This window comes from Bombus vancouverensis, unplaced genomic scaffold (genome assembly GCF_051014615.1).
Source record: "Bombus vancouverensis nearcticus unplaced genomic scaffold, iyBomVanc1_principal scaffold0022, whole genome shotgun sequence".
Taxonomy (NCBI): Eukaryota; Metazoa; Arthropoda; class Insecta; order Hymenoptera; family Apidae; genus Bombus; species Bombus vancouverensis.
In genome coordinates this window covers 586,550-658,638 of record NW_027468913.1, presented here as the reverse complement: position 1 = coordinate 658,638, position 72,089 = coordinate 586,550, and the positions used below count along the sequence as shown (strand labels likewise).

The window sequence follows — 72,089 nt, the reverse complement described above, 5'->3', positions numbered from 1 at the left end:
CCTTACCCTTCCATAATTCCAGTGGGATCTTGTCTCCGATGGCAGCGGATGGGCATAGGTTTCTTATGTGGCATGCCGTGTTCACAGCCTCCCCCCACAGATAGTCAGGGAGTCCAGATTGGATGAGTAAACATCTGGACATCTCGACCAGGGTTCTGTTCGCTCGTTCGGAGACCCCATTTTGTTCAGGGTTTCTAGGAACAGTTTTCCTGTGTAAGATGCCTTTCTCCTTCAGGTAGTTCTCGAAGTTTTCTCCTGTGTACTCACCCCCGTTATCTGTTTGAAGGACACTTATCTTGGATTGGTGTAAAGCCTCCACCTCCGCCTGGTACTCCTTGAAGCACTTGAGTACTTCATTCTTCCTACTGATGATTCTGACGTGCATGAAACGAGAAAAATCATCTGTGAACGTTACGAAATAATTACCTCCGCCCAGCGACTTGCATTGCGTTCTGCCACTAATATCGCTGTGAACTATTTCTAAAGGACGTTGACACATGTGGTGGGCTGTCTTCGGAAATGGTACTTTTGTCATTTTCCCTTTCACGCAGACCCCGCATGGTTCCTCATGTATCCTAGAGCCCTCCTTCACGTTCCTCACAGGGATCTTTCTCATCGCGTCCCCATGTAGATGACCTAACCTCTCATGCCATGACACGATACCTTTGTACGCCTTAGCTTCAATAACCTCGGCGTGGTCGTCATCATTTCCAGGTTCTTCTTGATCGTTCTCCATGGAAACGTTTGCTACATGCCTCTCAGGTGGTATTGTCTCTAGGTAGTACACGTTGTCTCCTACCTTTGAGTTAAATACCACATCCCCATCATCATGTGTGCCGACGGCCTCATCCTTCGTACACACTGTGGTGACGCCTTTCACTGCCAATTGCCTGATCGAGATTAGATTTACATCTAATTCAGGCACCCACAGGGCGTTCGACAAGGATAGACTCCACCCGCCACAGGCTTTGGTCATCTTCACGACGATCGTGCCTTTTCCCTTGACTTCCAGGTACCCCTTACCAATCCGGATCTGTTCAGTCGCAGGCACGAAGTCCACGAACCGATACCTATCCGGGGTCATATGGTTTGAGGCTCCCGAGTCAAGATAGCTGATCCTGTCCCTTTCCACGTGGTTGATAGATGATAAAGCCAGTGTGGAGATAAGTCCCTTGGATCTCGGTTTATCTTCCGATCCTTTCTCCACTTTGTTTTCTGGGTCTTTCTCTTCCTCGTCTTCTTTTCCCTCATGGCAGTTGTACGATATGTGGCCTCGTTTTCCACATTTATAGCATTTTTTATCCTTTGGGTTTTTGTGCTTTTTCTTAGCGCCATCTTGATTTTGTTGGGGCTTGGTCTTCGATTGTTTGCAAGCCGCCATTGCACTGTTCTTCTCGGAGGGACCCATGGCCGCTTCCATTCTCCTTTCCTCAAGTAGGAGATCGGATTTCACGACCCTCGAGGTTAGATTCTTATCGAGTCTTACCGTCCTAAGATATGTCGTGTAGTTTGGGTCCGCCACGAGGCCGGCTAAGATGAAACGCGCCATCATGTGGTCTTCGATTCTTAAACCTGCGTTTAATCCTAACTGGATTAATACCGCAATTACAATGCGCGTTCAAAGATAAAATTTTCTTTTTACTTAGTCGCGGCTCTCTTTTCTTGACCGAAAAACTAAAGACACCGAAGCGCAAAATACTATACAAAATTTCTAAAGATAAGCGCAATAACGAACGTAGTAACAATGAACACAAAGAGTGAACAAAATGATTATGAACCGTAATAACGAAGATCGCAATAATAATGAACAAAGAATAATGAACGGTAATAACAATGATCACTATAGTAATGAGCGAAGAATAATGAACGAAGAATAATGAACGTAATAAGAATGTTCACCGGAATAATAATGAGCAATGAACGTAATAAGAATGTTCACCAGAATAATAACGAGCAATGGACGTAATAAGAATGTTCACCGGAATAATAATGAGCCCTGCTCTACGTTGCTTTGCTTATTTATGCCATCCCCCACGGGGTGGTGGTCCGCTGGGGGTACGCTTATGATTGTTTTTGCGATTTTGATGTTTTTCCCTTTCTTGATGTTTCCCTAGGTTTCAGTGATCGACGTTCGAACAATGTTTGCGGAGGCATTTCCATCAGAGGTTCCTTATTATTATTATTTTTTTCCTTTTAAATGTCTTTTGCTTTTATGTATGATATATATATTTTTTTTAAATGTGATATCTATTTTATGTTTGTTAAATATATGTATTTTTAATTTTATATTTCCCCCTTTTTAATTAATTAATTATATATATATATATATATATATATATATATATATATATATATATGTCGGGTTTACATTAGAATTAGGGTTAAGGGCGTGAATCATCTTACTCGAAGAATAGGGTCTGCGTGTGGCGAGCCACGGGACAGAAACCGTTGGAATGTTTACTGTCGCGTGTCGCCACGAATATTTCTTTTAAGGAGAGCTATAGAATTACTCCATACCTTTGTTAAACAAAGCGTTCATCCCGTAACGGCGGCTACGTTCGGCGACTGACTGTCGCCTCGAGCCCAAGCTCATTATCACAACTCTCGAACAATTACAATCGGATTGAATAACTACAATTGTTCAATTACAGACTCCGGTGTTCTTTCATCTCCGACATATATATATTTTTTACATTTGTAGTTGCGCACAGATTTTATTAAAGAAAAGTGTTAACAATGTGTTTTCATGATTTATTTCTCGCGACTGACTTCCATTAATCCCTAATATTCCAGTCGCCATACGCGTGTAAATCTAACATGGCTGCTCATAAATGTCATCAGTAAAGTTATAGTGACGGGTCTTTAGTTTTGCTTGATATCGAAGTAATTTTCCGTCTGCCGCTCGTTTTTCCTTATTCTACCGCAATTAGAACATTTATTTATTAATATTGTTTTAAAGTGACAAAAGTATTGTTCGTGTGAATATACGTATATATATATATATATATATATATATATATATATATACGTATTCATATGCATATTTCTCCTGGCAGTGTAGTATTCATACGAAATGAAATGTCAATTATTTATTTATCCTTTACCGGAATGTAGGCTAGTTTTAAGTATGTATCTTAGATTATCGATTTGAATCAATAATGTAGAATGCGCATACATTAATAGTAGTTTAGTTTAGAATATAATTTATATATTTATATATAGACATGCATGTTCCGTAATATAGTTCTTATTTTATAATTCTTTACCGGAATGTAGGCTAGTTTAAAGTATGTATCTTAGATTATCGGTTTGATAGAATTCGCACCTATATATATATTTCTGACAATGTAACCTTCATTTCTTTAATAATACAATATTGTATGTTTTATGTATTCGTTAAACTATTAGTTTTTGACTTCATGTATACTTATATTTCATAAATTGATAATATTGTATTTATTGCATAGTATTGGAAGCACTGTCTCTAATATTTACTAGGTTATTACATGTTCGGCATATATGTTTATACTTATATGTAACTTTCCAAATTGATTGATTGAAATATATTTATATATATATATATATATTCCTGGCGTTTCAATTATTTTCCCCTTTTGTAGTTATTCTTATTTCCTGGTTTATTTAGAATTGTGTGTATATGTATTTCGTTTATTGGTTGGATCCGTTAATCGCCCTCGTTTTGTTAATCCTTCCTTTCGTTTCGTAGTGCCGTGTGTTCGTTTGTGCATTCAAATCCTTATTCGCGTGTTTTGTATAGAATGGTTTTCTTGTTCTTGTTACGGCGCGTGCGGAGCGCGGACGTGACACCCCCGCCCTTGGAGTTCAAATTTCCAAAGGAAATTTGACTGATGGTATCTCTGAGTTCGCTCAAGGCGGACGTAGATGTCGTTGGTAGTTGAGTAACTACCGGTGTTATCGATATCCCTTGAGGTTGTGCTGTTTGATCATCGATATTTCGTCTTCTTTTGAGGTATAGTAGCGGGTGGGTGACTGAGCCGCATATTGCTCCTAATAGGGCGATTCCACATTCGTAAGTTTCACGTAACTGGTATCCGTGTGCGGCTATATCTATTATTGTTTTGATTAGTTTAAATATTGCGAGTATTCCAAATATTGCTGCACTGACAGTTCCAAATTCCATAAAACCAGTCCATAAGCTTGATACGGTATTTTTCGCTATTGTCGTTAATGTGTTTTGTCCATCATTCCCAGGATGTTTACTGTTCCAGGGACGATTGTTTTTCCTGTTGCTCCTCTGGCCAATGCGTTCAAGACTGCAGATTTTCTGCCGGGAACATGACGTGGTCCCGTAGTGCATCGAGATCTTTTGGGTATACATTCCGCTCGTGGCCAACGACGATGGTGCTGAATATCGCCACGTTTGGCGCACGTCCGGGCGGAGTTCCTGTGGTGCGATTCCTTTGCCAAACGGATAGTTCCGAGTAGCATTTTGTTGTATGTCGTACCTTTACTTGTACCGGAATGCATTTGACTATATGGACCGCTTCTCCTGCGATCAAAGCCATGTGTCCTGGGTTTTGGTTATGGTGTATGCAAATTCGTCGGGCGGTAAGTTTGCCAAGCTTAAAGCGTTCTCTATTAGTTTCTTCTGTGTGGTGTATCTTTGCGTCAGTGTATCATGGTATAATGTTTTCATTTCTCGAGTTTATCAGAAATAGGAATAACCTTTTATAGAAAAAGAAAATTTTATATTTATATATATTATATTTTTTTCTTTCCTTTTTTTTTCTTCTTTTTTTTTCTTCTTCCCCTTTTTCTTTTTTTTGTTTTTTTTTATTGTTAAAACCTTTTAGGTTTTACGTACTTGTTATCAGTGAAAATAAATATTATGAATACTACTTGGATTGTAATTATATACATATATGCGTACGTATTGGTAAGTAGTATAAATGAGATTTGTTTTATTGTTATAAATATATAAGTATATATCATCAATAGGAATAAATATCACAAATGTACCTTGTTTTCGAGTATATATATATATATATATATATATATGTGTGCGTGCAATGGTAAATATGACGGCTTATTTTTATGAGTCACTTGCATTATCAATGGAAGTGAATGTTATAAATATCGCCTACTTTACAACATGCGTGTATATATATATAGTGGTGAACATAAGTGAAAATTATATGCATAGTTATAAATGTTGTTTGTTTACAGGTGGATAGCATCAGTATTTGGTTTCGTGAGTGGCGTACAAATACTTTACAGTTCCACTGTGTGGATTGCTATTCATGTTCTTCCATCCGTCGTTCAGAAAATGGTTGATGAGTTCGCCATCAGTTCTGTACACACATATAAAAATAGTTAATGTATATATGTTGTATCGTGAGTGAGAGGCCTGGGAGTTGGCGGGTGAACCGCGTGGAATGTCGCGAGAGCCGAGGCGTTTGTTTTTGATCGCGTAGTTTTGGAAAGAGGAGACCTACGTGATCTTGGCCACGAGCGGTTGCCAAGGGACGGGAAAAAAGGAATCAACAAACAGAGTTTGCGAGTGGCGTTGTCGAGAGAGTGTTGATTGCATTTTGTGAAAGTCGAGTCGTTATCTAATTATTTAGTTGTGCTGTTTTCTGTACGATTGGTGTGAATAGTTCGGGTTGAACAACAATCGTCTTTTTCTGTCCGATTAACATCTGTATCATCCATTCCTTGTAAATATATTATATCACGATATTACATTTTTGGGGGCTCGTCCGGGATTGGACAAGACAGAAAACGAAACGGTTTAACAGAGCTATTCGAGCTAGTTGTGAATTTACCGGTACGCGGTGCGATAAAAGACGATATCGTTGACTGTTTAAGTTTGTGTAGTGTGAAAAATGGCAAACGTTGGGGACGAACGATTGTCGGGTGAAGAGGGTTCGACGCTGGAGTAGCTGAGGAGTAAGCTCGCGCGAATGAACCTCCCTATATCTGGTGCGAGGTCAGTGCTGATTGCAAGGCTGAATCGGGCGTGTAGGGCTGGACAATCGTATCCTAAGGGATCGACGGGCGGTGAAGAGCTAACCGGTCAACGAGATTTAGGAAATGTACAGAGAGCTGAGCGTGATTGTAATGAAGATGAAAATTTTGAGAAAATGAATACGAAGGAGTTGAAGGAGTGCCTCGCTAGTTTGGGTTTAAAAACGACGGGAAGAAAAGTAGAATTACGCGCACGGCTACAAGCGGCCATGGATGGTAATGACATATCGTCGGAAGAAGAAAGCGACGACGAAAGTGAGTATGAAGATGACAAAAAAAACGCAAGAGGATACAAGAGAGGTACGCGAAGGATGTATCAGGACCGTGATGAATATTGTCGAAGGGCATGTGTTGGTTCGACACTGAGTTTTAGAGACGTCGAAGATGCATTAGACTCGTTTAGTGGCAACAAAGGTGAAAATGTCGAACGATGGTTCGAGTCGTTCGAGGAAGTCGCTGATACGTGCATGTGGTCGGATGGGCAGAAGGCAGTCTACGCGAGGAAGCTGTTGAAGGGATCAGCGAAAATATTTGCGAGCTTCGAGTGTCATGCCAGGACTTGGCATGAGTTGAAGAGGGGGCTAGTGAAAGAATTTTCGAGGAAAGTCAACAGTAGGCAAGTACATCAGAAACTTGAAGAAACAAAAAAGGAGAGTGATGAAGCATGTTTGGCTTACATGTACCGCATGCTCGAAATAGCCAACCATGTGGACATAGAGGAGGAAGCAAAGGTGGAATACATAGTGGATGGAATAATAGACGACGAGAACAATAAGGCTATATTGTACGGCGCTACGTCAATCAAAGAGTTGAGGAAGAGGTTAGTGATGTACGGAGAGCAGAAGAGTCGCAGAGTAAAGTCGATTGTGAAGCCGGCTAAAACCCAGAAGAACGGGAAGCCCAGTCAATCTGTAGATGCAATGAAGAAAAGAAGATGCTTCATTTGCGGTAGTGAGGATCATCTAAGTGTTAAGTGTCCGGAGAGGGGAGAAGGTGTTAGGTGTTCCGAGTGCAGCGGATTTGGACATATTGCAGCGAGGTGTACGGCACGACCGAAAGAGACTTGCGTAGTGTCAAGATCCGAAAAGGGGAAGTATGTGAAGGAAGTGGCGATAGATGATTGTAGGTTTGTGGCACTAGTGGATACGGGTAGTGATCTCACGTTCATTCGATCAGGCGAGTATGCGAGGTTAGGGTCACCACCGCTAGGTAAATGCACGCTTAAGTTCGACGGTGTTGGTTCCGCTGGCAATGAGACCTGGGGTGAATTCACCAAGGTAATGACGGTTGATGGGTGTAAACTGCCAATCACTTTGCACGTTGCTTCAAACAAAATATTGACGAAGCACGGCCTGTTGTTAGGCACTGATTTTCTGGATCAGGTAGAGTTACGGGTTAAACGAGGCGAAGTGACTTTCTTGCGGCTTGACGAACAGACGACCAAAGACGTGCCGGATGTGTTTAGAGTTAACGTGGTAGAACAGACCGACGAAACAGACCTAACACACGTACGGGAACCGCATTATCGTGAAGCGATTCGCGATATCGTTAGGGGGTATAGGCCGGAGAAAAAGCGGGACGTTGGGATAACGGCAAAAATCGTTTTAAAGAGTGACAAACCTGTGGTTCGAAGGCCGCGAAGATTGGCGCCTTCGGAGAAAAAAGAGGTGGACGAGTTGATGGAATTATGGACAAATGAAGGCATAATAAAACCGTCAAACTCAGAATATGCAAGTCCCATAGTTGTAGTTAGAAAGAAAGATGGTTCTATCAGAGTCTGTGTTGCTTTTCGCGAGCTTAATGAACTTATTGAGTGTCCACATTTCCCATTGCCTTTAATTGATGATATTTTAGATGCATTGCAAGGTACTCAGTTTTTCACAACGTTGGATTTAAAGAATGGTTTTTTTCACGTGTGTTTAGACAAAGACAGCCGAAAATATACATCTTTCGTTACGCCATCGGGGCAATATGAATTTTTGAAGTTGCCGTTTGGTTTAAAGATTTCACCCATTGTGTTCCAGAAGTATATTTCGATGATCTTTAAGGAACTAGTAGGTAAAGGTATTGTTATCGTGTATATGGATGACATTATTATTCTTGCAAAGAATTTAGAGGAGGCGTGGGAACGTTTGCAAATGGTCATAGAGTTAGCTGAGCAGTATGGGCTAATTATAAACTGGGGAAAATGTCGTTTTCTGCAGCAGGAAATTGAATATTTGGGGTATATAGTCTCAAAAAATACCATAAGGCCGTCTACACATAAAACTAGGGCAGTAGCAAACTTTCCCAAGCCAACATCTGTTAAAAAGGTTCAGAGTTTTTTGGGACTTACGGGGTACTTTCGAAAATTTATTAGGGGATACGCGAAGATTGCTAAGCCTTTGACGGATTTGTTGAAAAAGGAGGTAAAATTTCAGTTCGGCGATCGAGAAGTAGAGGCCTTTGAAATCTTGAAAACAGCGCTTGTCAACGAACCAGTGTTAAAGTTGTATAGAATGGGCGCGGAGACTGAGTTGCATACAGACGCGTCCGCAGAGGGTTACGGAGCAATTTTAATGCAACTAGATCTGGACGATGGAAAATTCCATCCGGTCTACTTTGCCAGCGGAAAAACAACTCCCGCCGAGGCAAAGTACACCAGTTACGAACTGGAAGTAATAGCAATTGTAAAAGCGTTGAACAAGTTTAGAATATATCTGTTAGGTATGCCGTTTACTATCGTCACGGATTGCCAAGCGTTTGCTATGACAATGAAAAAGAAAGATTTGTGTGTGCGTGTAGCCAGAAGGGCCTTGTTACTAGACGAGTTTAAGTATCAGGTGTGTCATAGGCCAGGTAAAAGCATGCAGCATGTGGATGCTCTGAGTAGAAACCCCCTGCCGAGCACTATGTATGTAACGGAAAGTGAAGACGGGCTGATTGCGCGGTTGAGAAGTGCACAGAACAAGGACGTTGAAGTCCGTAGGATTTTAGACGCCGCAACGTGCAATCAGGTCGATGGGTATGTAATACGGAACAATATTTTGTATAAAGAGTGTAAGGATGATGTGTTAATAGTAGTACCGAAGGCTATGCAGGTTCAGGTAGTCAGGCAGGCGCACGAGCGTGGGCATTTTGGGGTCACCAAAACAGAAGCTATAGTCAAGAAGGACTTTTGGTTTAAGGGGCTACGTGAAAAGGTCGAGCATGTGGTATCTAACTGTCTCGATTGTATCCTAGCCGAACGAAAATTGGGCAAGCAAGAGGGATATCTAAATCCGTTAGACAAAGATGACACACCGTTAGACACTTACCATATTGACCATGTGGGCCCTATGACAGCTACAAAGAAAAGATACGCACACATCTTTGTAGTAGTGGATGCGTTCACGAAGTTTACGTGGCTTTATCCTACTAGATCTACTGATACCGCGGATGTTATCGATCGACTGAAGAAGCAAGCGGCTGTTTTTGGGAACCCACGACGAATTATCTCTGATCGGGGAACAGCGTTCACATCCAACGCGTTCCAAGAGTATTGCGAAGAAGAAAATATAAAGCATTTATTAGTCACGACGGGGGCGCCGAGGGGGAACGGGCAGGTAGAGAGGGTAAACAGGACACTCATACCTTTACTAACTAAACTGACTGCCCCTAAACCCGATGATTGGTATAAACATGTCGACCAAGTACAGAAATACCTGAATTTTACATTAAACAGGAGCACGGGAAAAACTCCTTTCCAGCTACTTGTCGGGGTCGAGATGCAAACTAAAGAAGACCCACAGATCCGAAAATTGGTTGAAGAAGAATGGGTGGTGGAATTCGAAGAGCAACGTCGTGAACTGCGTGAGGACGCGAAAAAGAAAATTGCTGCTACTCAAGAGGAAAATCGGAGGCACTACAACAAAAGAAGAAAAGGTGCGAAACAGTACCTAAGTGGAGAGCTGGTGGCCATAAAGAGAACGCAGTTTGGCCCAGGATTAAAACTGGGAGGAAGATTTTTGGGTCCGTACCGGATTGTGCGAGCAATGCGGAATGATCGCTAACGGAAAACGGTCATCAACTACTGCTGATTTTCTGAAACCTTGGGTCATAAACGCCGAAAGTGACGCATCTGATGACAGCGAGATAGAAGGCAACATCTGAGGGCAGATGTTATTGCAGGATGGCCGAGTGTAGTATCGTGAGTGAGAGGCCTGGGAGTTGGCGGGTGAACCGCGTGGAATGTCGCGAGAGCCGAGGCGTTTGTTTTTGGTCGCGTAGTTTTGGAAAGAGGAGACCTACGTGATCTTGGCCACGTGATCTTCTGTACGTTTGGTGTGAATAGTTCAGGTTGAACAACAATCGTCTTTTTCTGTCCGATTAACATCTGTATCATCCATTCCTTGTAAATATATTATATCACAATATTACATATATATATTATTTATTTTTTTTTATATATATAATTTTCGTTTGGATCTGTTCCTTTGTACGAATACTGTATCCCTGTATATAATATAATATATATAATATGTTATAATTATGTTAGTTGTTATTTATTTAACTCTCCTTAATTTATTTAACTTTCCTTAACTCTCTGCCCCTTTTTCTTGTTTTTTTTTTTTTTTTTTTTTAGTACCTAACATTGCTATTATGATGCTGTATTGTATTGCATTGGCTGTTATTTGTATGTGCGCGCGACGAATTTTTCAACATGGTCGCTCGCGTGTCTCTTTGGTATGGCGTTGGTTTAATGTCAACAGTAACGTGTTGTTGAAATAACTAATTAATTGTTAATCACTATAATTTTATTTAGTAGTGTTTTGTAATATTGTTTTGTGTTTCGTGATATTGTGTGTGTCAATACCGTGTGCTACTTTAATGCGATAGCATTGATTGTATTGTTACCGAATTTCAATAGTCATTGTTTCGATTATACGTGACTTGCATTTATGTAAGTCTCGTTTAATTTAGTTAATGTTTTGTGCATTGTGTTACCAGTTATTTCGTGTAGCATAACTTCATTCCTTTGCACCGAGTTCAGTCATGTCTTGTCGTTAATATTTAGTTAGTCTATCTTGATTAATATATATATTTAACAAATATTTAAGAAACAATGGCGTAGTGGAATCGTTGGACGAAGAAATGGTTTTGACATTGTCGGAAAAGCTTAAAGCATGGGATGCGAACTTTCGCGATATGAGTGCAAAACTCGCCGAATTACAAAGCGGCTTATTCGAACTTAAAACAAGAACCTAAAACACCCGTATCGCCGCCGACAACGCAACAAGAGACGGTCCAGCCGAGTGGACATACCCAGCCAATTAAGCTAAAAGATGCGATCGAATCGGTGCCAGTGTTTGACGGATATCGACCATCGGTATTCCACTTTTTAAGAGCTTGTGAGCGCGCGCGAAATATGGTTCCCAGATATCAAGAACCTCAATTGGTAAAATTGTTAGTAAATAAGCTCCGTGGACACGCGCTCCTCGACATCGAAGACACAGAATTAATGAGTCTAAACGATTTCGGAAACAAATTAAAGGATCTATTCGGCCCAAAGAAATCTCTTAACGAATATAAAGGGGAATTAGGAACGATATTTCAACGACCCGGGGAAGACATATTACATTATATGGATCGCGTTAGAAATCTTAGATTGGCAATAATGGACGGAGAAAGAGGCGACTACGGCATCATATCCCCCGATATCCAAGATACTATAGATTGGGAAACGAAAGAAGCTTTCGTTAAAGGACTTCCGAACGAGGTATATGTGCGAGTAAAAATAGCAGGGTACCATACTTTAGAAGATGCGTATCGTCAAGCCGTCAAAGCAACACACGAATTGAAACAAATAACCGATAGAACGCGACCCCAACGACCGACACCCTCGAACTATTACAGACGCGACAACGCACATCCTTCGAACACTAACAACAATATCAGGAACAACCACCAAGATCGAAGATCGCTACCTCCATCGCAGAATTTTTTGAATTCTACAAGACAAAATATCACGTGTAACTATTGCAAAAAAACCCGACCATCTAGTGAAAGACTGTTACAAATTTAAAGCCCGAGTAGATGCCGGATTAATCGTACCCTATGCTTCGAGACCATCGGGAAACCAAACACGTCCTTCGGGAGAATGGGGCGAGCCACGAAGGAACGATACGCCGAATCGCCCAAGAGTACAGGCGGCAACCAGGCGACCGGCGCCGACGGCAACAAACACAACAAGGACAGCCACCCCCGCGAGATCGACTCCACCACCCATAACGAGAGACAGAGCGAACGCAATGCCGACCATAAGATCGAACGAACAACCACTAAATATTGTGGGGGAGTCATCCCACAACCAAACGAGGTCACAGACAGAGAATCCAGAATCTCAAGGCAAAAGGAAAAGAGTGAAGCACAAGCAACCGGCGAAGGAAAATCATCAGGAGTTGAATTCAGATTCGGAAGGCGACCTCTCCGAATTATTTCAATAAAATTTAACGATTCCCCAACGACCCCAACTGCACGAATAGTTTCCCCAGATCTAAAGACTAAGACGAGTTTATTATTAGACTCTGGATCGGAAATCAACATTATCAAGAAACCTGCTATACTCGATTCAGCCATCATCGACGAAAAGGAATCAATCGAAGTGCGAGGAATTACGGCGACGAGCCTGGTCTTCTTAGGGCAGACGGTAATACAGGTTGCGGGCCATCCGGTTGTTTTTCAAGTAGTCGATGATTCATTGCTAATCGATCAAGACGGAATTTTTTGCAGGTTGTAAAGCTCGTTTAGATTATGAGGAAAAACATATCAAGTGGGGAAATATTTATATTCCCTTCGATACTAAAGAAAAAATAATTATACTGAAGCGAAGTTCAATAACGTGTTCGATTAATATCGCTAATCCAGAGATAAAAGAGGGATTTATTCCAAGAATCGAGCCGAACAAGGGAATCTATTTTGGTAATGCAGTTGTGAGGAATCATAAAGGAAAAGGTTACATAAGAGTAATAAATACTACTTCGAGAGATTACGTATTTACAACACCAACGATGGTAATTAAAGAATTTGAAAATCCCCCCCCCCCCGCCACCCGCTTCCTAGGACAGCGTGCAATACAGTTCTAAGATCGGAGGAAAGTAGATACGATAAAATAAATGAGTTACTACGACTCGAACATTTGAACGAAGAAGAAAAGGAAAATGCTAAAAAATTGATTCGTAATAATCAAGATAGGTTTCATATTCCAGGAGATACATTGGAAGCAACCGAAGTTCTGAAACATAGGATAATTACAACGGATAATATACCCATCAATACTAAACAGTATCGATATCCACCAATACATCGAGAAGAAATAAATCGACAGGTCCAAGAACTACTAGATACGGACGTAGTGGAACCATCAATATCTCCATATAACTCCCCGTTATGGATTGTGCCCAAAAACCCGATTCGCAAGGAAATAAGCGCTGGAGATTAGTCATCGATTATAGAAAATTGAACGATAAAACGATTGGCGATGCCTTCCCACTACCCAACATTACAGAAATATTGGATCAATTAGGAAGTGCAAAATATTTTTCCACGTTTGACTTGGCATCGGGCTTTCACCAGATCCGTATGTCACAGGAAGATGCCCACAAAACTGCATTTTCGACACCATACGGGCATTTTCAATTCAAAAGAATGCCCTTTGGATTAAAAGATGCCCCAGCAACATTTCAACGTTTGATGAATTCAATATTATCTGGTCTGCAAGGAATAGAACTATTCGTCTATCTGGATGACATAGTGATTTATTCCGCGTCTCTCCAAGAACACGAAATTAAATTTAATAAATTAATGGAAAGACTGAGGAAAGCTAAATTACGATTACAACCTGATAAGTGCGAATTTTTACGACACGAGGTGAATTACTTAGGACATGTAATTAGTGAGGATGGCGTGAAACCCGACCCAAAGAAAGTCGAAGCCGTATCAAAATTTCCACGACCAAAGAGGGCGAAAAATATCAAACAATTTCTGGGACTAGCAGGATATTACAGAAGATTTATACCCCGATTTCCCCAAGGTCGCGAAACCATTGACACAACTATTAAAGAAAGACACTCCCTTTAAATGGACAGAAAATCAAGAAAACGCATTCAATAATTTAAAGACAGCGTTAGTGACGAAACCCATCCTGCAATATCCAGACTTTTCTAAACCCTTTAACCTTACTACAGACGCATCAGGATATGCAATAAGCGGTTTACTGAGTCAAGGGCCAATCGGAAAGGATTTGCCGATTGCGTATGCCTCAAGGCTATTAAATCCCGCCGAACAAAACTACTCTACCATAGAAAAGGAGTGTCTGGCAATTGTTTACAGCGCAATGCACTTCCGACCGTATCTTTACGGAAGAAAGTTTACCATCGTAACCGATCATAAACCTTTAGTGTGGATGCATTCTATCAAAGATCCTACTTCAAGAATTTGGAAATGGAAATTAAAGTTATCGGACTTCGAATTTGATATTATATACAAAGAAGGCAGGGCGAACGCAAACGCAGACGCATTATCTAGGAACCCTCCGGAAGTTTGTTTACCAATCAGAAAGAGAGAGGAAGTCTCACCGATTCGCTATCCTGTCTCAAAAAGATTCGGAATAGATACGTCAATCGAAGACTCTCCCATATCCGAAGCTAAACCACACGTCTTGCCTCAATCCAGTGATTCTAAAAATCAAGGAAAGGGTTTTAACCGAAAACATTTTACAATAGAAGAAACCCCCATAAAATATTTAGACCAAGCATTAGCAGAAATCGATGTAAGTACAGATAGAGAAATAACCAATCGAGAAAAAGAAGGCACGGATACAACAAGCGAAAAAGAGACCTCCACTGTAATTCCAGAACTAATTCAACAACGAGAAAAGGACACGAGACCTACGATAATTGCGGAACTAAGAATTTCAGAAACCCGAGACTCAATTGCGAGAGTAAATGACCATAAAGTAGTATTTATAGATATACATGGCAATCTGATAGATAAAGGAGCCTTAGAAATGAAGGAAACGGGAAAATTACCTCGTTATGAAGATTTAATGCTAGAAAAAGCAAGATTGAATTACGATTCTGGAAAATACATTGTATTCCTACCGATAAAGGAAAATAGAAATATTCCAATAACACCAAAAAATTTATTAAACTCGCTAAGATCTCTATTAGACGCAGTAAATGAAAAACAGTTAACTTCGTTCAGCATTAGCAAAGGAAACTTGGAGGAAATACCCTGGCGATATACAATCAGAAAATTAAAGGAAATATTTATGGAAAAAACCTTAACCATCACCATTTGCACTGGGGAAGTAATTACCCCATCTGTGGAAGCGCGGAACAACATAATACGAGAAAAACATGAATCAAGCGTAGCAGGACACAAAGGAATAACAAAAACTTATCAAAGAATACGACAACATTACTATTGGGAAAATATGAAAAAGGAAATTCAAGATTACGTAAGAACATTTAAGGAATGTCAATTGAAGAAACTCACAAGAATAAAAGCAAAGCAACCAATGGTACTTACAGACACACCAGGTAAAGCGTTCGATAAGGTTAGTATGGATATTATAGGTCCATTACCAAAAACCCAAAAGGGAAACGAATATATATTAACTATCCAAGACTTATTAACAAAATACTCAATTGGGATTCCACTAGGAGGAATCTCTTCAGCCGAGATAGCGGACGTTTTTGTAAAGCGATTTATTTGTCGTTTCGGGTCACCGAGAGCTATTCTCACTGATCAAGGAACGAACTTTACATCCTCATTAATGAAGAAAGTAGCAAAGAGATTCCGCATCAAACAATATACCACGACGGCATATCATCCACAAAGTAACGGTTCAATCGAAAGATCTCACCACGTGCTGATAGAATATCTCAAATTATACATTGAAAATTCCAAAAATTGGGACGAATGGGTAGAATTAGCTATGTTTTCCTATAATACCTCTGTACACGAAGGAACGAAATTCTCCCCGCACGAATTAGTTTTTGGACATCTAGCCAGAGAACCTACTGGTGAAGTAATAATCGAAGAGAACATGGAACCAACTTACGCAGAATATCTCGAAGATCTGTTCGATAAAATTAACACCGTACAACGAATGGCAAGAGAAAATTTGATAAAATCCAAACTAAGATCAAAAGAATATTGCGACCGACGAATCAACCCCCAAGATTTTAAAATAGGAGATTCGATATATTTACTAAAAGAACCCAGTAAAGGAAAATTCTCCGATCAATATACTGGACCATACAAAGTGCTAGAAATCTTGCAGAACCAAAACGTCAAGATCGAAGTAAAAGGGATTCGGCGAACGGTGCATTTAAACAAGTTAAAACTAGCGCATAATCGAAATAAGCAATGAATAAAGCGATTTCAGTGGGCAACGTAGTGCGGTAGTATATGTTATAGTGCTGTTCGTCGAATAATACAGATATCGAACACCTAAAAGGAAAAAGGAAAATTATTATACGTGTTTCAATTATTGCTTAAATATAAAACGTGTTAACTCAATGAACAATTAACTAGTGAAAGTGAAAGTTACCTTGTGAACAAGTGATCAACATACAAGAAAGTGTACGTGCAAGTATAGGTTATGGATCGTTGTTCGTGGAACACAATGTATGACAGCTACCTAAAATAAGTGAATAAATTAGTTTCAATTGTCTCGGTGCAAAATACAAGGTTACTAAATGTTATAACTATATTATGGATAAATCAAAAGGAGGTGTAACACTGTTCGTCGAATAATACAGATAGCGAAAACCTAAAAAGAAAAAGGGAAAATTATTATGTGTACTCCAATTATTGTTTGAATATACAACATGTCGATTCAATAAATAATTAAAAGAGGGGAAGTGAAAGTTACCTTGTAAACAAGTAATCATCATACAAGAAGGTCTACATGCAAAATAGGTTATGGCTCCCTGCTTGCGGAACACCATGTACCAGCTGAAAATAAACGAACGAATTAACTTCAATTGCCTTAATGCAAAGAGCAGCATCGCTAAATGTTATAACGGTGCTGTGGAGGCGTGGCACTGTTTGTCGAATGACACAGATAGCGGAAACTTGGAAAAAGAAAAGAAGTTTATTACGAGTGTTCCAATTACTGTTTGAATGTAAAACGTGTTAGTTCAACGAATAACGAAAACAGTGAAAGTGCAACTTACCTCGTGAACAATCAATCACCATACAAGGAAGTGTACATGCATGGATTTCGCAGATTAACAAGAAGAAATAAAATAGCTGATAAATATAGAAAGTGGTTAGAAAATAATTAAGATAGATTAATTGAGAGTTAGTAATAAATATAACCGAAGTAAAAGGATATTTTATTATGTATTAATCTACGTAGTATTGTTATATTATTATATCTAACATGTAGAAATGGATTTTGTACGCATATATGTATATAATTCCAATCCAAGTAGTATTCATAATATTTATTTTCACTGATAACAAGTACGTAAAACCTAAAATAAAACAAAGGTTTTAACAATAAAAAAAAAACAAAAAAAAAGAAAAAGGGGAAGAAGAAAAAAAAAGAAGAAAAAAAGGAAAGAAAAAATATAATATATATAAATACAAAATTTTCTTTTTCTATAAAAGGTTATTCCTATTTCTGATAAACTCGAGAAATGAAAACATTATACCATGATACACTGACGCAAAGATACACCACACAGAAGAAACTAATAGAGAACGCCTTAAGCTTGGCAAACTTACCGCCCGACGAATTTGCATACACCATAACCAAAACCCAGGACACATGGCTTTGATTGTTATTTAATAAGGTTTTGGGTTTATAAAATAACGATTCACTTAGATTCGTTTTCTCCAATATATTTCAGTCTTATAACACGTCTTACCACACAGGAATCTCCAAGTCAATAGAACAACGTGGTCGACTTCTAAGACAAAAGAGCGTCGTTAGAAGTCGTACCAACTTAGCTTGTAGTAAGCAGCGATCGTACCAACTTAACATTTCTCAACACTCCCCTTTGATCGCTAGTTTCTACAAGCCCCATAGCTTTGGTAAATTGCTGAGTCTTAATCCTATTTAGGCCTTTGGTGAGAATGTCAGCCACATTCTCAGGACTAGGTACATAAGTATAATCTAGTATCCCCCTCGATACGCAGTTCTTAACGTAAAAGTAACGCACTTGGACGTGCTTAGAACTCTCAGCAACTATTTCGTCCTTTGACCATGAAATAGCTCCGATATTATCGCAGAATATCTTGCAGGGGCGAGGGCAATATGACAGTTGACCCAATTCCTTTAACAGTAAAGAAATCCACACTGTTTCCCTTGCTGCTTCCTGCATTGCCACAAATTCCGCTTCGCACGTCGATTGAGCTATAATCGGTTGTTTTTTGGATAGCCAGGATATCGCACCACCAGCGAGTATGAACACATACCCGCTCCTGGATTTCCTGTCTACCGTACAACCCGCAAAACACCTTCAGAGGTTGCCCGGTCCTTTGGTATACTAACTTCAAGTCTTTGGTCTTTAGTAAATATCTGAATACCCGCTTCACTGCTTTCCAATCGGATACAGTCGGATTCGCGCATCTTTGGCTTAGTTTCCCTATTGCACACGCAACATCAGGACGACTTACAGTAGCTACATACATTATGTGCCCCACAGCTTGTTCATATAATTTACTGTCGAAAGGCTCATCACGTTCAATATCAAAACCAGCCTCACATTCTCTAGCTAGCGGTGTCGACACTCCCACCACCACAACCTCACGAGTAATGTCAAACAGATCCAGCATTTGACCTATCTGTACAGATTGATCGAATACTACAGTGGTGCTGTTTGGCTTACTCAGGTGGATGGACAGAAATTGAGTGTCTACACCTAGCATTCTAACATCTAATTTGTCCTTAATCCTAGTTTTGAATATCTCAATCCACTCATTCGTCCCAAACACAAGGATGTCGTCCACATACACAGCTACAATAAATTTTTTAGACGCATCCACATACACACATGGACCACTCACGCATGGGTTCAGACTCATACCTCTTAAAATGCTATCGATGTGTCTAAACCACATTCTTCCAGCTTGCTTCAGTCCATACAGGCTCTTTTTGAGCTTACACACAAATTTAGTTCTGTCTTTACCTGGAACTCTAAAGAGTTCTGGTTGCTCCATGTATATATCCTCATCCAGAGGACTGTTGAGATACGCACATTCCACATCGATGTGCTCGTAAACCCACTCATTTTCCGCACATAGAGCAAGCAGAATTCTTAGAGTTCTGCCTTTTACTATTGGACTAAAGGTTTCTGAATAATCTACTCCAGGCCTCTGCCAGAATCCCCGAGCTACTAGCCTAGCCTTATACCTATCAGGGTCTCTCTTTATCACAAGCACCCACTTACAGTCTATAACGTTTTTATTTAAGGGTCTTTGCACAATGTCCCACACATCTTTACTTTTTAGATTGTCTAGTTCCTTCCTTATTGCATCAGTCCATTTTTGAGCGTCTGGCCCCCTCAGGGCTTCATACACATTCACAGGTACACACACGTTTTGAGCTTTACAAACAGTCGCAGTGTGAGCACAACAATCACATATTCTTGGTTTGTGTAGTCTTGCCGACCTCCTCGGCACAAACGGTACACTCACAGTATTCACTGGATTGTCCTCACACGTTAAACTGTCCATAAAGTAGTCGGTTTCCCCTTCGTCGTTTTCTCCGTCACTCTGTGTCTCGACGTCAGTTTGACCGGCTTCTCCCCTATGTTCAAAGGTTTCTACATCCCATATCCATTCCGAGGACTTATCCTTTATATGGTTCGTTTCCGCCTTAGCGCTCTTGTAGGGAAACGTGTTCTCCTCGAACCTGACATGACAGGATATTATCACCTTTTGGATCTTCGGTAGGTAAATTCTATAACCTTTGACCTGTCTGTCATATCCCACAAATATCCTCTCATCCGCTCTGCTCTCGAATTTTCCTCCGCTTGGACTCTTTAGATACCAGACTCTGCATCCAAACACTCTCAGTCTGTTTATCTCCCCTTGGAGGTCACATCCCTTACCCTTCCATAATTCCAGTGGGATCTTGTCTCCGATGGCAGCGGATGGGCATAGGTTTCTTATGTGGCATGCCGTGTTCACAGCCTCCCCCCACAGATAGTCAGGGAGTCCAGATTGGATGAGTAAACATCTGGACATCTCGACCAGGGTTCTGTTCGCTCGTTCGGAGACCCCATTTTGTTCAGGGTTTCTAGGAACAGTTTTCCTGTGTAAGATGCCTTTCTCCTTCAGGTAGTTCTCGAAGTTTTCTCCTGTGTACTCACCCCCGTTATCTGTTTGAAGGGCACTTATCTTGGATTGGTGTAAAGCCTCCACCTCCGCCTGGTACTCCTTGAAGCACTTGAGTACTTCATTCTTCCTACTGATGATTCTGACGTGCATGAAACGAGAAAAATCATCTGTGAACGTTACGAAATAATTACCTCCGCCCAGCGACTTGCATTGCGTTCTGCCACTAATATCGCTGTGAACTATTTCTAAAGGACGTTCACACATGTGGTGGGCTGTCTTCGGAAATGGTACTTTTGTCATTTTCCCTTTCACGCAGACCCCGCATGGTTCCTCATGTATCCTAGAGCCCTCCTTCACGTTCCTCACAGGGATCTTTCTCATCGCGTCCCCATGTAGATGACCTAACCTCTCATGCCATGACACGATACCTTTGTACGCCTTAGCTTCAATAACCTCGGCGTGGTCGTCATCATTTCCAGGTTCTTCTTGATCGTTCTCCATGGAAACGTTTGCTACATGCCTCTCAGGTGGTATTGTCTCTAGGTAGTACACGTTGTCTCCTACCTTTGAGTTAAATACCACATCCCCATCATCATGTGTGCCGACGGCCTCATCCTTCGTACACACTGTGGTGACGCCTTTCACTGCCAATTGCCTGATCGAGATTAGATTTACATCTAATTCAGGCACCCACAGGGCGTTCGACAAGGATAGACTCCACCCGCCACAGGCTTTGGTCATCTTCACGACGATCGTGCCTTTTCCCTTGACTTCCAGGTACCCCTTACCAATCCGGATCTGTTCAGTCGCAGGCACGAAGTCCACGAACCGATACCTATCCGGGGTCATATGGTTTGAGGCTCCCGAGTCAAGATAGCTGATCCTGTCCCTTTCCACGTGGTTGATAGATGATAAAGCCAGTGTGGAGATAAGTCCCTTGGATCTCGGTTTATCTTCCGATCCTTTCTCCACTTTGTTTTCTGGGTCTTTCTCTTCTTCGTCTTCTTTTCCCTCATGGCAGTTGTACGATATGTGGCCTCGTTTTCCACATTTATAGCATTTTTTATCCTTTGGGTTTTTGTGCTTTTTCTTAGCGCCATCTTGATTTTGTTGGGGCTTGGTCTTCGATTGTTTGCAAGCCGCCATTGCACTGTTCTTCTCGGAGGGACCCATGGCCGCTTCCATTCTCCTTTCCTCAAGTAGGAGATCGGATTTCACGACCCTCGAGGTTAGATTCTTATCGAGTCTTACCGTCCTAAGATATGTCGTGTAGTTTGGGTCCGCCACGAGGCCGGCTGAGATGAAACACGCCATCATGTGGTCTTCGATTCTTAAACCTGCGTTGGAAATTTTTTCGCACAGATCGTATATCTTTCCGCAGTATTTTGCGACGTCCATATCGGGGTTTTTTCTATGGTACCCAGTTCCCGTATGCATAGGACAGTGTCCATCGACGTGGACCTTCCATGGACGTCCTCTAGCGCCTTCCAACAATCCCTCGCTGTCTTCAAGGATTTAATTTCTCCGATATATTCGGGGCGAATATGTCGGAAAAGATATGCACGTGCCATGTTATCCTTCCTCATGCATTCTGGGTCCAGCCTTTGCGCTTCCGTAAATCCTGGTTCTATTGCCTCCCAGCAACCCAGGAAAATTAGCGAGGCTTCCGTCATTGTCTTCCAATACTCGTAATTCCCCTTTCTTAGGACCGGCTTCATATCGCTGTCCACATCACTTACTTTGTCGTGATCGGCCATGGCGTGGTCTCTTCTCGGATTGTCTTAGAAAACACAAAAAACTCAAAAAAATAATACCGTTTTTCCCCGCAGTTTACTGCTCTGGGCCCATAACCTGTTATTTAATAAGGTTTTGGGTTTATAAAGTAACGATTCACTTAGATTCGTTTTCTCCAATATATTTCAGTCTTATCACACGTCTTACCACACAGGAATCTCCAAGTCAATAGAACAACGTGGTCGACTTCTAAGACAAAAGAGCGTCGTTAGAAGTCGTACCAACTTAGCTTGTAGTAAGCAGCGATCATACCAACTTAACATTTCTCAACATTGATCGCAGGAGAAGCGGTCCATATAGTCAAATGCATTCCGGTACAAGTAAAGGTACGACATACAACAAAATGCTACTCGGAACTGCCCGTTTGGCAAAGGAATCGCACCACAGGAACTCCGCCCGGACGTGCGCCAAACGTGGCAATATTCAGCACCATCGTCGTTGGCCACGAGCGGAATGTATACCCAAAAGACCTCGATGCACTACGGGACCACGTCATGTTCCCGGCAGAAAATCTGCAGTCTTGAACGCATTGGCCAGAGGAGCAACAGGAAAAACAATCGTCCCTGGAACAGTAAACATCCTGGGAATGATGGACAAAACACATTAACGACAATAGCGAAAAATACCGTATCAAGCTTATGGACTGGTTTTATGGAATTTGGAACTGTCAGTGCAGCAATATTTGGAATACTCGCAATATTTAAACTAATCAAAACAATAATAGATATAGCCGCACACGGATACCAGTTACGTGAAACTTACGAATGTGGAATCGCCCTATTAGGAGCAATATGCGGCTCAGTCACCCACCCGCTACTATACCTCAAAAGAAGACGAAATATCGATGATCAAACAGCACAACCTCAAGGGATATCGATAACACCGGTAGTTACTCAACTACCAACGACATCTACGTCCGCCTTGAGCGAACTCTGAGATACCATCAGTCAAATTTCCTTTGGAAATTTGAACTCCAAGGGCGGGGGTGTCACGTCCGCGCTCCGCACGCGCCGTAACAAGAACAAGAAAACCATTCTATACAAAACACGCGAATAAGGATTTGAATGCACAAACGAACACACGGCACTACGAAACGAAGGGAAGGATTAACAAAACGAGGGCGATTAACGGATCCAACCAATAAACAAAATACATATACACACAATTCTAAATAAACCAGGAAATAAGAATAACTACAAAAGGGGAAAATAATTGAAACGCCAGGAATATATATATATATAAATATATTTCAATCAATCAATTTGGAGAGTTACATATAAGTATAAACATATATGCCGAACATGTAATAACCTAGTAAATATTAGAGACAGTGCTTCCAATACTATGCAATAAATACAATATTATCAATTTATGAAATATAAGTATACATGAAGTCAAAAACTAATAGTTTAACGAATACATAAAACATACAATATTGTATTATTAAAGAAATGAAGGTTACATTGTCAGAAATATATATATAGGTGCGAATTCTATCAAACCGATAATCTAAGATACATACTTTAAACTAGCCTACATTCCGGTAAAGAATTATAAAATAAGAACTATATTACGGAACATGCATGTCTATATATAAATATATAAATTATATTCTAAACTAAACTACTATTAATGTATGCGCATTCTACATTATTGATTCAAATCGATAATCTAAGATACATACTTAAAACTAGCCTACATTCCGGTAAAGGATAAATAAATAATTGACATTTCATTTCGTATGAATACTACACTGCCAGGAGAAATATGCATATGAATACGTATATATATATATATATATATATATATATATATATATATATATATATATGTACGTGTGCGCGTATGTTTTATATTATCGAATACTCTATAAAATAAACTACCCAAAACAATAAATAACGCAATCGAAGAATTACAAAACATTAGCCATATTAAAATAACACACAACATAAATATATATATATATATATATATATATATATATATATATATTTATACGTATATTCACACGAACAATACTTTTGTCACTTTAAAACAATATTAATAAATAAATGTTCTAATTGCGGTAGAATAAGGAAAAACGAGCGGCAGACGGAAAATTACTTCGATATCAAGCAAAACTAAAGACCCGTCACTATAACTTTAATGATGACATTTATGAGCAGCCATGTTAGATTTACACGCTTATGGCGACTGGAATATTAGGGATTAATGGAAGTCAGTCGCGAGAAATAAATCATGAAAACACATTGTTAACACTTTTCTTTAATAAAATCTGTGCGCAACTACAAATGTAAAAAATATATGTCGGAGATGAAAGGAAAGCCGAAGCCTTTCCTTGGAAATTTTGGGAACATCCTCTAGTACCTTAGCCTAGATTTTATTATAGTTGTAATTGCTTAAGATTTGTAATAAGCGAGATTGGGTTCCAGGTGACAATCGGTCGCTGAACGTAGCCACGGTCACGGGATGGATGTTTTATCTAACGGAGGTTTGGAGTGGTTGTATGTGTTTTCCGAGAAATGTGGTTGTGGCGGCATGCGGCCTCGAGAGCGGGCCTAGCCACGTGTGATGTTGCCTCGGAGGTGCCGATGCAATGGGACATACATTGTATTAGTAATCAAAACTCCAGGCAGAAACTGCCTAGCAACGGCGTTTGGAACTTTCTCGATGCTTCCAACGAGTGTGCCTAGCAACGGCGTTTGGAACCTTCTCGATGCTTCCAAACGGGTATAGAAAACAAAATGCAATTGTACAGGGAGAAAAATCTCCACGAGGCTGGCATTCTTGCGATTGCCTTGGAGAGTGATACATCGAGCATTTTCGACGATCGCATTTGCGTCTAAGTTAGTTTCGCTTAGTAAGGAGTTATCCCGGTGACCGTGGATTCGTTTGAACTCAAACATTGCTAATAGTATTATTTAATTTAATTATTCGTAGATCGTATTATTCATTAGGCTTAGTGTTTGTTAGACTTATTATTAGTTGTACTTATTATTTGTTGAGCTTAGTGATAGACCTGTATATACGTGTAAATAAAATCTCGGCTTTGTGAAACGATGGCTAGTCCACACGAAGAGTCGTCGCGCGCCCAAAATTCGAATCGTGATCCGACATATATATATATCGGAGATGAAAGAACACCGGAGTCTGTAATTGAACAATTGTAGTTATTCAATCCGATTGTAATTGTTCGAGAGTTGTGATAATGAGCTTAACAAAGGTATGGAGTAATTCTATAGCTCTCCTTAAAAGAAATATTCGTGGCGACACGCGACAGTAAACATTCCAACGGTTTCTGTCCCGTGGCTCGCCACACGCAGACCCTATTCTTCGAGTAAGATGAATGCCAGATGTCGATGCGTCTCCGCAGTACATGTTCGGCTAGCCCGAGGGCCCGTTATAAATCTTAAGGTTTAGTTAACTAAAGCCCTTCAAACAGACAAACAGTCTTTGTCCCAACTACGGGAAGATAGGGGAGACATATTTTTCAACGAGCGGCGTCTCCCACTAGCAACTTTCCCTCGAGGGCGGCTAGCATCTTTTTCTAACCACCGATATGGAGATTGACCAATTAGCAGCAACGCCAATTTGCCTTACTTTCTGAACGAAGGCTTTTCTCGACGAACCCGATGATCTCGTATCCTTAGACACACCCCATTATAGTTTTCCTCTGTGGCATCATCGGGACGGGAAAGGCATTCTCGCTCGCGATCTCATTGATGAAAGGAGTAACTCTTTACGATCAGTGAATATTACGCGTCCGACTTCGATTTTGTGAGTACGTTCATCTATCATCCCGTCGACCACGGATTCGTTATTGAACCTAGGATCATTGTCATTAGTTTCTCGAGTACCTAACTACCACGGTTACTTGTCCGGTTCTGTAATAATCGTATTTGCACTAGTCAATGTCTTCTCTATTGCATAACGACAACGTGTAACCCAAACGAAGATTCGTTTCACGCCCCTAACCCTAATTCTAATGTAAACCCGACATATATAATAATTCTATATTGAAGAAAATATGAAATTAACATGATACATACATTACTACATAAGTTATATATAAAATATGTATATTATACCCTTGCCTACTGACTGATATGAATTTCTTTCGGTCTCGAATGCGTTAAAAGAGAGCGCAAAGAAGTCGAAATTACTTATTGCAATTAGTAAAACGACCTGAGTGGCAGACAGATACAAGAAAGAAGGAATATTATATTAGCGGAATTTTTATAGCAATTATATAGGGTTTCGATCGCATAATTAATCAGTATCAACTTACCAGTCTTTAACGGAAGGACAAAAAGAAGAGCAGACGGCACACAGACCGCAATCATGATCATTTTCAAGTAGAATCTCAAACTGCCGTACATCTTCGAAAACTTCGTTAGTCGTAAAGGATCAAAGGATGATGTCCGCGCTGCGGAAAATAGATGAGAAGCGGCTATTTCAACAACCACCGTGTAGGTACTGCACTAGCCAGAAGTATCTGCGACAGAAATCAGGATACACTCGTTTTCGCATGGTTGGATCAATTTCGCGTGGGACTAACCTGATTGAACCTAACGCGGGATAATTGCTCAACTCACGACTTTAACCAGCCCGCTTGATTCTCTGTAAATGCTTGAAATTGACGCTTGGATTCTTTCCAGATTAACTAGCTTTGCCCCTCCCACCCTTTATCTATTTTCTTAGATCGACTTAGACTGCCACAACATATTATCTTTCTTCTTTTCTCTTCTTTTCTTTCCTTTTGATCTTTTAAAGCCCTAAATCGCTGGCTATTTTGTATACTATATATTTTGTACACTCAATTACTCTGTAAGTCATAAGTACATATGTTTTACAACGTTATTTGTCATATTTCAGTTAAAATCCAGAAAAGCCAGAAATATATTTTCAGCAGATTTTAACGCTCCCCTGGCAAAGATCTCAAAAACGAGTTGCAGCACAATTTAAAGCGACAAATAGCATCGCGTGTCTCGTTGTGGTAACACACGGTTCGCCAGTTTTTTTTTTTTTTTTTTGATATCGGTGACTGCCATATTCTCTTGAGTTTCTAAATCGTAAAGATTCTTTCCCCAGGGATTGGTCAACTGTGTATGTCCCCATGCGACGTAACTTGCTTAAGGAACACGAGCCGGTGATATGCAGGCAACGTATAATTGAATATCATTCGCTCTGAAACGCTGAAGTAATGACCAGTGCAGTGGTCCAGTGGTCATATTGAATGCCGCTGGATATATCAGCATTTGGCAACCTAACCCAGAGAAGCAGGAAATATGAAGCCACCGAATACCAATTAACTTCGTAGTTGCACGGTTCACATACCATCATTTCTGAATATGCGAGGACAGTCCTCTTATTGTGCTTTTAATTCTTTTATTTGTTTCATTTTCAGCAAATATACTGGTTTTTTAAATTAAGCTTCTTTTTATACAGAGTTACAGATTATATTAATTTTATATAGAATATATTTAAGAAAGATATTTAATTTTTTGCTAGTTAAGTATTGATCGATTAAGTTACTGTACCTTTGTTCCGATAAATGCGTGCCATTTCCTCGAATCTAATATCATAGCAAATGCCAATACCTATTTTGCAGCCCTTCACATCGAATGTCGTTAGGGAGTTACCTGGACTGAGTGAATCACTCTCTCGAAAAGTAATCTTATTAGGAATGTCGATGTCGAATAGATGTACCTAATAACATAAAAATGTAGTCGCTAATTCTATTGCTGCAACTTTTGTAATTTAATATCAAAGTTACCAACTCCTAAACTTTAATTATTTTTTATTTAATAACTGACAGCGTTTTTATCACTTTCTTTTATTAAAAAATCTTATCATTTAATAATGTTTAAAAAGGAGAAAAAATAAGTATTTTCGTATGTGAAAAATTTATACAACAACAAACACATTACAACAAAAATGGGCGTTTCCCGTATCATAACGTATTTTATAAACCGTAAATTATAGAATTGGTTATAGTATACGTATGTACATATGTATATTCCTAAATTATTCCTAGATAGAGTCACTTTCTTCACCCCAATATTTTCAAATTCAAAGCCATAAAGGAATATATTACTTACCTTTCGGTGTTTTGCTATCAAAGTTCCATCGGGACCCCAAATAGTACAGGTATTGTACAATTTATCGCCCTCTATTTCAGGCATCGTACCACCAACTACATAGATGTTGTTTTCTTTAGCTGCGTTCGATGAAGCAACGCTCGTTTCACCATCAGGAATACTCTCGGCGTATTTTGGAAAGTACTCTGCATTGCAATATTTCAATTAATGAAAAATAACTGTCTTTTGTTCCAACCATAAATTAAATTGAAATGTTTGTCAGTTTTTTATTTTCTAAATTATCAAAATAACTAAGTTTTATATTTCGACTTAATTAAGTATGCAATTACTTAGCTAATAGTATATATAATAAATTGTTTCTACAGGTTCAAAGTGAAAAATGAATATTTAGAAATATTTAATTACGACAATGCTATTTGTGTTAGCATCAGTGGCTTGTTACTCAACGACTTTGCTAGTACTTTTTGAAACATAAAGTTAGTTTTCAATTAACACTTATACTAGAGGCGGAATTATAAATGCAAAATAATTGATAATACTAATTTATAAGTACCTAATTATTAGTATCTTAAAAAATATATTTATACAAAAATCACGATAATCATGAAAATGGGGAAATCCTATATCCTCGACTCAATTCACAATTTATTTTGTATATTAATTAGATTTATGACGGATGAAACGAGAGGGAGAGTTGCGCGTTTCGTCCCGGGACTACCGGTGGACTCGTCAGTAAGGCTATGCCCGGTAGTCCCTGCCTTAGACGTAGAGGGAGTCTCGCTAGGTGCGGTATTTATATCAATCGCTCGTATATTCGACCGCTAGCGAGTTAGACAGACAGACTCGTTGTCGTCGTAGCCCTCTAGTGTTGGCGGTTGGTACCCGCGGATCGCCCGGGAGGTGTTGCGCCGCGTTGATGCCTCGACCTGTCGGCGTCCTGTTGATACCGATCCGCCACAGATTCCGCGCTCATCAGTACGTACTCACTGGCGACATCGAGAAAATGTATCGGCAATTCCTCGTACGACCAGAGGATCGGAAATATCAAACGATATTATGGCGCAGCGCGAGTGGAGAAACAGAAACATATGAGCTTAACACCGTAATACTCTTATCATAGAAATAGAAGCAGTCCTCAATTCCCGCCCGCTAACTCCTATCTCCACCGATCCAAATGATCTCCTAGCCCTCACTCCCGGACATTTCCTCATTGGCGATTCATTAATGTGCTTACGTGATCGAGATTTCAGGGACATTCCATCGAACCGACTCTCCAAATGGCAGCATATCCAACAGCTTAAACAACATTTTTGGAACCGCTGGCATAAGGAGTATTTGAACGAGCTAACCAACCGCAATAAATGGAGCAAGGGTGGACACAGCATCCAAAAGGGCACAATCGTCATCCTCAGAGAGGACAACGTTCCCTCCATGCATTGGCCTCTGGGCCGAGTTATCAAGGTTCATCCAGGTGCCGATGGTGTTGTCACGTAAAATAACAAAACAAAAAAGGAATTTGAGGTAAAAAAATAAAAAAAGAAAACTTTATTTTTTTTCTAACATCAATACACTTTACAATCTACGTCCGAACTCCAGGCGTGACTTTCTAAGACTGACTCTTATGATTTTACTTTCGATCGGATCCGATTACTTTCTTTTGTCATCCCTCAACATCCCCACCGTCCATGCATTTGCTAGGCGTCCGCGATCGTTGCCACTTGCTCTTTCTTCTAGAACCTTCGGTGGAAGGACCGTTGGGATGTTGATGGTTCATTTATGATGGTTCAGCGATATACATTGTCGCCGAGTGCCGCCACATCTTTATCTCTATCGTCAGTCCGTCGGATTTGAAGTATGCCGGTCGTGACATGCTCTTCGGGCCACACGTTTTATGATACAAGACCAGCAAAATGATCAATGTGTAATTTTACATATCTTACATTTTTTTCCAAATGAAATATTGTTTTTATTAAACGTTTAAAACCTCAGGCAACATTTATTTCATCTGATTTCAGTTTTACAAATATATATCTATAATACATATCTGTATAAATTACGGTCTGGTTTTATCAAACAGGGACCGACACTCGCTAGGGAAAACTGCCCAAAAATTGAATGGTAAAAACCAATATGAAAGACAACAAATTTCTCGTTCTGCGGAACAAATAGAAATGAGCAGAGTATCTTTATCTTTATCTGAGACATTCAAAGCGTATCACGCATACGCTAAACCTGAAGAAAACTTTCTTGTCTTCCATGTTCATTTTTCCCTTTCCATTTCCGAACGGTTTCTTCTATATTTATTTATATGTTCGTGATTGATGCTATTGACAACATACAACTAAGGGGAAATACGAATAGTAATAGATAGATGTATAATTCATTATGCAATTTTATAGAATTAAATCTTATTTATCTTCAGATATAAAAACTATATTTACCAGCTGAAACACTAACGCATATGCAGTATAATATAATCTACTTAACAATCTCGTTTTAGTTATAATATGTGATTAATTCTTTTGCTATTTCGCTATAAACAGTTTCTTGTGCATACAATATTTTTTTATAGTATTCTAATATATTGTTAGATATTGTAAAGAAAGTAAAATACAGTTATTGAAGTTTGGGAACATTCAATGTTAACCTTGCTTCAAAAAATAATCTTTCGAATGAATGGGGAATAGATTTTTAGTATTATAGTTGGTATAATGTCATCATTGTTTACAATGTGTTAGAGTTAAAGAAATGAGACAAATTAATATTTCAGAAGCAAATTCAATATTTAAATGATGTTATTTTAAAATGGCAGATGATATGAATGTTCTTTTTATACGAGGAAATGGAAACGTATGTATGGTAATGGAAACGTAATGGTTTTAACATTATTTTAGTACAAGATTTTAGCATAATAGTAATTAACAGTATCCACTACCTTTTAGTCAATTTTTGAAAAATGACATATATGATAATTTGCAATAGTTTGATAATAAAATACTTGTATCAATATTAATAACGTATAATTTGCTATCTCAAAAGGATACAGACACAGCCAATGATAATGTTTGGGATGATAGTGCATTAATAGAAGCATATGATAAAGCAATAAATTTAGCAAAAGAAGAAGTTATCAAGCGAATGGGAATGGATGTTGGAAATTCTCAACCGAAAGAAGACCTACAAAATCTTAAGCAGCCTAAACACGCAAGTAAATTACACAAGGTTGTGATTTTGATAGAATATTACAAATTTGATACAGAATATTATTAAATATATTGATTAAGAAGCAAATTATTTTATTTTGCTATTTACTTACATTTATTTGTATACACATCTTTTCTCTATAGAAATGGATCATAGGAGCACCTTATCGTGCAATATACTCAGAGGATGGAGAAATTTATGAAGCTATAATATCAAAAATTTACGAAAACAATGGCACGTGTGTTGTAAAATTTGTAGGTAATACCTTTAGCATGATGGTTATGTCAATTAAGAAATGTACTAAAAATACATATATATATATGAAGTAAAGGCTTTCGCATAGTCTATCACAGTGTCATTCAGCAGGTCCTTAACTGGGCAGGAGTACCTGTCAATGTCTATGGGGAGACCCGTGGGATATAGGGTCATGAACCATAAACATGCATGTTACTTATTGTTCATTATTAGCTGCTTGGAATATAATTCTCCTCATTAGACGAGTGATTATTACTACATATATCAAGGCAAACATTTATACATATACATTTATGCATGGGAAATTCTAATACATTGCCTGTAAGGACAGTAACTGAATGGCATTCAGTAATTCTATTAAATGACAAAAATTTTTTTTACTCTGTGTTTAGGCTATGGTAATACAGAGAAAGTCGAGTTGAGTTCTCTTTTAGAATCAGAAGGTTTGCAAAGTCAAATAGCACAACGAAAGAAAGCTTTGGAAGAGAAATTCAATGAAGAGAACGATGAGACTTGTGAGACTAATTTTTCTACAAATATAAATTCGAAAAAATATAATGTAGAAAAAATGGATTGTGACTCTGAAGAAGCAAATGCTTATAAACATCACTTCATACCGGGACCATCTTTCAATTCGATGACTGATATAATGCCACCTGCACCTCCTTTACCACCACAATTAATGGCCAAGTAAGTACAATTTAAAAATTCTAATGGAATGCTGAATACTTCTAATATTAATAAGTAATTTGGAATAAGTTTAACATTTTATTTGGAAAAAAAATACGAAATTTTAATAAAATGTACTAGATTACCAGATAATGATACAGACGCACTTTCAAGTATGTTGATGTCATGGTATATTAGTGGTTATATGGTATATTACACAGGTAATTATTTCATATAAGTATTTTATTGTATATTAAATTTTCAATGGACTATGTTATTTCTTTTGTAGGTTATTATCATGGTTTGAAACAAGCAAGAAACAATCAAGAGAACAGGAAGAACTGTTGATTATATCAATTTTTTCAATAACAATATAACAATAATATAAGATATAATAAAATATAAAACTCATTGTATTTATTTACTTCAATTATTTGAAATAAAGAACAGCTTTATTTTCATATAAGACTTTAAGACTTTTTTAAAAATAATTACTAAGATAAGAAAACATAAAAAACATATTTTTGATAAAATACACTCACATATATATGTCGGGTTATCATTAGCATTTAAGGCGCGTAATGATCCTTCGTTTGAATTAGCCATTGTTTTACGAAACAGAGAATATATTTACGCGAATAAACAAGATTTTACAAAATATTATGAATAATGAGTTTAATAAATAATAAGATTAACAAACGATAAGTTTAACTAATAATTAGATTAAAGATTAATAAGTTTAACGAACAATAAGAGGAACGAATAATATGTCTTACGAATAATGAATTTAACGTATAATGAGATTAACGATTGATAGGTTTCACGAATAATGAATTTAATTAACGCTATTAACAATGTTCCGGGGTTCAAACGAATCCACGGTCAACGGGATAACTCTTTACTATGTGTAGAATAATTTTAAACACACAATACAATTGCTGAGACACTCGGTAAATTGCTCGATGTATCACTTTCCAAGGCGATCACACGAATGAATATCTGATGAAAATCTTTTTCGCTATACGACTGCATTTGTTTGTTATATGCTCGCTGGAAACATCGAGAAGGTTCCAATCGTTGTTGCTAGGCAATTTCTGTCAAAAGTTTGTTGTATACTCTTTGGAAACATCGAGAAAGATTCAAACGCCGTTACTAGGCAGTTTCTGTCTGGAGATTGATTCCTAATACAACGTGTGTCCCATTATATCGACATCTCTAAAGTACAATTCTATGTGATTTCTAGGGAGAACAATACAACCGATCCACACCTTCGTCAGGCAAAACGTTTATCCCGTGACCGTGGCTACGTTCGGCGACCAGTTGTCACCTCGAACCCACTTTCGCTTTCACAAATATCAAACAATTACAAATGACAATTGCTTAATTACAGTTATGATAAAATCTAGGCTAAAGCATTAGAAGGCTTCCTCAAAATTGCAAAGGGAAGGCTCCGGTTTTCCTTTCATCTCCGACATATATAATACAAGGATATAATACAACCGAATATTTTAAACTTAGCCTATAGCGCGTGCGCGCACACACACGCACACACATGACACACATGACACACATGCGCGCACACACATGCGCGCATACACACATGCACACACATGCGAATGATTTCTCGAACGATAATCCATTTATTTATATTTTTCAATATCTGTCCTTACGATTGCGTATTTATTTGTTCCACGTATCATATTTATCTATTTGCATAACTGTAGGTGACATTTTTTTAAACAATTTTGCTAATATTTCATAACTTTTTAATTCATATTTCAAAGTGGTAACAGGTGTTTCTTTCTTTTCAAGTCTCCTCCATATCGGGCTTATTTCTAGTAACCACGCTTGCTTACAAAGCAATTTTATATCTGCACAAGAATATCTTTCAGTACATTTTACTATGTGGTTTACAATGTCTGTATTTTCTAATAAGTGGTTGCTAAGGTATAATTTGAATATACCAAGTCGAGCAACTTCATTGGGTAATGATACGTATATTTGCTTTTCGAGACGCCTGAGTAAAGCTGCATCAATGTCCCTAATAACATATTTACAATAAATATTATCGTTCTATTATACTAATAATAATGAAGGAATACTTCAAACAACACAATAACATATTTGGAATTTGGAGAAATATTACGATATTTTCTACTTAGAAAACATTGAAATAACGTGATATACGTACCAAGGGGAATTAGTTGTAGCCAGAAGAACTACATTAGAATTCTCATTAGACACTAATCCATCCAATCTAGAAAGAAGTTCTGATCTGAATCTCTTTGCAGGTTCAGACAATATACAGTCTCCTTTATTTGTGGCGATCCAGTCAATCTCGTCGATAAAAATAATTGTAAGCGAATGACTATAGGCAAGTTCAAATAAAACCTGTTCAGTTTAACAAATGTATTATTCATTAAATATTATATTCGAAATTCCTTAAATTCATTGCCTCATCACGAATATGATATCATTTCGTTTTCCAAACAACTATTCTATTTATATATAAATGACGAAAAATAAAATCAAATCTTTTTATACCTAGAATCTCTCCTTCATAGACAAAGGAACAAAGAAACTTACAGAGACAAAGCAACTTACACGTATATACTTCTCGGAATCGCCTCTCCATTTGCTGACCAATGAGCTGGCAGTTATGTTAAAAAAGGTGCAATGGCATTCTGTCGCGACTGCCTTCACTAACATCGTTTTCCCTGTTTTGTATATTTCTTGTAAACACGTACAGAAATGAAAAGAATGCGAGTATCTTTCCTGTACCAGGTGGGCCGTACAGCAAAATACCTTTCCAGGGGGAAAACGGGCCATCAAAAAAGATAGGATACTTAAGGGCATACACAACGGCCTCCTTAACAGCGGTTTTACATTCTTCTAGGCCTATAACGTCATCCCAATGTACATTTAATTTGTTTACTATGATCTCCTGTGACGATACAAAGATAAAATGGCGTCTTCTCTATATTAAGTAAGTGTTACGTAATTTGGTATTTGAAGCGTTACTGAAATCACGTCATCGTCGATATACGTTGAACGGTTTATCGACGGGAATTTTATCGTTTAAAAGCTTTGCGATACGTATATTAATCGAAAATAACTTACGCATGAGATGTCCTCAGCAATCTTTCGTAATTCCGGATTATCTGAATAAAGCTTTTCAATGCATTTCAATATCTTCGATTGCATGGATTGTTCCATTGGGACGTTAAATAGCTCTTCTGATGAACGTCCATCACTCTCATTGGGAAATATCGACGTCACTGTCATTCCGAGATTAATATGATTCGTATTGTCATCAGTTATCTTCTGCTGTAGATTCGTCTCTTTCACAGGCTCACTTCTCGCTTGTTTACTAATAGATTTGGCTTTTGTCTCAATACTTCTACAAACACTGGATCATATTGTAATACGATACGTTGAATACGATACGTTGAATACGATACGTTGAATACGATACGTTGAATACGATACGTTGAATACGATACGTTGAATACGATACGTTGAATACGATACGTTGAATACGATACGTTGAATACGATACGTTGAATACGATACGTTGAATACGATACGTTGAATACGATACGTTGAATACGATACGTTGAATACGATACGTTGAATACCGTTTAATATCGTTAAATAATTTAAATTCTTACGTTTTGCTTGCATTTGTCACTTCCCTCGTCATTTCCCTTCCAGTTATTTTCTTACACAATATGGGATATTTTTGAAATTTCATCTTGTAATAATTTTCATACTCTGCAACGATAATTTCCAAATCGATGTTGTCGCAGACCCGATGTTCGGGAGATAGACGAGCTTCCCGGAATAATACATCGCTAATGTCTATATACCTAAAGAAATGTAGTTTTTAATTAATTATAGTTTTTAATCGATTAAAAATATTTTTCGCAATGACTGAACACTATAAGATAACCATCAAACAACTGTTTTATCTCTAGGTAATACAGGCAAAAGAATGTATTTACTATATAAATCCTCGAAGATAATTTCTTGTCTTCTGCTCTTTAATTTCCAATTTTTAGATGGATAAGAATAATTTGAATTTATATTTCATATATTTGTTTATAACTAGTTAATCTACATTATCGATTGAGTTATTCTTAACTACTGAATTACCGATGTCGAATTTTCAAATTTGGTTTCGCCTTCTCTTTCCACGATGTCCACTGATTTCTATTTCGATTGGTCACTGACACTATTCAAGAGAATTGGAACTAGGAATATATTTTAATTATAATATACTCACCCATTGTGTTCCAAATAATAACATACAAGGTATAATATGTTCCGATGACGTTCCGAAATACGACTCTCCTCCTAATATAATTATTTTTTCATTACAATAATATAAGTTTTTTCATGTAATTTTTTGTTACATTTGCGAATTCAACGAGTTACACATGATTTTTCATGAAACACGAACGTTAAAAATATTTGATACAGCCTAATTATAAAAATTGTTAGAAGCAAAAGTCATAGATACTATGTGCGAGTATCGCATGAAACGAACAGCTATTAAGAGAACTGCAGCAATATTACAAATCAAATAACAAAACACACTCGTCTGTGACGTGGAAATTCTAAAATCTAAAATCTAAAATCTAGAATATTCCTTACCTTTTTTCGCAGATTATAAAATATCTTATTCATACTACCTTGCATCGATAAATCACCGTTCATAGTGACACTTTCAAATCGCCTATCGTTTCTCAATGGATACGAGAATTTCCGTTTATTACTTTAAAAACAACCCGTCCATTACGTTTCTCTTAAAAAATTCTTTCAACTCCGTTGAAAACCGAGCATCAAACAAGAGACAAACGATTTGTTGCCATGGAAATGTTTGGTTCACACATAAGCAACGCACAAATATAATGATAGAATAGCTGAGTGTGTGTACTGTATAGTAAGATGGATGCAACATGGAAATAGAAAGAGAACACCATGTATAGATACTTCCTGTCCTTGTTTAATGAGGCATGCACACTAGTGGACACTGACGCTGCTCGTATACCCCTGTTACATATTTCCTGTACAAGTGCGCGTCATTAGACAAGGACGGAACATCCTCTCTCTACTTCTCTATCGCGTTTTTAGTTCGCTCACGCGCTCTGTACTTATATCTATTACATTTCCACCATAAGCAGCGGCCGTGCAGTGACTTACAAAAGTTCCGAACGGTTCCATCCTGGGCGGACGGTTAATTGCGTTCGGTACTTCGAGGCAGGAAGGTGAGTACAGAATCGCTCCTTTTAGTACTCTTATTAGAAGTGTTATCATCGAATATAAGTTTTTTCAATAAATTCTTATCGTTTTACAATCTTTCTAGAATACAATGACGTCAGCAATCGATCATTTTCGCGAATTTATTGTAAATTAATTGGGGGAATATCTGGAGTTCTTTATCGGTTTCGACTGTAAAATCAGCAACTATTCGAATTTTTCATTCATAATTGTGACGTTTTCGACTCTTCCGTTGCCAAGACCCTCTTGAGAGATTTTTGGCACGTTCCATCACCCTTGTTAAACGAGTGCACATTGGTGGATATATTGATTTTAAAAACCAATACGTGAACGAGGTTTATTATCTCACTGGGACAAAGAAATCCGTTTTATTCGCGAATTTTCCGTGTTTCTTCTTAATTTTCGTGAGTGTCTGGCGCGGAGCATTATTTGAATGAACTTTTCATCGTTCAGATTATATTTCGTTTAAAAAGATTGAAATTGATGTCGAGAAGAAATGAAACAAGGTGCTCGGGCATTCCATCGTTTCCCGGGGAAAGAGAAATATGAAAAAAACGGTCGTTCTTCCTTCTGCCATTTTCGTCCATTACCAAAATGGTATGACCCAAATGTCCCGGGTCGTGAATCAATCAAGCGAATTTTGAATAATTTTTGAATAATATCCAGTTAATAATTTGTGAAACAAATTAATTTCATTTTATCGTTGGAAACAAATTAGTTGGATTTTTCTTTCTTTAGCAGTTTTCGCCGGAGTTGACCTGACGTGCTATTTCAGTTTCCATCTTCGCTTCTCGAAACTTCCAACGTCCTTGGTGTTGGAGTCTCCTTGCCCAGGTGAGTACATAGCTTCTAGATACTCGTCGCTGTTCATCCTTACGAGCCTCTCGAGCTTTAGTTGTCAATTGTTATCGTTAAAAGAAGAGAAGCTCGCGCCAGATGTTATCGAACAAATCGTTTATTCTCGAAAAGTTCGAACTTGTTCGTTGCGTTTGAATATATATGGACGGACTCCATTTTTCATGACATCTTCATGATTTGTCATGTCGTGAGTATAGCTTCTGACTACCATATGTTTGTGATTTATGTGAAATTTGACCACTATACCGTGATAGAAAAATATTTCCAATGAATTATAAATATTTTACATTGTGAATTATAAATATTTGTTACAAATTATATCGTACTTGAGGTGAAAATGAACCATATATCTGCTTATGGAATACGAGGTAGTAAATCATTCGAAACATAATAACGATTAATTAAGCACATATACAATAACGTTTACGAATGAATATTGCGAATTATTGTATGGCTTTAATGCGGTATTTAATGTTTTGATTGCGGTCTTTGAAATGGTATCATAGGTGCTGATATAATATCGCGCGAAAAAGGAAAGACCAGTGGTTAATATTGCAGGTGCACCAGTGCGTTGCGCTCGTCGGGGGTGGTTTTGACGCCGGTGCCGAGGAGAGACGCAGAACGTGTTCGATCGACCCGCAAACGTAGCCCGTGCTCATACTGCGACAGAGTTCGTTTCAGTTAGGCTCAGTCGCTGTTTGTCCGTCGACAGCGTATAGTCGCGTCGGCCTACGATTCCTTTTTTCTTCTTGTTTCTTGCGAACTCTCTCGCAACAGCCGTTCTATACGTACGCCGCCAGTATATCGCGTGATCATCGTTCCCGTTGCTTCCCTTACCCTCTCACGTCCTTCGAAGAAGACCTTCCTTTGGTTTTTCCTTGTTTGGAGGGAATTCATCGCTCGGACACATGGACTGCGAAGCACGAGGGTTGATCGAGGCATCAGCGTGATGTACTTTTCAGGTTTCATATTTTCTCTATGATACTTTCTAAGGAGAATTTGGAAGATATACATTTTTAGGAAATAAAGGTTTTTATGGAGTCATCGATAGGTTAGAATTTAATTAACTCTCTTATAACAGGTATTCCAATTTTTTAATATATAAATTTAGTTTCCTCTATGGTGTTAGAGAACATAATGCGGGCATTTTATGATATAACGAATATATTCGTATATATTTTAGTTTATTCATTCGTCAAATTTCCCTAGTAGGCCGGCCTGCAGCTCACATGCAGCACTTAGTAAAAATTTGTTTTGTTAGAGGTTGGCCATTCTTCTTGCTATAAAAATATCGTGAAGTCATATTATATGATAAAGCACCTTCTGAAAGCTAGATGCTCGATAACGAGCCTAATGATTCTCGGTAGTTTGTAATGTCAAGCTTTGAATTGGCGAGATCGCTCTGCTGTCAAACCGCCGTCCAGCGACGACCACATTCTTGAACCACGTTCAAGGGGTATATCACGCTACAGAAACCATCAAAGGGTTTGCAAGTTAGTTGCCTTTTAGAAGTGGGGCAGTTGGTTGTTACATGTAATCCGTAGTTGCTGGCTGTTCTCCTTAGTCGCCATACATCATAGAGACGACAGTTATAGTCGCCAGTTGTCCTTGCTAATGGTTGCTTGTTGTCGCTAGTTAGTTCTCGTTATCGTTATGTATTCCATCAATCACGCGAAATTTAACGTATGGGAATTTATTCTTCTTTATTCTTTCTGTAGGGAGATTTTTTAAGACAAGGAAAATATAGAATATTTTAAGACGACGGTAAGGTTTGAATTTAAGTAACTGTTTTATGATACAACAAAGTGGAAAAACGATTTAATTTTATAAAGTTTAAGGTAATTTTTTAAAAAACTTCGAATTTAAAAGATTCAAATAGATATCTTAAACATAATTAAACCCTCCATATCGTAAGAAATTAAATGAAATTGCGCAAGAAAGTTAATACATTTAATGTATTATTTTAAACATTTATTTAAAAACATTTATTTAAAATTTAAGTGCAGGCGTTGACGCGCGCGCGCCATTCGAAGCATTTGTCAGTTCGTTACATCTGCGGTAAAAGTTGTAACTACGAAGAAGCTTAACATATGGTGCGTCTCAAGATGACAGTAAAAAGTATTAAGAGATTTTTCGAGATTTTTTCTTTTAAGTTTCCAAGTACTTTTTCTATTTAACTTCTTTTTTTTGCATTTTCTCACAATATTCGATAAATAGAGACGAAATATGACAGTTCTTAGTTCGGGGATTTATTGGTTCGAAAGTTACTTCAAAAGTGTTTCTGGAGTTCCTGCGGTTAATACTTTTAAACTACTGAGTACGACTTATTCCGTATGGCTGGACAAATCTTTGTTGATACTGTAAGCGTAACTGGTCCGGATATTGTCTTGTGGAGATAGAAAAATACACGAAGTATTGATTGAACTACATATTTTTTTAATTCTTTTTTAATTCTTTTAGTTCTTCATATATTGATAATAGAACGATATTCCGCTACTTTGAGCACAATATAGTAATGTTTAAATAAATAATAAAATTTACGCATTTCGTCTTCATGCGTCGATAAGAAAATGCAAAAAAAGTTAAAGAAAGATGATGCGCAGACGCGAAGTTTAGTCAGCAATAATATTTAAAACCTCTAAAATATATTGTACACATTTATTTGCAAATAAGCTCAATGAAATTAAACTGTAACTGTGTTTCCAATAATGTCTTCGATGTATTGCTCGCCATTATGTCGGATTAACAACTCTAAGTGATCGACCTTAATCACTAAATGGCGGCCGTGATTCAGTGGTATAGCTTTACATATGACGGACATCGCAGGCGCTTATAAGACGTCTATTGTGAAACGTTTCCAATAGCACCGTTTATGTGATGGTGAAATCTGAATATATATATATATCGCTGAAATATATATCGCTTATCACTTGAGTCTGACACGATCGTTTTTAAATAGAATCACAATTTTTTATTCTTTACAAAATCAGTCTATAAAGATTATGTGCAAATAAAATAGATAAATAGATAAATGGTTGTACAAACTTATAAAACAGATATTACAAGTATATCTAAATAAATGATATATTTATAAATTGTAATATTTGATCTAAAGTTTAAATAAATAAAAGAGATACTCGTGACTTACAATAAAAGTATTTTTTTTTCAATTTTTAAACAAAGCAAAAGTGGATAACAATTTTTCAAAATGTAAAAATCAACACAATGGTTGGTTTCTTTAATTAATCAATAACGTTTAAAGTTAATTAATGTCCAGAGTGGTTTGTACATTTTGTATTTCGCCGTATTTCAACGTTCGATGTGTAAATAAAACTTGATGCCTGAAATATCGAAAAAATAATTAAATCCGATCGTTCCGTCGAATTTGCAAATTGTATACTCGTGTAAAATCGAGTGCGCTTGTGTATGCTGATACGAAAAGTGGTAGCATATTTTTCTTTTTTCGATTATCGTTATCACTTTTTGTGTGGAAAAATTAATTCCGTGAAATGGAAGTGCAATCAATACGGCTTATCACGAAATAATAGCACAACGACGGTACATATTGGTATTGACGTCAGCTTCACAAAATTTCTCGAGTATCTCGGTCGACTATTTGGGTTAAGAATTCATTTTCAAGGTCCTACAAGCACGAGTATCTTATGGATATGAAATTTTCAGTGTACATTTTAATAACCATATTTCATATTGCATGCTGCGGTCCAAGAAAAATTCGCAGTTAATATTCTGCTAATCCCTGCTGCTTTTAAAGACCATAAGTAAGGTCCGTAAGGTCGTCCGTAAGGTTTAAAAGATTTCGAGTAGATTTGTATTACGTATTTTATCTTCTAATTTTTAAAGAGAGGGTCGTGTTTAATTAATTGAAAATGACGAAACTGTAATGGGACATTATTATCAAATATTAAACGTGGTTCCATTGGGTACTTTTATGGTCTTTGCGAGATATATATGCATTATACGTTGCTATTAGCAACGCGTAGCGATGAACAATGGAGAGCAGTACCTTCGTTATCTCGTCTCGGTTGTGTACATATCAGTAATGCACAGTACTCGTACTAAATATCTTACAAATTCCATACAGATTTTCAGATTAGTTTCGAATAATACCAACACGACCATGATAGTCACAGTACAGTATTAAATAGTGCCACTATGCATAATACACTCCTAAAATGTTTCTACAAATATATTTGTCCGAATATTTTTGTCAGCTACTATATCCTAACCACGATTTATTAAACAATATATAGATTTAAAAAAGAATATATAACGACATTACTTGTTTAGGCTAGATTGGTTTAACTTGTATAGTTTTAATAATTGTGTAAGATCAAACAAGAACTTATCGTTAGTTTGGCGAGATTTGATTACACGAAGCAACATAATTGCTTTGAAACTCAGGACAGAAAACAATGTCAACCGGTAGACGCGTTTGTCTGGTGAACGTGTAACGCGTAAATAATAGATAGCGACAATCACGCGAACGCTAGTTACAGCTGACTTGGCTTACATTGTAGCATTCAAACTAGAGTATACGAGCCGTAAGCGCTATTGAAAGTTCAAAGGCCGACTAGTGAGCTTCATCCTATCTCATTTTTTAATCAGGCGATGGATCGACGAATCGTATTGATTTCGAGGATTATTATAGTTCTGTGGGAATTTTAAAGCGTGGTTTGTCTAATCTTGTCTCGTTAGCTACAGACTCTTTGGCGAGCAGCCTGAAACTTGATCCAGTTTCGAGAAAATGAAAAATTCGTTTCTTCTCTTTGCTTCCCTGTTCCTTCTTTCCTCCTTTTTCCCTTTTTACATCGCGTTAAGGCCCGTTAAATAATATTGACTGCCGTGGACGCTGGCTGAGAAGTGCACTTTATAACTAGCTTTAAAATCACTGACGTCGATGAGGACAAAGGTAAGTTAGAGGGTCATTTATCTGAGCTGGTGTTATTCGACCTGAACTCTGCAGCTTTTCAGAGCTTCTTTCGTTTTTCTTTTAAGAGCAGAGATGTTAACTGGTCTTTTGTTACGTGTAAGAAGTATGTACTAAAGCTTATTTAGCACCAATTGGTTGCTCAAAGTCGAGATATACATACCTATATTATATTAATACGTTACAGAAGATTAGGCGTTAGTTAGCTTATGAGAATTTATAGTGTGTCACAGATCACAAAAGCAGAATGACTACTTTTTCATAAACGATATATGTATATGAATTGAAAGTTTAACTATTACGCCACATACTTCTCTCGATAAACGTCGTCGAATGCATATTGTTAAGGAATATTAGCCATTTGAATTCAATAGTTTCGAAGATACTAATGCTTCCGTGAAGTTTTTGCAGGCTGTTAATGTTTTATTGAGATACTACAAATTTTGAATAACTTCGATTAGAAATAAAAATCACATTACATTAACGCGTAGAATGTAACGTAACGTAGATAATGTAAATATAAATTATATTACAAGGAAATAATACGGGTAAGTAATGTGAAACATTCTGGTTAAAATTGCATCCTTTGAAGGCTAGGACACACAGTACTTACGAAGTAGATTAAGTACCAAATGGGGTACTTAAGAAAATTCATGTTGTCATTGTTTAATAAACATCTTTAGCTAATAGCCTTCTGCAAAAGCTGGTTTAAGTTATGCTAACTTATTCCTTATTAATTGCAATTATATTATTCGTATCTCCTAGAGGATTAACAATCCATTTTTATAATGGATAATAAAAGTAAATTTCTATTAGGTTGTCCCAAGTTTCTTTCGTTTTATAAAGAAATGACAGATGCACAACATATTTTGTTTTATGTTATTCTATATTATTTTATATTAAATTGGAAAAAGGTGGATCACACGTAATTCAATAAAATAATATAAAACGAAAAATGTTGTACATCTATTACTTTCTTATAAAACGAAAGAAACTTTTGGAACAACCTAATATTTCTCTACTACGATGCTTCTACAGTGCTAAAATATTTGATAAAAATGTTAAGAAATTCTAATATTGATTTAAGCGTATCGATTTATCCACTCTTCATATTTGATCAAACAGAAATTGTTAATTATGATTTACACTTAAAAGCGGATTGCATATTATGAGAATAAATTATCAAATTCATCTCTAATATACACATTAGAGAATCATTCATAGCCGCAATCCTGTTTACCGCTAACATTCCTGGTACTCAATAATTCATTAGGTGACTGCTTTAGCCGCACAGAATACACCTGTAAATAATTAATCGCCATTAATATTCCATCGACTTTTGAAAATCCCTCATGTGATCTATTTCATGCGATGAGAATACGTATAAATTGAGATTGCGATCGACCATCCTCAGTCGGATAAATCGAGTGATTCAAATTATAACACAAAAAAAAGTTAAAACTAGTTACATTATCTTTTTCAATTTTTATGTATTATTTGGCGGAAGAAACCTTGGTAATTGATAAGTAAAGTTCACCTCCTTAATGTTAATGATTTTAATATGTTATTAAGCTCAAAGTTCTAAGGAATTTTCTATATATATATATACATATACATAACTGTGTGCGTATATATATAATATACGTATAACAACCAAAGTTCAGCTCTCAAGTGTACGCAAAACTTTTATGTTCATTTTACGCTATACCAGTATGTTTCATGAATTTGTTTGCTAACAGTATCGAAACAAATAACAAGCAGAGGACGAGCTATTCATGAATTGTTTTGCCAGCGTGTACGCTCCCAATATTTTCTATTTGAGAAAACATACTTGTTGCTATTGCAACTACAAATATTTTTACAGTCGACGCTTTTGCCGTGAATCATTGGCTAACATGTAAAATCGAGAAAAAACATGGTTTATTGTGATGGAAATGTGGAAAACCGCAAAACCGATATAGAAGGGAAAATAAAGGAAAGGAAGGTAGGGATAAGTAGAAGCTTGGGGCCAAGTTTAATTCACTGAAACCGAGCTGCTTGTATTATCACAAAACAAAATTGCCAGTACGTCATTTCCGTACTCTCGTCCTCGCGAAAATGGTTTCGCTTGTTAAGGAAAAACGAAGAGACAGGGAAGAGAGGAAAAAGCAGACGGAGAGCGCTTTTAAAAAGCTGGCGAAACGTGTGTTACCACAACGAGACACGCGATGCTATTTGTCGCTTTAAATTGTGCCGCAACTCGTTTTTGAGATCTTTGCCAGGGGCGCGTTAAAACATGCTGAAAATATATTTCTGGCTTTTCTGGGGTTTACTGAAATACGACAAATAACGTTGTAAAACATATGTACTTATGACTTACAGAGTAATTGAGTGTACAAAATATATAGTATACAAAATAGCCAGCGATTTAGGGCTTTAAAAGATCAAAAGGAAAGAAAAGAAAAGAAAAGAAGAAAGATAATATGTTGTGGCAGTCTAAGTCGATCTAAGAAAATAGATAAAGGGAGGGAGGGGCAAAGCTAGTTAATCTGGAAAGAATCCAAGCGTCAATTTCAAGCATTTACAGAGAATCAAGCGGTCTGGTTAAAGTCGTGAGTTGAGCAATTATCCCGCCTTAGGTTCAATCAGGTTAGTCCCACGCGAAATTGATCCAACCATGCGAAAACGAGTGTATTCTGATTTCTGTCGCAGATACTTCTGGCTAGAGCAGTACCTACACGGTGGTTGTTGAAATAGCCGCTTCTCATCTATTTTCCGCAGCGCGGACATCATCCTTTGATCCCTTACGACTAACGAAGTTTTCGAAGATGTACGGCAGTTTGAGATTCTACTTGAAAATGATCATGATTGCGGTCTGTGTGCCGTCTGCTCTTCTTTTTGTCCTTCCGTTAAAGACTGGTAAGTTGATACTGATTAATTATGCGATCGAAACCATATATAATGGCTACAAAAATGCCGCTAATATAATATTCCTTCTTTCTTGTATCTGTCTGCCTCTCAGGTCGTTTTACTAATTACAATAAGTAATTTCGACTTCTTTGCGCTCTCTTTTAACTCATTGAAACTTGATCCAGTTTCGAGAAAATGAAAAATTCGTTTCTTCTCTTTGCTTCCCTGTTCCTTCTTTCCTCCTTTTTCCCTTTTTACATCGCTTTGTTTTACATCGCAATTTACATTTATTTGTAAAGTTTGAATCTCCTCGATATTGAAGATGTTGAAGCTGCAAGTATGTATTTCATTTTAATCCATTCGAGACCGAGATTTAATTGTAAGACGATACCTAGGTGTCGGTACGATCTGAATGTTTAGTTGGAATGATTCTGTGTTTTACTCTCTCCAGGGTATCCTTTTCATACTTTGATTTTAAATCGATGACAATCTTAAATAGTATGCCTCATATTTTTAAAATATAAAATTATATACTATGTTATTCTATAATGTATTATGTACAGTTATATATATATATAATAATAATTCTATATTGAAGAAAATATGAAATTAACATGATATATACATTACTACATATGTAATTTCGACCAATTGCGGGGAGACGTAATCGCGAGGAGAGACGTCAACGGGGGTCGTAAATCCCCGTTACGACTGTAGCAGTCGACACCACGAATTGATCGATCCCCTGATTTCCGTTGAGATAATAAGGGGCGATTGAGTTTGTATAACCCTGTGATTCACAGAGTTATAAATTATATATGTCCAACACTTAGACTACACTGATGCCGAAATAAATAGTTAACAACTTGTCGCACAACGATGCGATAGATATGTGCGCTAGAGCAGGGCTGTTATACTGGAAATTAGTGTATTAATGGACTTAGCACTATGATGTATTTAGGAGAGAAGATGTATGTTCGACCACACCGAGAACCGACAAAGATTTGCGGGAAGTATGCGACTCTCGCGCTATGTGCAGACTGCCGCGTTAGGCGTTAGTTTTTAGACTGACTGTCGCTCTTTTTTTAATACGGAAGAAAAGTTCGGTGTGGGTGTGCCCCTGTGCCTAAAGAACACGGATTCGTTGTTCCCAATTTCGTTAGGAAAAGTGAGGGTAACGAACCGAGGTGTCGATTGGTCATGACCTGCATTACTGCTCGAAGGGATGAGTAGGGAGTCTCCTACCATCGTGGTGGATAGATGACTGTGTGCGTGAGAAAACCTAGCTTGTTTTATTACAGGGCTATTCGGATTTTCCTCATGGGTGCATACCCGCTTTCTCCGTGTTTTAAGTGCGACTAATAAACCCAAGGACCTCTCTAAAAAACCAGATGTGCGTCGAAAATACTTTTAGGCTTAAGAAATTCTTCAGGACAAACGGATTGACGACACATGGCGAAACAATACAGGAAAGTGAAAGTTATGGTGGGCCCTTAGGTTTATTGAGGGTCGAAGTGACGTTACGCAGGTCGGTTGTTGTCCGGTCGCGCGGGCTGGCGTGCAGATGTTTTAGGCGGCGTAACAACATAAGTTATATATAAAATATGTATATTATACCCTTGCCTACTGACTGATATGAATTTCTTTCGGTCTCGAATGCGTTAAAAGAGAGCGCAAAGAAGTCGAAATTACTTATTGTAATTAGTAAAACGACCTGAGAGGCAGACAGATACAAGAAAGAAGGAATATTATATTAGCGGCATTATCATGTTTTTGCTCTCTTTAAGTCTTTCATCGAGACAGACAATCTACAGGTATTAATCGACCAATTTATCCAAGCTGATAACTTCGAATTGATGTTTATATATAAGAAGTGTTATGTGTTAATCTGTCTAAATGTTTAAAAGGTGTTATAAATTAAATGTTGTTAAACGATACGTAATTGCCTTTTGATCGTAAATTTTACTATCAAGGGGTCTTTTATGTATGCGTAATCATTGTGAATTATAACAATTTATGTGATCGATATTAAAGGTGTTTAAAAGCATGTATTTTTTTCTATATTATTATTCTCCTATATTATTATCCTATATTATTATAGCATTCCTATATTATTATAATATCCAATTACATGTTGATACACAAGATATACAGATTATTATTTATAACGTTTTAGTTTTTTTAATCGAGTCATTCATTTAGTACAAATGATAAGAAATTAGTAATAATTCACAAAAAAAGGATATCGTAGTAGAAATATTATAAAAAAACATTTTCTGTTTTAGTGTAGAGTTACTCCTTCTTACAGACAGTGTCGTACAAATCTGTACGTCTCTGAGAAAATGTAGGTATCCGAGCCCTTACTTCCTCAACAACTTTTAGATCTGATAGAAAAAAGAAACATACGAAGTAATAAGTAATGCTTACTAATAAATTCAACAAATACAGAGGAAGATGGCTAAATCGATAAATTAACGAGACTAAAAATTAATTACATCATGGATCTCTCGCTTTTAATTTTAAGCTGTAAATTACCGATATCGGTGACTGCCATATTCTCTTGAATATATTTCCAAATCGTAAAGAATCTTTCCCCATGGATTGGTCAACTGTGTATGTCCGCATGCGACGTAACTTGCTTAACGAACACGAGCCGGTGATATGCAGGCAACGTATAATTGATTATCATTCGCTCTGGAACGCTGAAGTAATGACCAGTGCAATGGTCCAGTGGTCATATTGAATGCCGCTGGATATATCAGCATTTGGCAACCTAACCCAGAGAAGCAGGAAATATGAAGCCACCGAATACCAATTAACTTCGTAGTTGCACGGTTCACATTCCATCATTTCTGAATATGCGAGGACAGTCCTCTTATTGTGCTTTTAATTCTTTTATTTGTTTCATTTTCAGCAAATATACTGGTTTTTTAAATTAAGCTTCTTTTTATACAGAGTTACAGATTATATTAATTTTATATAGAATATATTTAAGAAAGATATTTAATTTTTTGCTAGTTAAGTATTGATCGATTAAGTTACTGTACCTTTGTTCCGATAAATGCGTGCCATTTCCTCGAATCTAATATCATAGCAAATGCCAATACCTATTTTGCAGCCCTTCACATCGAACGTCGTTAGGGAGTCACCAGGACTGAGTGAATCACTCTCTCGAAAAGTAATCTTATTAGGAATGTCGATGTCGAATAGATGTACCTAATAACATAAAAATGTGGTCGCTAATTCTATTACTGCAACTTTTGTAATTTAATATCAAAGTTACCAACTCCTAAACTTTAATTATTTTTTATTTAATAACTGACAGCGTTTTTATCACTTTCTTTTATTAAAAAATCTTATCATTTAATAATGTTTAAAAAGGAGAAAAAATAAGTATTTTCGTATGTGAAAAATTTATACAACAACAAACACATTACAACAAAAATGGGCGTTTCCCGTATCATAACGTATTTTATAAACCGTAAATTATAGAATTGGTTATAGTATACGTATGTACATATGTATATTCCTAAATTATTCCTAGATAGAGTCACTTTCTTCACCCCAATATTTTCAAATTCAAAGCCATAAAGGAATATATTACTTACCTTTCGGTGTTTTGCTATCAAAGTTCCATCGGGACCCCAAATAGTACAGGTATTGTACAATTTATCGCCCTCTATTTCAGGCATCGTACCACCAACTACATAGATGTTGTTTTCTTTAGCTGCGTTCGATGAAGCAACGCTCGTTTCACCATCAGGAATACTCTCGGCGTATTTTGGAAAGTACTCTGCATTGCAATATTTCAATTAATGAAAAATAACTGTCTTTTGTTCCAACCATAAATTAAATTGAAATGTTTGTCAGTTTTTTATTTTCTAAATTATTAAAATAACTAAGTTTTATATTTCGACTTAATTAAATATGCAATTACTTAGCTAATAGTATATATAATAAATTGTTTCTACAGGTTCAAAATGAAAAATGAATATTTAGAAATATTTAATTACGACAATGCTATTTGTGTTAGCATCAGTGGCTTGTTACTCAACGACTTTGCTAGTACTTTTTGAAACATAAAGTTAGTTTTCAATTAACACTTATACTAGAGGCGGAATTATAAATGCAAAATAATTGATAATACTAATTTATACGTACCTAATTATTAGTATGTTAAAAAATATATTTATACAAAAATCACGATAATCATGAAAATGGGGAAATCCTATATTCTCGAATCAATTCACAATTTATTTTGTATATTAATTAGATTCCGCGCTCATCAGTACGTACTCACTGGCGACATCGAGAAAATGTATCGGCAATTCCTCGTACGACCAGAGGATCGGAAATATCAAAGGATATTATGGCGCAGCGCGAGTGGAGAAACAGAAACATATGAGCTTAACACCGTAATATTCTTATCATAGAAATAGAAGCAGTCCTCAATTCCCGCCCGCTAACTCCTATCTCCACCGATCCAAATGATCTCCTAGCCCTCACTCATTTTAAATTAAATTATTATTATTAAATTATAATTAAATTATTAATATAACAATTAAAATTTTATATTTTCACGTGAGTTTCTTTAGATAATTATTATCAACATGATGACTAACTCTTACGGATTAATACGTGTCTGTAGGGCAATCCGGTGGACTTGATCGGCTTTTTACTTCGAAAGTTGAGTAATCGGTGTCGCTTTCTTACGCATCTTTGAACTGTATAAATGTTTTAAAATTGTTTGATCCAGAATGTACCACACCGGACAATCAAGAAGGCAGGTGCCTTGACTACAGAAAATGTAAACCTCTGCAAGAAATATGGCAGATACAGTACCGTACAGCCACCGATTTTTATAGACGATCAGTGTGCAGATACCAGGGCAATGTTACGATCGTTTGCTGTCCGAACGATCCAAACAAAGAGAAGAGAGAAATTTTAATAAAAACTGTGTACAAGTATAAGGCTTTGCGACCACCATACTGTGGTTTTAGCAACGTCTCTCATACCAGGCTGGTCGATGGTAAACCAGCTGAACTTGGTACGTTTTATGTCTTTCTTTCCGATTAATAATAAGCCATTTACTGCAAAGAATGAACTTTAAAGGCATTAAACAGCACATCAATGTACATTTCAATTAGACTAAATAATAATGCTATGATTTCATCGGTAGTAACTTTACTTATTAACTTGAATTATTTCTTTCTTTTACTTCATGTTAGGAAGAGTATCTTTTTGCTTGAAATAAAAAATTGATATAGGAGTAATAATATGGATAGAGATCAAAAACTGTTAGGGCAGAAATTACACGTTTGAACTTTATAGTTCAGTATAGTTCAAATAGAAATTATATAGAATTATTTAATAATTTGTATTTCACTGGAATAAAAATTTAATTTCTGTCTTTATCAAATCTCTATTTCAGAGTATTTGTACGTATGTACTTATCGTCTGCTGTATGATCGAATATCGAATAGGTAATAATCGTTGTTACTCGTTACGTGAGAAAAAATTATGTATATTCACAACTATGACTATTGCATTTTAGGCGCTTGGCCATGGATCGCTGCATTAGGTTTTCGTAATCCCCGACACCCAGACAAACCACTATGGAAGTGCGGAGGTTCCCTGATATCGGCTAGGCATGTTTTGACCGCAGCACATTGTGCACATATGGATGGAATAGAAAACATACGCAATCATAATATTGCCATTCTTAGATTGGCGGAGGAGGTGCCATTTTCGAGTAAGTCCTCAAATATATATATATGTATATATATATATATATGCTATTGAGTATTACTGAAGTATCATATCCTGAAATTTCTTACTGTACACATATATTGTGTCATAAAGCGTGTACAATTCTTTCTCATACTTTTGGTCATTCGTTTCCTGCATTTTCATTTATTTTTTTATTTTTCAGGGTACGTATATCCCATTTGTACGAAAGAGCCCCTACGAAAGAGCAACTTCGTCGGCTATAACCCCCTTGTTGCTGGATGGGGAGCGTTAAGATATAGTAAGTGATATCAATTTTATAATAAAATTAAACAGTTCCAGTCTTAAATATCTTTCTTATTTTCTTCGTAGGACGACCACGACGTAATGCATTAATGGTAGTACAAATTCCAGTGATTAAGAACGCCGAATGCAAAATAGCTTGTTCCAAATTTCCTAATGCACCTGATATCACTGATGGTATAATATGCGCCGAACATGCTCAGGGTGGAAAGGATTCTTGTACGGTAATTAAGTTACAGAGTTACTACAAACTATACGGTATCTGAAGACACGTCAATTCGAATTAACATCAAATCGACGTCTTAAACATTAGAAATAATAGATAAACACAATTCAATAGTTTTGCCCACTTCTCACACCTCATTATGGTATTTAATCTAATTTCCTTCTAATCTTAGTTTTGCTCAAAATACATATAACATGTACATTATAAATTGGAGTATTTCAATACACAAATCAATAGAAGATTATTACTGTATATAAGTATAATTTCAATACAATTCGATCGATATATTTCAGTATCTTTGATTAAAAATTTAACGATCCTTTCAGGCTGACCGCGGCGGACCACTGCTGATACAACATGAATTAACCTCGTATTTAATAGGTATTGTGTCTTATGCTTATAAGTGCGGCACAGCTGGCTATCCCAGCGTTTACACTAGGGTCACATCGTACCTTGACTTCATTCTCCAAGCGATGCAATAATATGATATTACTGTTCCATAAATATCATTGTGTAAAAAACCTAAAGTTGGATTTTCTTATTGTGGAGATCAGAAACAGCACAAATTTGCATTGTTTTGTACGTTACAAATTATAGGCTTAAAATGTACGAAATGTAACTTTGAAACGACACTAATTTTCTACGCACGATAAACCTCCACGACTTAGGTATGTAAAGATGATAAACGTATATTAATTCTATTAATTTGGTAATAATAAACCAACTTTCTGAGAAGTTCTGTAAATTTCGTTTCTGTTGTATCAAGAGAATAATGGAATATTCCACTTAGATCGTATACTTCTTGTATGTACATACAAAATTTTCCGGCTAATCTAAAACACTTCATAAGATAGAGAGATTCTGGAGATTCGGACACAGAGAGTGCATAAAATACAAGATAAGTCTCGTGTCTTTCAAAATTATTTTTTATTCGCTAAAAACGTCCTGTGTACTCATGCAATCACATGCAACCTCGAAACTTCGCTTATTTTTTATCACTTTCCAATTCAATACACTGTTTCTGCATTTTTGACTATATGTAAGAGAAATTTCCATTCAGCCAAAGGTGTACTTACAAATTATAGATTCCTATACGACTCTCGGTAAAAATTTATCCGCACTCCAGATAGTTAAAACTTCTGTCGACCGTATTGATCCATCTGCACTCTTCGTATGACGTCAATATCTGTTCAGTGCTGCTGCGTAGGTTTCATTGTGTTACGTCGATTCGTTTGTGACCGTTGCGCGAGTAATAGCGCTTTGCAATGGTGATTTGCAGGAAAACAGTGCAGGATGCTGTGATTCGTTTCTTGTGGTCGGAGGTTATATTTGATGCCTATATTTATCAAAGATTTAATGCACATTATGGAGAAAGTGTTTTGTCACGAAGTGTGTTTGAATGGGCACAAAAGTTCATAGAAGATCGCACAAGTGTTATGAAAAAACAGCTGGACGCCCGTCCACATCCACGATGACAACATTGAACGTGCTCATGAACTTATGCTCTATGGAATAGACGAGTGACGCTGGATAATGTGGCAAATCATTTGCAAATCAGCCACGGCTCTGCTTATGCAATAGTGCACGACAGATTTGGGTTTTAAAAAGTTTGTGCGAGATGGATGCCGAGAAAGCTGATGAAAAGGTGAAGACGACGATGCATTCGTGGTTCGCAGCTCAGCCCAAAACATTGTTTAATGAGAAAATACGAAGGTCCTTCAGCAAATGGACAAAGTGTATACAGAAATTGAGTGATTATGTCAAAAAATGATGTATTTCTTTTTTGACAATTGCTTAAAATAAATTCTACACCGACAGAGCGGGTAACTTTTTACTCAGCCTCGTAAGACACTTAAATTTCCAATCTATTATGATGAATAAAAGAGCTTATACTATTAAATCTAATTGTATTTTGTTGCATGAGAGTACACGTGTATGTGATGTACATTACCTTTATATCCCCTTGAACGCTTCAATATTGCGCATATATACTATATTTTGTGCAGCTTCTATAAAATTTTGTATGTTTGTTTAGGCTGCTAATCCAGAGGCTGGAGTACAAAGAAGTGGCACAACGATGTGGGCTGATGACATTTATAATTATCAAGGAATCACCCCTACATTCGCTCAGGTATATATCGTTGACTATAATGTATTTAACATATATGATTGTTAGAATATTAATAATTAATTTTTAATTCTATCAGAATTTTAATGAAACTGTCCCTTGGGAAGGAAGAACTGATACCTTGATATCACGGTTTGTTCATCCTATATGTACGACAAATTTTAGAACATTATATAACGAAGAACCAGATCGTCGTGGCCATGTGATGTGAATAAAAGGACTTGAATTTGATGATATTTTTATAATGTTAGATAACATAACTAAGTATCTTCACAGTAAGATAGGATGACATGGTTTACATGATCTTAATGTTGTTCACTTGAGTGATGATATTATAAGGAAAAGTGTAATATCACAGGTAGGATGATTCATAATTTAGAACTACTAACTCATGTATGTATTAAAAATTAAAGAAATATATTAAATTTTATAGGATATTTATGTTTAGTAACCAGTAATTCAGAGATTGGTATTCATGGTTACTATAACGAGGCTGTAGAAACGCACCCTTTCTTCTTTGCAAATGGTCCTGTATTTATGTCTAAGCCGAAACTGGAACTTCTGAATAATTTAGATTTATTCTTGTTATTTTCTAAAATACTTATCTACAGTATACCATAAGGAATGATACCGTATCGCACCTAATCAAGTGCCTTAAGAAACATCAACAGGATATCACAGTAATCCCTTATCGACTGATATGTAAGTAAAAGTTATGTGTCATTGTTATACACAGTTATGTGTTAGTGTTATACACAGTTATTTATCATTTTCTATTAATTCAGTTGTAGCCACTACAATATCTATGACACTGGTAGTAATTATAAGAACAATAATGATGTTCTATAAGAGGAAATGATGATTAGGAGCAAAAAGTTACAGGTAAGTCAAAGTATATGTTATTTGCCATTTGAAAAGAAAGTTACTAACTTAGAATTTTTTGATAAATAATAATTGTGCAAAATATATTGGATTTCAAATTTGTCAAAAATTGAAATTTGAGAAGCATTGTAATAATATAACATTAATATTTTGATTTTTCAGGAGATATCATGCGGTGGATGGATAATATGTAAAAAATATTAAGCAGTATATGAATTTTCATATTGCGTAGAGATAACAAAATGAATTTTAAAAAATGTCGACATGGTAATAAGAAATAGCATCATGACAAAGAATATATAAAGACAGTTTCATTTTTTATAAATAAAAATTTGTTGTTCCAGATTTTGAAATATAGTGAAACGTTTAATTAGTATCTTAATATCTTCAAATAATTATTATTTTAGAATCAATTGTAATTGTATCATACGTACTTTTGAATTCGTGCAAGAACATATGTAATTTTGAAGTAGTTATTATTAGGAAATTGTTAGATGCGAACAGTATGCGAAATGTTAGTATGCAGTGTAATAATTATCAATCAAAACACAAGAATTAAATTCTTGAGGAAAAAATTTCCGGAATTTCTTATTTACACGATTATAAAGAAATCCATAATAAAAAGGAGCTGCTTTCTAATACTTCTCTTCCTTGTAATGCCTATGTTAATGATAACGAGGTTCGACTTTTTGTTTTTAGAGGGATACTGGAAAATTTGAAAGTACAGTACCATTGGGAAGAAAATCACGATATTGAAAACGATATTTGCAAGTAAATTTCCAAAAAATCTGTTTTCAAATTTTCGCTTTCTATTTCACATTAAAAGAAAGGGAGGGCTGCCTTCTTTTTCTGCAAGACAAAACAAACATTCTGAATCTCGTATCAATGAATGATGTCAATAAGTTATTTTTCTTTTCAGATTGAACAATATTCCAGATTTATTCATAATTTCATACTACGCGAAGAATAGACTTTCATAGGTATATAAAGGAAATATTAAGTATAGGAAAACTCTTTTTCGTTGTAGGTGACATATGCTTCACGGTTGAACACACATAAATGAAAAAGTACTCTTATGGAGAGAAAGAATTGATACCTTCGATTGACATTAGATAATGTATATAAACTTATGAACAATCACTATCAGTTTGTATTTTAGGTGCACACGCAGATTTGTTGGAGTTCTTATAAAATGTACTTCCTGTACGAACGTTTTATTCTTTCAAATTTTACGATACTATGTCTCATATAATAACTATATGGATTAAACGTAATATAAATGATCCGAAAATAGACTCGAACGACATTAATTGTCTTTCTATTTATACCAATATCGAAAATACAAGTAAAGCTGGAGCAATAGTATGCAAGAGTGGACTATTTATTATTTTAAACCAAATCATAGCATATTCAGAATGCACAGTATTATCATGAAATGTAAATGAATCAGTTGTAAACGAACGATTTTACTGTAAAATCGTTGCCTCCTTTTTTTCATCTGAAATATAGCAGCAATGAGTACATTCTTTTAATATATAATAAAACGAGATATCTTTATAAAGTTACATATGTCATCACTGGTAACTGTTATCTCGTATGACACCAAATATACCGTTAGTATGGAATGATATTTTTATGAAGATATACTTTAATGATAGATTTTATGAATGAAACGTTATATAAGAAAAATTATCTCTTGTTATTCTATGAAGTGTAGTAGCTAATGAAGATTAATTTTACGAAGTATTAGAGCAAAAGAGAATTAAAAAATTAAAAAGATCTAAATAAGATTGTTCGTGTGGCTTAATTATCTCAATTCTGGTACACCACTTGTTACATTCTAACTAATTAGTGCTAAACAATAACTTGCAAATATTAAAGATATTAACACCTTAATATTAACACCTAAAGGTTTTCAGGAAATTTTATAATATTTGATTATTGTATATCTAGTCATTGATTGATAAAATTTCTTGTATAAGCATAGATCGAGGTTGACGTCATACGCAGATTGCATTACAGGTATCGTTTTAATTTATTTTATGGCTAGAATCATTTGAATATTATACGAATAATTATTTCCATTCGAACGATTAATAAATCACGTACCTATAAAAGATATATTATGAAAAAGACGTGACGAAACAAAAAAATATTGGAAATTCCGTCGTCATTAGATCAATTATTTTTGCAATGATTTTTATTTCCATGTAATGACATATGAAATGGGTAATTCATTAACATCTCCTCGAATCGAATATAATTCGTTACACTTCACAACGATTCAAATAATGGACGGGAAATATATAATAACTTTCCTGTCCTTGCGTTAAAATAGTACTGTACAAATCAGATGATACAGGAAATACCCAAAAAACCCAATTACATCCACATTGCATGACAGCACACTTGCAATGGATTTTTGTGATTTCAATGTCACAGACAATGACACAACTAATCAGAACACGTTCGAGGCTATAGACATTGAAATTACCGCGTGTTTAATACGTTTAAAGCATAAATCTAAATTTCACGCGATTATTTCTTTGTACATTGTGAAACTCTTAAATTATCTTAATCGAATAAATAATCCTAATGTAATAAAACATCTTGAAATAGACCTAGATATCTGAAACAGAAACTCGAAGGATAAGAAATCCTAAAAGGTACTAATCCTAAAATAACAAACTCCTAAATAATAAACAAGTGATAAAACCTGTTATAAATAATAAAGCTTACCTGGAATAATCAAATCCTAACTAATCGAAAATAAAATAAGGCAAGCAATTCTTAATCTTTCAAGTAATTTTTCCGAAAACACAGAAAGATAGAGAAATTAAAAAGACGCAGCACAAATTGCAGCACAATGAAAGTTTCAGAGCGATGAATACGATCGTATTAAACTAAATAATTTTCAAAAGTGAAATTACACTGAAACGTATATCGATGATATTTGTCATTTCTACGATCTGTTTCGCTTGATCGTGCTTCTTTTCTGATGTAAATTCAATTTATAATACGAACTAAGTTTCCTTTATTATTATTAGTCCTGCGTCTTTTTAATTCGTCACTTCTTTTATTTCAGAACAATGACGGGCTCCAAGATGCTGTTCGGATGTTTGGCGTTAATTGCTTTTCTGCATCCATTAGTTCACGTTTGTACTTCGAGTAGTACAGCTCAAGGTTTGTACTTCGAGTTGTCTTTTTCCATGCACTTCAAATTCCAATACGATCTGGTCACGTGGCCTTCGTACAATTTCGAAATTTTACCTGTTTGGTAATCGTCAATGAAAAAAGAAGTTATGCGTGACCTCAACACATTGAAACAATTTTTATGATTTTTTATTTGCCGGTTGGTCAGCAAGTTAATGGAAAAATTTCACTTAACTATTCGCGTTAATTTCTTCGGTTTAACTTTTGGGAAATGCTTCGTTAGCTTCGGGAATATTCCAACGATTCGTTTTACGTACAAAATAAGCATGATAAATATTACTTCACGGTAATGAAAACTATTGGCGTAATACCTAAGATAAAGATGCAGAGACATTCTTAGAATTTCTAATGACACCTTTATAGATTTCTCGTTTAATATCGCTACTACATTTGAGTCACTTTTACCTAACGGTGTCACATAGTCTCGTTGGAAATTTGTCAAATTCCTTAAAATGATCACTGAAAATTTTCCTAAATTTCCAAGAATTTATTTATCACGAGGTAAAGAAAATGTGTATTAGAAAGATGAGATCGAAGGTTTACCATTTTTTCAATTATGGCGAACGCAATATGTAATCAATGAAAATTTTATATTTTCACGTTGAAAGTTTCTTCAGATAATTATTATCCAGATGATGACTAACTCTTACGAATTAATGCGTTTCTGTAGGATAATCCGGTAGACTTGATCCGCTTTTTATATCGAAAGTTGAGCAATCGGTGACGCGTTCTTATACACCGAACCGCGAAAAGCAAAATTTCATATGGTCTCACCAATTTCGGATGTCAATCAAATCAGTCAAATCAGTCAAATAATAAGTTCGCGTTAATATACACGTTCGATTTTTGAAAAGCTTGTTCAATTTAATAAGAGTCTTGGTAACAGGCTTATGTTTTTAGACCTAATTGGTTGTTTTCATTTACAAGTACCTCGTGTTAAAGTACTCATAAAATGACATTAAAATCAGAAAACTAATAACTGAAAGATTATCATTTTTCCTCTGTGGTAGTTTACATATAACATAATGCAACTAACATGTCACGATTAATGCAAAATAAATAAATTACTAATATAGACATTTTTTTAGTAATTTGTATAATCGTGAAACGAATTGGACTTTCTAAAGGCAAATATTAAAGGAAACATGGAATTGATGCCAAATCTATCACAAATATTATTTATACTACTTATTTGCGCAGTTTGAAGCGAATCAAATTGATGAAGGTTTCTTTGTTACATGTTAATTTACATTTTAAAAGACATAACAGGCACGCTAATTAGTTTGCTTAAGATACTTTCGAGATACCAAGTTAGACGCGTTTCCATGAAATCATATCAATTTTACGATGATATTTTTCTATCAAGCATGCAATTATAACCGTATTGTTGATTAGTGCATACAATTATCCATGTACATTCGTCTTTCCGAGTACCGCGCTTCAATATTGCTAATTTCAAATTCGTACATTAATGTTCGTAAATGCTTGAAAATGCTATATAACTGTATCAGCTTCTGTTAAAAACATTTTATAGTAAAATCTCTATAAATTTGTAATATTTTTTAGACAATTTGAATTCATTATATTATACATCATACATTCTAGTCATTTCTAATTAAGTTACTTTTGCGATGTTTAATTACATTTTATGTATATTCTTATAACTCTCTCTGTTACGGCGCGTACGATGGTCCGTGCGCCGTCTGAAACTTTATACTATATACTGATCTACTACATACTATATCCTATAAACTGAATCCTTTGACGTAATCTTAATAGCTTGAAGGAATCTCTAACCCTGTAAGTGTTTTCGGTTTATGGATGGTCCTTAGAACAATGCTTAGGTTTATTGCGCACTCTTACAAATAACGGAGAAAGCGGGTAGTTATTTTTCCAATAAACAATGTCACCCACGAGCCAGGTTGGTAGGAGGCTTCCTCCTCCTATCTTCATTCATTAACGTTGGCTATAATCAATGGGCACCCTCACTTTCCTAACGAAAAGTGTGGACAACGAATCCGCGTTCTTCGTTCAGAAAGCACACCCACACTGAGATTTCCTCTCGTGGCGGCACACGAGAACGCAAATCTCACCACTCGAAACCAACTAGTGTCGGGCGACGGCAGCGCAGTGGTTAGCGCCATAGAGTACAAACGTTCGGATCCCGGGTTCAAATCCCGGCGCCTCGTACTTTTCCAAAGTCCGATTTTTCTTCCACGACATCTAAATAAGAAGGAAATACAGCAGTACTACACCCCGGCAAGCGACATCTACAGCCAGCAGGCTACAATAATCACGGATATATGAAGGAAGACGGAGAAAAAGAAGAAAAAAAGTGTGTTTCGTCCAGAGCCTGCTAGTGGACTCATCGGTAAGGCTTACCTAGCAGGCTCATGCCTTAGACACAATGGAAGGAGGGGGAAACAAAGCTATGTACATGGCAGAGACATTGAAGACGGATTCCTCCCTCCCACGGCCGGACACTGTATCCAAGGCCGGTCGGATCTCCTACCCTCTCTTGCGACGTATCCCAGTGGAGCGGCCCCACTCTTAATCTAGTTTGGTGGGAAAGGTTCGCGTGCACACCGTGTGTAAGAACTATTAAAAACCACACAGTGTATCGCGACTACCTTTCTACTACTTAACCCAAGTCCTATATTATCAGTCTTAGGTCCGAGGCGGCTCCTGTCACGTAAAGTTGGTACTTGGGTGGTAGTAAGAAGGCTGAGTCGTAACCCAACTACTTATTTTCCTTTATAAAACTTTATTATAAACACTTACAAAATAACACCGAACCGGAGAATAGGGGTTGTATGAGTACAGCAACTAGAAGAGGAACAAGAACTGCCCGAGCTGGGTGAAGTCTCGGTTTATATACGTTTTGGTTTTAGGATGTTGAGGGGATAGGTGTAGGTTATGATGTAGAAAAGTGTCCGAAGGTCGGGGGTCCATATCCTATCTCTGATGTGGACTTTGGTGCATCACAGCCTTGGTGTATGCTATGATGATAAGGTGGTGATGTATCCAAAAGTGTCCAAAGGTCGGGGGTCCATATCCTATCTCTGATGTGGACTAAGGTGCGTCACAGTCTTGGTGTATGCTATGATGATAAGGTGGTGATGTGTCCAAAAGTGTTCGAAAGTCGACCATCGATGTATTATCACTGATGTAGGTTGAGATGCGATTGATGTCACATACCCCCCTCTTTAGATTGATTTTGGTCCTCCAAAATCTTAGTGTTTCCTCAGTATGGAGCGATGGAATTGGACTCTGACTGGCTCGACTTGTACTTGTTCTTCTTCGTCGTGGTATATGCTTTTGCTATTTCAACCTGTGAAGGTTGTTGGCTGGTTAAATTTCGACTACGATTAATAGGGATAATTTGCTAAGTTTGACGAAATGCCGCAGTATCACGTGTTGAATCTTTCATAGACTTTCTAACAGCCTGTGATATAGAATGAGTTAGTGGTCTTTGAGTAATGGTTTTATACTATCTTGTTGTTTCTTTATAGTTTGATTGTTATCCAGTTGTTCCTTTGATACTTGCATTTCTTTGTTTTGTTTAGCAACTTCTAAAGCCTTTTCAGCATCTACAACTGGTTCTTTTTCCATGCATGTAATTTCTTCTTCAACCAGTACAACTGTGCTTTCCTCTATAGTTCGTGTTTTTGTGTCATTTAGTAAACTTTTCAATTCAATTTCCACAGTATCTGGAGCTTTGGATACCGACTGACTGTCATCTTCTGCATTTTCAATGCCCCAATCATCAAAGATATCCTGAATGACACTTCTTTTGTTAGTTATGCGCACTTTATCTGCTTCACTTATAGATTTATTCCTTCCTTCTGTATTAGCAACATGTATAAGTACGACAATTTTATTATGAATAATTTTCTTTTCTACATTAATTTTATGTGAACTATCAAAAGATCAATCTTGCCATTTCCATTTGTTGTTTCTTGTTATTCTTTTCTTTAATATCAATGTCATCTGCAGTTTCTAGATCACTAATTACTCCTGAGGTAATAGGAGTTATAGAATCGTTTCTTGTCTTTGTATGATTTAATATGTCATAATTGTATTTCTGGCTACAATTTTCAGAAACTTCTTGGGCCACAATTTCTGTTGAAATTACTTCTATAATTGTTCCATCACTTTCTCGTGCTTAACCTATCGAATTAAATTCTTCATTTACAATTTCAGCGTTCTTCATTCCTTTTTGTTCTGCAGAAACATTTTTTTTTCTTCATTGGAATTTACAACAGCATCCTTTTCACGTACAGTTAAAACAATATTTTCTTCTGTACTTTCATTCATATCATTAATATATAATAGTTTCTACAGTCAGTACCATTACTTCTGAACTACTATCAACTAGTTTAGACAAATCTGTGTCTGTATCCGTGACATGCAATGTTTGGGCTTTATCATCAAAAGTTTCACCAAGTGTTTTAATTAATGCTTGACACTGAGCATTAGTAACACTAACTGTATCTATATTTAACACTGTACAAACGTTGTGTTTCTCAATGTTTTGTTCACCCTCATTTGTATTAAATATTTCAACATCGTTCGTACTTTCTTTATCTAAAGATGTGTCACCTGCATATCTTGAATGATCTCCAATCTCAGTTGTATTCTCTGCTTGCTCTTCTTGAAATTTCTCATCTTTTTTTTTTTTTTTATATTGATCATCAATTTGTGGGTCCTTATTTATTATTTTTTGTTCTACTTCATTAATCGCAGCGTTCTTTATGCTCTCTGTCTCACTACTTTCCTTACTTAAAAAATTTTTTTTTGTTTTTATTTAAATCTGTTACATCACATTTATTTACTACTAAACCATCTTGAATTGTATTATCTGTACATTCCTGTGACTTATTTTTTTTTTTTTTTTGATTTTCTGGAATATCATGCACATTCTTTATAATATCAGTCGTTGATTCTGATATTAATGAAGAAGATACATCTACTTTTATCGATGATTCCACTTTATTAATGTCACTGTGCACTTCATCTAGTTGTTCCATAGTAAAACATCAAGATTGTTACAATTACTTAAGAAGTCATGGATTGTTATTTAAATATTTACTGCACTTTTCCATCAATGTAACCCTTTATGGCAGTTTGACATTCTACAGAACACCAATGCTGTATCAGTTTATATTTTTCTTCATCATGAAGTTTTATTATATCACCTAATTCTTCTTGATGTTTTTTTTTCTTTTTTTTTCAATTTTCAAATAAGAGTGTGTTTTCTATGTGAATCTTTTAATTCTTGGTTCGCCTCGAGTAAGCGATTATTAACATCTTTGGAAAGTTTTTGGACGTTTTCCAGTTCTTTTCTAAGAAAATTATTTTGTTCGTTCATATCTTTTACTTTACCTTCAATTTCTACCCTACGCAATATTTCAAATTTATTTTCATTGACAAGGATCATTTTTCTTATTTTTCAAAATCCAGTTTCAATTTATTAGTTTCTTCTTCATATTTATATCCAAAATCACCCACTTTTTCATATTCACCCTTTAGTTCGTTTAGTTCACATTGAAGGGCAGATTATTTGTCCTTGTGGTTCAAGAACTACATTTTATCTCTTTTGCATCTTTAGCTCCAGCTTCACGTTCCTCCATTGAATTACTAACACATGAATTAAGTTTGGCCTTTTTTTTTGTTCCAGCAAGTCAACTTCATATTTGTGACTTATGTTATTTCTTCTAATTTTATTGTTAGTTCTTCAATTTGTATTCCAAAAGATTGAACTCTTTTTACGTGCGTGTGTGTGTGTGTGTTTTTTTTTGTAACTCGTCGAGTTGCAATTCTAATTTTTGCACTTCCTCCTTCATGTCCTCTATGTGCTTCTCGAAATCTTGTGTCGTCCTGTCTTTGTCGGAACATTCTACTTGAAGATCAGCGAGTTGATGCTCGGAATCGTAATTCAATTTTTGGTCGTTAGCAGTATAAGCTACGTATAGCAGTAATAAGCAGTAACTTCACTTTTGAACTTGATCTTGTTTGGTCTTGATTGTGTTTTCGTGGTGCTTGTGGTGTTCTAAAAGTAATCGTCACGTTGCTTGCATTTTTAGTGCACATTGATACACTGCACTCTGCACAGGCAATGCTTTTGTTGTCATGAAATCTCTCTAACTTTTCAGTAACAAAACCTTTTATTTTATTATTTAATTTTGGATCATGCGCCCCTGGTGAAGATACATTATGTGTTCTCTTTACCTTTATTATGCACACGTTTTCCTTTTGCTCTCAACTTTTCGATCATCTTGTGCTGTTCTATATATTGTGTTCTTATGTTCTTCGCATATAAATCCTGTCGATTGATTTTATCTTTCAGTTGAGGTACATGTTTAATTCTTTACCTGTGATTATGATGAACAACCTCAGCGTATTTCCTTTCTCTCTTTTTTTTTTTATGGATTTCTTGATAATCTTTTAGAAGTTGCTCGTTATATTTGGAAAGCTTTCTCACTTCGTCTTCAGCTGTTTCCTAACGGGATTTTTCTTCTTCAAGTTTTTCTGTAATCATTTTTTCTAAACTTCTCCATTTATTCTGTTCTTCTTCGAGTAATTCATTACGTTTCGGTATCTGGCTATCTTTTCCTTTAAAACATTTTATTTTATCAGAGAGTTCTCCTATTTTCAAACTTGCTTCATTTAAGGTAACTTTATGAATTTCCGATTGATGCTTTAACATTTGATGTAAGTCTTCTATTGCTGTTTCACGTTCTTTCAACTGTTCATTAAATTCGTTGTTTAGCATATCCACTCGAGAAATTTCGAGTTCCTGAGCATCGTTTCTTCTTTTAGAAATTTGGCTTATTTTCTCTCGCCTGCTGCTACATGTTGCTGTCATTTTATCAACTTCTTTCTTCTTTTTTTTCTTTTTTTTTTTTGAACTTAAAATCTTGATTTAAGGTTTGTGTTTCACTATATGATTTATTATTATTAACTAGTTCAACATTATTCTCAGTAGATTTTTTTCGCGTGATTTTTATACTTATTTAAATAGTTTAACATGAGCAAATGCATCGTACGTCAGATATACCATTTTTAATAAATTGTCGCCTTTACAACTCGAGTTACCTCTGAACGAGTCGCATGATTGATCAATAAGCCATGAGTAATTATGCAAATTCAGTTTTTTTTCATCTATCTATCTGAATATTATAACAAAGACTTTACATTGAATATTTTATTAAAATTGTAAGTTTTTCATAAACGCTTCAAAATCCACAGTCTATTGATCAACTCCAGTATCCTTTCTCTTTCTCCTCACTAAAATAGATAAATTCCTAATGTAGTTTGTGGATAATATTCTTTTTTTTTTTTTTCTAAAGCAAATCACATTTATCATCTGATATATTTTTTGAAATAATTTCTGTCTGTACATTTTCTTCTTTTTCCTTACTCCTCTTTCTCTCTCTAATGAATTCTTTTTATTCCGTAAAATAGTTTTTGTATATTCAATTTTGTTAAGTGCAATCCTTATTTCTGATAACTTAGTTTTATTAGATAATTCTTGTGAATCTTCTACTACATCTTCCATATCATTTTGAGTGCGGCTTCTACCTTCAGTAAATTTAATATCTTGAACCGTATCATTAATTTCAATAGCTCTTTCGGTATCAAGTAAATCGCACTTATTATTTAATATACCTTTTGAATTGACTTCTGTCTCTGCAGTTTCTTCTTTTGTATCTGCTTCGAGTTTTCTTTGTTCTTCTAATCCACCCTTCTCATTTTCTAGGATCTTCCTTGTATCTTCATCTTTTTTAACTTCGACTTTATCCGATCTCCTAGGTCTGCCTCTATGTTTCGCTTCATCAGTTGCTATTACACCCGTTACTGCATTATCATTTTCTACAGATTTATACCTATCGCTATCACTAGCTGTGTTCGTTAAAAGAACTTCCCTCCGTTGACGAGTATCAGTTGTTTCGTTTTCACTATCTGAAATTGATTTTTGTTTAACACCTCTTTTTTCTTCTTTGGCAAATTTATTTTCTACATTTTCCGATGCCTTTTGTTTATTAATTATTTCAGACTTGTCTTCGATTAATTTCGTCTTTAAAGCGCTTCGCAAAATTTTATTTGTGTTTGATTGTCTGGTTTGATTATAAACAATTTCTTCAAATTTTGGCGAAGTAGCAGGCTTTGCAGCAACATTATAACGACTGCTCCGTTTACTACTATCTAATATAGATGGAGATGGATTCTTGTCATCTTTATTCTCTAAAGACTTCTCTTGTGTATTAGCATCTAAATTTCTCGACATAAGATCTGCTGAAGTTTTTGATTCTGTAGTGTCACACGCATTTTTCGCTGTCATCATTTGGTCTTCTTCTATAAGCAAATGTTCATTATTGTAAGCATTATCTCTTGCTTTTTGTATGGATTCTAACGATATATTTTGTTCAACGTTGTCTATTGATTTTGTATCATTTTCAGCAGTTGATTTACTAACTGCTTCTAATTCCTTCGTTTCAATTTGGTTTTCTTTATTTGTATCGCCGTCCAAAATATTTCTCATTGAAATATTATCCTTCTTGTTATGATCTTTTTCTGCTTCTCCTAAACTTTTACTTTTTTTGTCAAACCATTCTTGTAAATTTTGAGTATCTTGTGACGAAGATGGTGACAAATCATTATACAATACTGCAATATCTTCTTTCCTTCGTTTCACAGACTCTTTCTGGTATTCTGTCGAGCTATTGACATCAAACATTAAGTCTGTTTTAATGAAAATATAATCCTGTGAAGCGGTGTCAATTGATACTTTCTTTTCATAAGAATTTTCTACATTAGACTGCAATTCTTTTGAAAATTCTTTCAAAACCATTTCTTCATTTCCTACAGTAACGTCTGTTTTCTCCAAGCTTTTGTTCAAATTATTAGAAACTAAACTACCCTGATAACTCCGACTAGTAGCTTCTTTAATAGTCTCCTTTAACAGTTTTCTTAACTTGATTTCGTTCTGCTTCTGCATAGCGTCTAGTATGGCCCGAATACTTGGATCCACACCAGTAGCCATAGGGCTAACAGAAGATGTGTCTTCTGATTTTTTGCTCATAGTGGTTATTGTACTGTTGTTGGAGTCTGTACTAGCGAAGCTATTGCGACGAGTACGATAATATTTAAAAGAATCCAGTTCTTTACCTGAATATTCTTCTTTTCGTGACCAGTTTCAGTTTTGGTGATGACCGTAGTCCGCTTTCCGTAGAAGTTGTTTTCACGCAAAGTGAGCTGATCTGCAGTCGATCGCATCCGAAATGCGTAATTTCGTTTTCTTGAAGTTGATGGATCCTGGCACGGATCGCCAAAATGTCACGTAAAATGGATACTTGGGTTGCGAGAGAAAAGAAAGCTGAGTCGTAGCCCAACTATTAATTCTCTTTTATCGAACTTTATTATGACTTTGGCACTTACAGTAGAATAACGTTGAACAGAGAAAGGGGTGTTGTACAAGAACAGCAACTAGAACGAGAACTCCCCGGGCTGGGTGAAGTCTCGGCTTATATACACCCTGGCTTGGGGATGTTGGGGGGTTTGGTGTGGATTCCAAGGAGTCCGAAAGTCGGGGTTGGGGCCTTATCTCTGATGGGGACTAAGATGCGTCGCGGCGTTGGCGTCCGACAGTCGGGAGTCGATGTCTTTTCTCTGAGAGGTAATTGGTGTCACACGGTCAACGGGACGAACTCTCCATCTAACAAAGGCATTAAGTAATCCTATAGCTCTCCTTAAAAGAAAGATTTGTAGCGGCACATGGCAGTAAACATTCCAACGGTTTCTGTCCCGTAGCTCGCCACACGCAGATCCTATTCTCCGGGCAGGATGTTTACCAGATGTCGACGCGTCTCCACAGTACGTGATCGGCTAGCCCGAGGACCGTCATAAACACTAATATCTAGTTACCTAAAATCCTTCAACAGATACACAATCTTTGTCCCAGTTACGGGAAGACAGGAGAGACCTATTTTTCCACGAACGACGTCTCCCACTAGCAACCCTCCCTCAAGGGCGGCTAGCATCCTTTTCTAACTACCGATATGGAGATTGGCCAATTAGCAGCAACGTCAATTTCCCTTACTTTCCGAACGTAGGATGTCCCCGACGAATCCGATGATCTCGTGTCCTTAGACACACCCCGTCATATTTTTCCTCTGGGGTATCACCGGGTCGGAAAGTCTCTCTCTCTTGCGGTTTCATCGACAAAAAAGGATTAACTCCTTACGGTCAGCGAATATTAACACAGAATCCGACTTAGATTTTTTGCGAGTGCGTACGACTACCGTCCCGTTGTCCGCGGATTCGTTATTGAACCTAGGATCATTGTCATTAGTCTCTCGAATATCTAATAACCACGGTTACTTGTCCGGTTCTATGGTAATCGTATTTGCACTAGTCAATGTCTTCTCTATTGCATAACGACAACGTGTAACCCAAACGAAGATTCGTTTCACGCCCCTAACCCTAATTCTAATGTAAACCCGACGTATATATATGTCGGATCAGGATTCGAATTTTGGGCGCGCGACGACTCTTCATGTGGACTAGCCATCGTCTCACAAAGCCGAGATTTTATTTACACGTATATACAGGTCTATCACTAAGCTTAACAAATAATAAGTACAACTAATAATAAGTCTAACAAACACTAAGCCTAATGAATAATACGATCTACGAATAATTAAATTAAATAATACTATTAGCAATGTTTGAGTTCAAACGAATCCACGGTCACCGGGATAACTCCTTACTAAGCGAAACTAACTTAGACGCAAATGCGATCGTCGAAAATGCTCGATGTATCACTCTCCAAGGCAATCGCAAGAATGCCAGCCTCGTGGAGATTTTTCTCCCTGTACGATTGCATTTTGTTTTCTATACCCGTTTGGAAGCATCGAGAAGGTTCCAAACGCCGTTGCTAGGCACACTCGTTGGAAGCATCGAGAAAGTTCCAAACGCCGTTGCTAGGCAGTTTCTGCCTGGAGTTTTGGTTACTAAATACAATGTATGTCCCATTGCATCGGCACCTCCGAGGCAACATCACACGTGGCTCGGCCCGCTCTCGAGGCCGCATGCCGCCACAACCACATTTCTCGGAAAACACATACAACCACTCCAGACCTCCGTTAGATAAAACATCCATCCCGTGACCGTGGCTACGTTCAGCGACCGATTGTCACCTCGAACCCAATCTCGCTTATTACAAATCTTAAACAATTACAACTATAATAATATCTAGGCTAAGGTACTAGAGGATGTTCCCAAAATTTCCAAGGAAGGGCTTCGGCTTTCCTTTCATCTCCGACATATATATATATAAATAAATATATAATTATAAATTAATATTACCTATTATTAATAATAATTTAATTATATATCTCAAGATAATAAAACATTTATAATTTATATTAATTTTTATATATAAATATTTAATTATATATAATGCATTTTTTTCAATTTAAAGTTAAAATATTTATATTTATATTTTAATTTTTTTATAAAATTAAATATATGTATAAAGATTTTAAAATTAATATATACTTATATACAAGATAATTCAATTTTTATCAATTTTATTAAAAAATTTTATTTTATTACGTTAAATATTTATAAATTATTTTAATTTAATTATCTAATTAAATTATTATTAATTAATTATAATAGCAATATTTATAATAGTATTGTTAATTTTTTATTTTTATATTTTAAAATATATATATAATGTACGTATCCATTATGTATTTCCAATGTACGTACAGCAGATACTCACAGGAAAAACCAACGAGACTAATAATAAAATCAACGAATTAGAAAAAAAGCGCTATAGACAAATATCTTATAATATACCGTGGCATAATCTGCAATTTATTATAAAATAATTGATCCGAGCAGTATCAATTATAAAAGAAGATGGCTGAATATGATAGACACTGTCGAACACTAATCAAATATAATCATTTAGTTAATCTTTAAGATTTAAGTTAAGATACATCTTGGAGGAATCAATAAGTCTTTCGCTAATAGTCTAATAGATCTCTTGATAGATCAAACGAAGAAATACCTAACCGCGATTACAGCCAATTGGTACATATTATTCGATACATAATTAATATTTGTATCACGTACAGCGATGCAAGTGGTATTGAAGAAAATAGCCATTTTATGTTACAACTATAACGAGTAAATTTACTCGTTTAACTTGAGAGAAATTAAAAAGGTACCTGACTTTTAAATAAGCATTAAATAAGAAATTTAAATATCGCAGACGGTGATGTAGGTGTTATTCAAGAAAAGAGAACATTTTATTTTGTAATTAGCACGAGTAAATGAACGAATATCGATAATATAATATAAAGATTAATATGAATTTTATCTGGCTGATTATTTAAATACCATAACATATTTCACAGTAACGTCATCGACTGCCGTTAGGCTCTTTTCCCTTTTTGTTCAAACTAATTGATAGTCGAAAACTAGTATCAAGGAGGTGTGAATTTAGTCTTAGTTTGTAGAAACTATTAAAATGATAAAAATGGATACCGTATTAAATCGTCGAAGGCGCCAATTTACGATAAAAATTAAGAAATTGTTCAATTTGATTTTGTTATCATGGAAAACCCGTCCTTTGCTATGTCAAGAGATCGTTAACGTTTGATTGACATCTCGACACCTTGTCAAGATATATAAGGAACGCGGAAGTCGCGCGCGAGCTCTTTCGTGCCTGAAATTCCGGACAGTGAACATCCAAGAGGAATTTAAATATAAGGTAAATAAAAAAAAATATCAAATAACAACATTGTAACTAGTAATTTATAACGTCTAAGCCATTAATTTACAATACTTGAGAAATTAATTTATAATATTTAAGCTATTAATTTATAACATTTAAGCCATTAATATATAACATATAAGCAATTAATTTATAACGTCTAAACTATTAATTTATAACATTTGTTGAGATATGTATAATTTTCTGTGTTGGACTGGGTTAAATGTGTAGTAGAGATACTTGTATGTGAATATCAGCGTGTGGATGTATGTGTGTGCGCGGCGTCTCGAAAACAGATGAATGTAAACTGTTCAGTCGGTTAACAGTCGGGTATAGAAGAAAGTGCTGAGACGCGTGCAAGTGTGTATCGATGAATATATAAGAAATCGTCCATGAAATAAATATATTACTATTTTAAAATTAATCCTCAGTATAAATTTAGTGTTCTTATAACATTATTTCGACTTCAAAGATCCACAATTCTCAACAAC

At 36.3% G+C, this 72,089-nt stretch overlaps 3 protein-coding genes and 1 long non-coding RNA gene across 12 annotated transcripts; 2 read left to right on the top strand and 2 right to left on the bottom strand.

The window, feature by feature from the left end:
- The first annotated feature begins 30,082 nt into the window (after positions 1 to 30,082).
- On the top strand, positions 30,083 to 33,232 carry LOC143304101 (survival motor neuron protein-like). 6 transcript variants are annotated; one of them, XM_076626449.1, is made up of 6 exons: positions 30,083 to 30,144; positions 31,263 to 31,445; positions 31,571 to 31,685; positions 32,075 to 32,372; positions 32,493 to 32,572; positions 32,641 to 33,232. In XM_076626449.1, the coding sequence occupies exons 1-6, from the start codon at positions 30,115 to 30,117 to the stop codon at positions 32,697 to 32,699; spliced, it is 765 nt and encodes a 254-aa protein (XP_076482564.1). In that variant the 5' UTR covers positions 30,083 to 30,114; the 3' UTR covers positions 32,700 to 33,232. The 6 variants fall into 6 exon arrangements, with proteins under 6 accessions (XP_076482564.1, XP_076482566.1, XP_076482567.1 ...); XM_076626451.1 differs by lacking the exon at positions 30,083 to 30,144 and adding an exon at positions 30,365 to 30,583; XM_076626452.1 differs by lacking the exon at positions 30,083 to 30,144 and adding an exon at positions 30,365 to 30,596.
- A 1,432-nt stretch (positions 33,233 to 34,664) lies between these two features.
- LOC143304103 (uncharacterized) lies at positions 34,665 to 36,699 on the bottom strand. Its single transcript, XM_076626455.1, has 5 exons — positions 36,637 to 36,699; positions 36,023 to 36,220; positions 35,472 to 35,760; positions 34,956 to 35,295; positions 34,665 to 34,742 (listed from the first exon to the last, which is right to left on the bottom strand). Exons 2-4 carry the CDS (start codon positions 36,103 to 36,105, stop codon positions 35,014 to 35,016), a joined length of 654 nt encoding a protein of 217 aa, XP_076482570.1. The 5' UTR covers positions 36,106 to 36,220; positions 36,637 to 36,699; the 3' UTR covers positions 34,665 to 34,742; positions 34,956 to 35,013.
- A 4,437-nt stretch (positions 36,700 to 41,136) lies between these two features.
- On the bottom strand, positions 41,137 to 53,741 carry LOC143304102 (omega-amidase NIT2-A-like). Of its 2 annotated transcripts, none has more exons than XM_076626454.1 (5): positions 53,662 to 53,741; positions 49,938 to 50,122; positions 49,377 to 49,545; positions 48,865 to 49,102; positions 41,137 to 44,741 (listed from the first exon to the last, which is right to left on the bottom strand). In XM_076626454.1, the coding sequence occupies exons 2-4, from the start codon at positions 50,019 to 50,021 to the stop codon at positions 48,969 to 48,971; spliced, it is 387 nt and encodes a 128-aa protein (XP_076482569.1). In that variant the 5' UTR covers positions 50,022 to 50,122; positions 53,662 to 53,741; the 3' UTR covers positions 41,137 to 44,741; positions 48,865 to 48,968. The 2 variants fall into 2 exon arrangements, with proteins under 2 accessions (XP_076482569.1, XP_076482568.1); XM_076626453.1 differs by lacking the exon at positions 41,137 to 44,741 and adding an exon at positions 48,358 to 48,713.
- Positions 53,742 to 53,834: 93 nt separating this feature from the next.
- Positions 53,835 to 56,234, top strand: LOC143304125 (uncharacterized). 3 transcript variants are annotated; one of them, XR_013060817.1, is made up of 6 exons: positions 53,835 to 54,408; positions 54,621 to 54,716; positions 54,793 to 55,071; positions 55,147 to 55,415; positions 55,499 to 55,595; positions 55,758 to 56,234. It is a non-coding gene; the product is annotated as an uncharacterized LOC143304125 (long non-coding RNA). The 3 variants fall into 3 exon arrangements; XR_013060815.1 differs by having other exon boundaries at positions 55,147 to 55,595; XR_013060816.1 differs by having other exon boundaries at positions 53,835 to 54,428; positions 55,147 to 55,595.
- Positions 56,235 to 72,089: the final 15,855 nt, after the last annotated feature.

Excerpts from the sequence above, each read along its gene's own strand:
- LOC143304101 (XM_076626447.1), top strand. The coding sequence starts at position 31,029 with ATGGCAGATGATATGAATGTTCTTTTTATACGAGGAAATGGAAACGTA. Across the intron at positions 31,446-31,570 it reads ACGCAAGTAAATTACACAAG|AAATGGATCATAGGAGCACC; the intron begins GTTGTGATTTTG and ends TTTTCTCTATAG. Across the intron at positions 32,573-32,640 it reads TTATATGGTATATTACACAG|GTTATTATCATGGTTTGAAA; the intron begins GTAATTATTTCA and ends TTTCTTTTGTAG.
- LOC143304103 (XM_076626455.1), bottom strand. The coding sequence starts at position 36,105 with ATGAAATTTCAAAAATATCCCATATTGTGTAAGAAAATAACTGGAAGG. Across the intron at positions 35,761-36,022 it reads GTGACAAATGCAAGCAAAAC|TGTTTGTAGAAGTATTGAGA; the intron begins GTAAGAATTTAA and ends AATATGATCCAG. Across the intron at positions 35,296-35,471 it reads TTGCTGAGGACATCTCATGC|GAGATCATAGTAAACAAATT; the intron begins GTAAGTTATTTT and ends GTATCGTCACAG.
- LOC143304102 (XM_076626454.1), bottom strand. The coding sequence starts at position 50,021 with ATGCCTGAAATAGAGGGCGATAAATTGTACAATACCTGTACTATTTGG. Across the intron at positions 49,546-49,937 it reads TGATAGCAAAACACCGAAAG|GTACATCTATTCGACATCGA; the intron begins GTAAGTAATATA and ends TTATGTTATTAG. Across the intron at positions 49,103-49,376 it reads ACGCATTTATCGGAACAAAG|GTTGCCAAATGCTGATATAT; the intron begins GTACAGTAACTT and ends TCTCTGGGTTAG.